The sequence below is a fragment of the Panthera tigris genome, chromosome E3 (genome assembly GCF_018350195.1).
Source record: "Panthera tigris isolate Pti1 chromosome E3, P.tigris_Pti1_mat1.1, whole genome shotgun sequence".
Lineage (NCBI taxonomy): Eukaryota > Metazoa > Chordata > Mammalia > Carnivora > Felidae > Panthera > Panthera tigris.
The window spans coordinates 37,534,276-37,602,245 of NC_056675.1; the positions used below are offsets into that span (position 1 = coordinate 37,534,276).

The following is a 67,970-nucleotide window of genomic DNA, read 5'->3' on the forward strand; positions in this document are numbered from 1 at the left end:
GAGCCTTCTGAGGGGGCAGGATCCTCGCCTATTCATTCCTGTGCTCCCAGAGTCAGGCACCCAGTGATCTATGGAGTGTTTGAAAGAATAGAAGCAGCTGGCTCAGTCAGCAGAGCATATGACTCTTGATCACAGGGTTGTAGGTTCAAACCCCACATTGGGTGTGGAGATTGCTTAAACATTAAATCTTAAAAAAATTAAAAATGGAGGTGGGAAGGAGGAGGCCAGGGCATGCTGGGGAGGCTCTGGCAGAGCCTCCAATTCCCTGAACTTCAGGTAAGATGGTACGGCTAGAAATACCTTTTATTCCCCTGCCCCCATCTACTGGTCCCAGCTGTCAGGCGCCTGCTAAGAAATCCAAAGTCCATTCTTTAGCCAGGCTGATCCTGGCTGAAAACAAGGTTGTTTTTTCCTCCGCTGCTGCCCTTGGGAAAACTAGCAAGCTAGCAGGGCCATGGGGACCAAAAGAGTGACCTTTGCTCCTGCTAGCCTCATCTGCCCCACCCCAGCCAGAACAGCTCCTTCTGAGCTGGACAAGCCTGGGCAGGTAACTGAGTGTTGCTGGATAAGGGTAGGAGGAAAGGTGAAGGTACTTCCCGTTTCCTTGAACAAGAAAATCCCCTAGCAGGCCCTGCCAGGACACTGCCCGTTCTCACTTCCCAGACATACACCCTCATGGGCTAATGGGTGCCTGTTCTCCACTGGCTCTGAACACAGGCAAGAGTGTAAGGAGGTTTGGATTCCAGCCTTAAAAGTTTCCTCATCTGTAAAATGAGGCTTGGGCTCCCTAGAGTGGTCCAGATGGAGGCAAAGAGGTGAGTACCAGAAATAGTGCTGAGCACTTCACAGATATTAATCTACCTTCAGCAGTCCTGGGAGAGCTCCACACTCCTACCTTGGGTTCCACAAATGAAATGAAGCTCAGGGCTACACTACTTGTATCCAACATCAGTCACTAAGCAGTGGAGTCAAGACTGACAACCAGATCTATCTGGCTCCAGAACCATCTCACCGTCCATCACGCTCTGTCTCAGTGGAATAGTGATAGCAGAAACCACATCCAAAGCCCACTACCTTGTGCTGAGCGCTTTACCCACGTTAATTCATGCTTATGATGCTTTGTTAAGGTGAGGGGCCATTCTTAACAAGACCAGGAATCTCCTGGCACTATCAGGGTTTGCAAAAAATGGCAGAGCCTGAGTGATCCCCATGTGGCAGAAGAGACACCAAAATCTGATTTCCCACGAGGACAGGATACCTCTACCAGGCTGAGGTGCTCACCTGGCAGAGGACACTGAGAGTCCACCCCCTGCCTGTAGGCTAGGCCAGGGAACCTAGCCCTTGGAGGCCGCTTAGCACTCTCATTGTGCAGGTCTCCCTGGAGCTATCCTGGTGCCCCAGCACTCCCCAGGCCCCCACAACCCTGGATCCCTTCAGGGCCTGTCCACCGGGCTCCCATTATCCTCCTCCCACCAGCTAAAGACAGAACCTCTGGAAAGATGAAAGGACCCAGGAAGGGGTTCCCCCCACCCCTCCGGTGTGGGATAGCTCCCTCCATCCGGTGCAATTCTAACAGTGAAGCGCTGGGTAGGGAGGGTGGGGTGCTCCCTTAGAACCAGACGCATCCAAAACATTTCCTGATCCAGACTGGACCCTTCGGCCACCATCTGGACGCCACACTGAGCCTAAAGTGGACAATTGATCAGATCTAGTAAAACCTCTCAATGACTTTTAACCCTAACCCCCAGGGCCTGTATCAGCTTCCAGAAGGCACTTTTCATACTTCTACGTTTCCACAATTGTACATCCGTTCTTTGGGATTTTTGACACACGGCCCCAACCCACCCTCGCCACCAGGAGACCCTTCTCGGGTTTGCTCTCCGCTGTAACCCCGGCTGGCTCAGGGCAGGGCAGAGTAAGGGCCCAAACATCGGTTGCCCAACGGATGAAATTGGAGCCCAGGGAGCTCTCGGAACCGGGCCAAGGTCAGTCAGAGCGGGGGTTGACCGCGCCAACCTCCTCCTCGCCTCCCCGCCCGGGATCCCTTTGCGAGCACGCCCTGGTCCCACACGCCCGACCCTAGACGTCACCCGGAAGCGGCGCGTGCGGAACTGTAAACACTGCCCGCAACTCCCCCCTTCTCCCGCTCGCTCCAGTCCCGCCCCCGCCCGCCACGTGACGCGCCCCCGCCGGCCCCGGCCCAGCGCCCGCCCCCGCTGCAGCCTCATTGGGCGGCCAGCTTTGTTTACCTTATATGGCCAGGTCCTAACACTCTGAGGCCGCCCATTGGCCGAGGCGCGGCCTCACTCACTTGACGTCATTCGGGACAAAACGATGCAAATAAACCGGGGCATTCTGGGAATAGGAGTTCGGGGCCGCCCCGGAACTGGCTCCGCCGGGTCCTTGCGCCCGCTTTCCAAAGCCGAGATTTCCGGCAGAGCGCACGAGATTTTGCGTGGGAAAGTGGGAGCCCCGCGGGGAGGGAACCCGGAGGCACCAGGGTCTGTCCACCTCGTGTTTTGTCCGCGCCATCCCATCCCCAGACGTAGTGTGTGTGTGTGTGTGTGTGGCTAAGCGCCAAACCGGGGAGGGACCCGCATCAGGAGTGGGCGACGTGAACTTGTTGCTCTGGGTGTTGGGGGGGGGGGGACTGGAAGGCTTCCTGGAGGCGGTGACTTTCTGCAGAGCCCTAAAGGGCAGATTCATTCATCCAAGGAAGGAGTATTTTTTGGCGCCTATTGTGTGACAGGCTTTCGGGTCTGTGTGTCCTAGAGCTGCCGATTTGTGCCAAAATTCCTAGGGGACCCCCACCCCCAAGTGTGCGCCCACTCAACAGAGGGATGCCAGGCATACCGGGCAAAGACGCCAGCGGGCCCCGCCTGCTGGACCCCCGAGAGCGTGACGGCCCGCAGACACGGCCGCCCGCTTCCGCACACAGCAGGGACAGAGTCCAGACACACCTCTTCGCGCCCCCCGGCCGGCCAGGCGGCGCGGGACTACATCTCCCAGCATGCCCCCGCGGCCCCGAGCCAGGCGAGGCTCGGTGAGTCACAGCCGCACAGTAAATATTTGTATTAGCCGGAGCCGGCTCGCTAATGGTGGACGCGTGAGGCGGAGGAGAGCGGCGGCGGGAGGCAGCGGGCAGCGCGGCGGCGGCGCCATGTCCGTGAACATGGACGAGCTCAAGCACCAGGTCATGATCAACCAGTTCGTGCTGACGGCGGGCTGCGCGGCCGACCAGGCGAAGCAGCTGCTGCAGGCGGCCCACTGGCAGTTCGAGGTGCGCGGCCGGGCCGGGACCGGGGGCCGGGGGTCCGTCCCGCCAGCCACGCGTGTTTGGGTCGGTGTGGACACGTGCTGGTGCGCGCTCCGCCCGGGCCGGGGCCGCGCACTCGGCCCAGTGTCCTGGCGTCCGCGCGCCCCGTTGACCGGGCCGCAGCGCGCACACGCGGCGTGCGGGTCCGGCCGGGCGGTGCGGCCGCGTCTACGCGGTCCCCGGAAACGCCGCCCGCGCGGGGTGGGCGGGAGGGGCGGCCCGCCCGCACCGGGGCGCGAGATGCCCGCCCCCCCCCCGAGTCCCCCGGCGGTCGGGATGCGGGGTTCCCCCTCTTTTGTTCGGGTAACGGCCAGGGCGGGGCGTCGCCGCGGCCCGGACGGACAGTCGGCGGGCGGCCGGAAGGAGGACGCCCCGGGCTGGGGCCGAGTTGGGCGCGCGCCGCCCCCACCTCGGGAGCCGCCTGGTGGGACGGGGAGCTCTGGGGCCCGTGGGCACAGCCGCCCCGCACGAGTGGGTTTGAGGGTCTGCGTGCCCAGTGGGCAGCTCGGCGGCGCGTGTGTCCACGTACATGTGCATTTGTATTTACGCACGCGCCACGCTACGTGTGGGCATGTCGGCGTGTGTGTAAACACGCAGTCCACCCGGCGCGCGGGTGCGGGCTGTGTGCTCCGTGTACACACACGTCGCCGTTTTGCAGTTGGTGCCCACGCGTGTACACACACGAGTGTACGGGTGCTGTGCTGGGAGCCCCACACTACAGCTACGAGTGTGCATCTGTGCACCCCGCCCTAGAGGCGTGTTCGGGTGGCCTCCTCTGTGCTGGCAGATGAATTTACCTGCACAGTGCACGGCGTGGTTTACACGGTCCGGTGGCTTTTCGGTCAGCTGGGTAGGAGGTGGGGCTGCCCCAGTCAGGACCCCACCCACCAGGCCTCCCTGACCCACAGAACACTAGTGCCCACAGCTTGTGCTGCCAAGAGGCCACCTGGCTTTGCCTAGCTCAACTGCCCCAGAAATAACCCAGGGTGGTATCTAGGGAAGAGGCCAGAGTCCTTGAGCTCCACCCCTCACAGGTGTAAGGTCACAGCTCAGACGGTGTCTGTGCCCTGCCTGCCGGGAGCCTGGTTTCCTGATGGGGAGCCACGCGAGGAAAGGTGTTCGGGCCTGCAGGGGATACACTGAGGACTCTAGGACTCAGCTTCTTAAGAATGGGATAGGGGATCAGAATTCTAGCCCAAAGGTTTGGACAGCCTGGGGAAGCAGTGGCCTATCCAGCCAGGGGAATCTTTGCTCACACCTTTCTACCAGCGCTCTCAGCAGGGACCGCCGACCCTGTGTGGTCTTCACACAATGTGGGAGGTTGCTCTTTCTGGGCAATTCCCTTTCCTCCTCTGGCCTCAGTTTCCTCCCTACCTCCAGCGTGGGAGTTGATCTCTAAGGAGCCAGTGGCCACTCCCTTGTGCCCACCGCCCCCAGGGCCTGCAGCCCCACCCTGCAGGAAGCTCCCTAAACAGCCTGTTTGTCTCAAGGGCTAGATGTGGCAAAACTTGCAAAACCACATTCACGGCAGTTTGCTTGAGTCCCACATCTGCACACATGGCTCCCTCCCTGCTTGGGGCTGGGCGGGCAGGTGTCTGGTGGAAGGGCCTGGCCTGTCTGGACTCTCAGCCCAGCGCAGGGAGCCTGGCACCAGCTGGGCTGTCACTCAGCACGGGTTGGTGTCGCTCCACCACACGAATTAAAAGTGTTGCTTTGAGGATTGAAATGCCTGGGGGAGACCTTGTCCCCAAGAGGGGCCGGAGCTGCCTGCAGATTTGGTGGCCTCCTGAGGTAGGAGCCATATGCTTCGGGCTCGTGGAGTTTCCGTTTCACATCTGTCAAGTGGGGGGATATGGATACTAGGGAGGTTTACTTAAAGTGAAATGGGTTGTGAACCCCCAAACCTTAGGTCCTTGCGTGAGAGCGAGTGAGGGGCTCCCTGGGGCTACTCTTTCTGTACCCTCCCCCGCAGGCTCACAGTGTTTTTGGGTCACATCTCTGTGATTCAGGTGTTAATGAGGACAGGAGGCTGCTGGGGGAGGGGACCTGTGTGTTTAAGTGGTGGTGCTTTAAGGCAGCAGCGGTGCTGGAATCCTCACTCAAATGGCCTTTGGATTTGCTGTTGGGAAGGAATAGTTGGGGTGTGTCCCCTGGGGCTCCTGGGTGGGAAGGAGTCCTGAGGAGGCGCTTAGAGACCAGCACCCACCCCAGCCTGTTCCCACACCCTGTCTGGGGACACTGGGGTAGGGCATCTACAGCAGGAAATTCCCAGAAAAATTCATTTGAATGTAAAAAAATAACAAAACCCCAGGGCAAGCCCTGGGAGCCAGCTTGGGTTTCTGGCTGTGTTGGAGGCGGGGGAAGGGATTGGGTCCGGGCTGGGCTGGGGAGGGTGGTGAGCCTCGGGGGGGGGGGGGGGGGGGGGGGGGCTGGTGATGGAGGGCAGCTGGGGCTGGGCCTGGGCCGGGCCCGGCAGACCCTTCACACACTCCCTCTCCCAGCACTTTCGCAAGAGCAGCTGGTTCCCTTATTCTCCTCAGTGCCCCTCCTGCAGGGCCCCAGCCAGGACAGACCAAATGCAGCACCTCCCTCAGGGCTCCTGGAGCCCCCTCTCCCCGGGCCTTTGTCTGACACTCTGCCCCCTCTCCCGCTCCCTTTCGCACCACCCCAGGTGCCCGACCGCATGTCTGCCATCCCCCTGCTCTGACACCTTAAGAACATTCTGAGGGAGGCTTGGGTGAGGGGGCCAGCGAGTGCAAAACCCAGGCCATCCTACTTAATTCTGGCTCTCTCAGCTGGCACTTGGGTCTTAAGAGGTTAGTGCGGCAAGGGACGGGAATGTGGAAGCCACCTGGTCCGGTCTCCTTGTGGTGCAGTTGGAAAAACTGAGGCCCAGGTCATGGCAGGCTCCTGTGGCCAGCCAAGGAGAGAGACAGGTGGGTCACAGACTTAACATCTGGGAACTTTTGCTGTCCCCTGGCTCCTAGATGAGGAGATTGAGATTCAGATTAGGGAGCCGCCACCCATGGAGTTGGTGACTGTCTGGCTCCAATCTCCCAAATCAACAGCTGATCTCTGCTAAAGGCCTTTCCCTGTGACACCAGGAAGGGGTGCTGCCTGCTCCCCTCCTGAGGTCACAGTGCAAGCTGGAGGGAGGCAGGCAGTGTGAGGGTCTTCACCGCCTGCCAGACCTGCCTGGGAGCCTGTGGCGCCTCCTTAGGAGGTGGCAGGCGTTGAGTTGTGACAGACACACTGCTTACACTCACTTCTCTCCCTTGGTAGCCAGGCTCAGGGCCACTCCAAGCCCCAGAGATCCTGGGAACGAGGGCGGCGCAGGTCCACGGAGGGGGTGGGGGTGGGGGGCCAGAGGGTAATTAAGCTTGGGCCCTTTCTTCCCACAGACGGCCCTCAGCGCCTTTTTCCAGGAGACCAACATCCCCTATAGCCACCACCACCACCAGATGGTAAGTGTCCCTGCAGTCCCCGGGGTGCTAGGGGGCGCTCCTGGTATAGGGCAGGGGAAGGAAGCCGCCGTGGCTCTCTGCAGTGGAGAGGCCGCTGGCTCGCACTAGAGGGTCCTCCGGGGACATGGCCCGTGGGTCTGGAGCCCCCAGCTAGGGGACTGTCCTACAGAGCCAGATGCATCCAGGGAAGAGGCACAGAAGCTCCCAACGGTGGCTGGGTGTGTGTCTGCTCCTAGGAGGCAGTGGGAGGCCGGGGGCTCCCGGAAAGGGGTGCTCACCCCCCACTCTGTTCTTCCCCCCACAGATGTGCACTCCTGCCAACACCCCTGCCACGCCCCCCAACTTCCCCGATGCCCTCACCATGTTCTCCCGTCTCAAGGCTTCCGAGAGTTTCCACGGTGGCGGCAGTGGCAGCCCAATGGCCGCCACGGCCACGTCCCCCCCGCCGCACTTCCCCCACGCCGCCACCGGCAGCTTCGCGGCACCCAGCTGGCCGACCACGGCCTCGCCCCCAGGGGGGCCACAGCACCACCAGCCACAGCAGCCGCCCCTGTGGACTCCGGCACCCCCTTCCCCAGCGTCAGACTGGCCGCCCTTGGCCCCCCAACAGGCCGCCTCAGAACCGAGGGCCCACCCCGCCATGGAGGCGGAGAGATAAGGGAGGCCCCTCCCCCCTCCCGGAGGCCAGGACCCTGTGGGGCGGGGGAGAGGATGTCTCCGCGGGCCCCCTTCACCCTCCTCTGTCTGCACCCCCGTTCCCCGGAGCCCTGGAGGGGAGAGACCGGACCCTGGTGCCAGCACACAGGCCGCCCGCGCACGAACACGGAGGCGCAGGCCCGCGGCACCCAGCTTGCATGGATGTGGTTCAGAGTCGTCTTGGTGCTGGTGGACGGAACTTCAGAGAACAAGCAGCCTTCCCCAGAGGACTCGCTCGCCCTGCCCCACCCCAGGGGGCTGCGGAGAATCGCCACAGCAGCGGAGACTTGGCTGGCTCCTGCCTTGGAGCTCCTTGGGGGCCAGCAGGCCTAGATCCCCACCCTCGGGAATGCAGAGCCTTCTCCGCATGTGTGTGTGTAGCTGTGTATGTATTTATATGTATGTCGCTCCTCAAGACGCAACCTAGTTTACGGGGCAGCTGGACTTTGCATGTTAGAGTGAGCCCCCAAACCCCTTGCCCGCCACCCCTCTCCCCAGGGCCCCGCCCCTCTCTCCCACCCCCTTGTCAGCCAGCCTTGCTGTTCCCTGCAGAGAAAAGAATTGTGGGAAACTCCAGGACTCTTCCCACCCATTCCCCAGCGCTTGCCTGCTGGGGCTGCCTGCATGCCTCCCCCAGAGCCCGGGGGTACCTCACACCCTTTCCCTTCCCCCTTTTAACAAAAGAGAAGAAAAGAGTTCAAACTACCACCAGGCTTTGTGGTCTTGCCTCGTATCCTAAGCTTTGCTGCCGGCTGGCTCCATGTGGAGAGGCAGGGCACTGGCAGAGCCCAGACCCCACCCCCACCCCCACCCCCCCAAGTCCTGCCTGGCTCCACACTGCTGCTGTCTCTTGCTGTCTTTTCAACCATAACGTGGCTCTGGAATCTTCCTGCCCATCCAAGGTTCTTCCCAGGAAGTTCATTTCTGGCCAGTGTTCCCAGAATCCCAGCCCTCCTGCCCATCCTTCCCCTGTCCGGCTGGACTGATCCTGACCTCCAGGGCTAACAACTCCTTCCAGTCTTCTTGGGTTTCACATAAGGACCTTTTTTTGTGTGTCTTTAGGGCCCCAATGGCTGGCTGCAGGCTGCAGGCTGGACTCTCCAAGCCCAACCTCCAGCAAACATGCCTGGTAGGGCAGGGCCCTCCCCTGGGGAGCCGCAGACCACAGCGCCCGTGGTCAGATAGCAGGCTTCTGCGCAGAGCCAGTGGGGGCTCGTGACAGGAACAGGACAAGCCCAGGGCAGAGTCCAACCTGCAACTCAGACCTTTTGTCACTAAGGAGACCGGCAAACCAGGGAGAGCAGATGGGATCCCGGGCTGCTCCTGAGCTGGGCTGGGACAGACACCTGCTCTCACCCCAAGGGAGAAGCCAGGGATGCCCCACTCTGTCCCCTCCCCCTCCCCCCACAGCTGCCCACGCTGGGGGATACGGTTCCCGGGGCAGCCTCAGGCTTGCACCCCTTGTGAGGGACTGGGCTTTGGGGAAGGAGGGAGGCCACGGTCTCTGCCCAATCCTCAGTAGAGGCAGATCTCACTCCCTAACCTAGGATGGCCCACCTGGCGCCCAGCCCTTCAGGTGCCCCCTTCTGCGGATGATGACTGGGTTGGAGAGTGTCTTCTGTTGCAGAAGGTCTCCTGTTTGATGTCTCTGCACTCCTCACCGCAGTCCTGCCCTTGCGCCCAGGGATGAGGATGCTCCTGTGCCGGTGTTGCCACTGCTGCTCCCTGGCCTCCCCAGCTTTGTCTCCACCCTGCTGGACCCTGGACAGGCTCCTGGTTGACTGTACCCTCTGGGCGTCACTGAAGACTGACCACTGGGCCCCCGCCCAAGCTGTTGCTTAGGTCTTGGAGTTGTGTCCTCATCTTGAAACCCACCCTTCTAAGGGCCTTCCTCTTGAAGTCCAGAGGCGGGGGCACAGCTGTTTCTGGGGTGCGTGTGGGGAGGGTAGGGAGGGGTGGGATGGATAAGAGTGAGGACATCTTGGGCCCTCCTGAATCTTCGCTACCGCTGCTGCTGCTTCGCTCTTTTTGATGAGGGAAAATTCTCAGATAACTACCACACCCCCCTCAAGTGGTGGGAGAAATGCAGAGACAAGTACGTGTTTATGGGTTACCTGCTGCGGAGGGGTGAGTGCACCTGGGCTGCCCCAGGGAATGATGACTGTGTCAGAGGCACCAGAGAGCCAGGGCTCCATCTAGAATTTGCACTCCTGGAGACATGGGAGGCTCTACCCTGGGCGGCTACACAGTCTGGTCCCCAGACCAGCAGCACCACCTGGGAGCTTGTTAGAGGTGCAGGACCTCGAGCTCCACGTTGAGAAATGTTCCTCCACGACATCTCTACTCAGTGCTGATCTGTTGGAGGTGAGGTGCGTTTTTCTGTTCCTGGGGGACTACCATGGGCTGTGTCTGGAGGTCGCAGGTGGTCACCTCGGGCCAGAAAGGACTGGAAGTTCCTGTAGGCCCTGGCTTTCCAACCTGGGCACTGTGGACATTTGGGGCTGGCTCACCGTCTGCTGGGGGTGTCTTGTGCCCTGTGGGATATTGACCAGCATTTCGGCCCCTACCCGCTAGACGCCAGCAGCATCTCCCAGTTGTGACAACCAAAAACGTCTGTAGACATGGCAGAATGTCTCCTAGACCTGTGGTTCCCATGGTTGGCTGCACAGTAGAGCCTCCTGGGAGCTCCGTAAAAAGACAAACCATAGACTCCCAGACCCCACGGCATCAGAGTCTCGGGGGGGAAGGCTCGACGGTATAATTTTAAACGTTCCCCAGGCTATTGGTTGATCGGCTTGGGAATAAAAATTACTTAATCTTACATGTTGAAAGGGTGAACTTAACAGAGCGTCACAGCTGTTACTAAAACAGCTCCCAGGTGATTGGGATGCGGAGCCTCAGCGCGCCCCCCCCTCACAGCAACTGGGAGCCACCAGCCTTGTGACCCCCAAGTTTGTGGGGCGTGAAGGTCTCCTGGGTGCTTGAGACAACTGTTCTGGAGGAGAGCCCAGGAATTTGATTCTCCCTAAGTGCCTCAGCCAAGGTGGGTACCTGGGCAGGAGGGGGCAGAGAGCAGGGTTGGAGCTAGGGCCGGGGGCTCTAGTACTTTCCAGCAATGTAGAGGCCCCGCCAGGTGTGCCAGGATCCCCTGGTCTGAACATCCCCCTGGGCAAGGGAAACGCTGTAAAAGTGGGCCAAACTCAAAGGGGAGCCAGAGGTGGGAACAGAGAACCTGGAACCTTCTTCAACTTTCCCAAGCCTGGAAGCTCAGAAGCAAAGTCGAACGAGTCCGTAACCGTCTATTAACATGTTCAAAGTGTAAGTTGGCTGAAAAGCAAAGGTACTGGGTGCATGAGTGGAAGGGAACAGACACAGCCATCCTTGCCTGTCCACCTTGGCACCTCCTTGGACCTGGCCTTGTCACCTAAAAGCCCAGCATCTTCTGGGCATGGTCACCCCCTACCTGCCTGCCAGACTTGAGCTCAAATGACTGTTTCCAAAGTTCTGCTCTAAAAAACCCTGTCTGCATCCTTGAAGTTGCTTGAAAGGACAATTTGAGCTCCGAGTATCTCATTCCTGAAGAGTGGACGTGGCAGCACGTGGGATGGTCTAGCCTCCCCAGGTGATGAGCAGTGGGTGCATCTTTCCAGAATGCCGTTAAAGCACCTGGGCATGCTAATTTGGGGCTTTGCAAACCCATAGTCCCCTGACATGTGCAGCTTGGCTCAAACGATGCTCCATCTCTCTCAGGATGGCCTGCCGACATTTAACAATCACTGGAGTCTGCACAAAAAGTCTCACTTCTGGCCGATCTTGGAAATAAACAGCTGGCCCGGGTTCCCGCGAGGTCACAACGGGCTGAAGCTGACCATCAGAGGGGGGACCCAGCCAGCCTGCCTGTCATCAGTCAGCCCCCTCCACTGGCCACAGACGTGTGTCCAGTTCCTGTCTCCAAATCGGGATCTGGAGGGGATCTTGTTTTTCACCAGGAAGAGCTTCAGAAGTAAAAGCCCTGCTCCATGGGGACGGAGGGGGGCACCTGGTAGATGGACACGCTAAAACGCTTTCTGCGGGCAGGCAGGGCTCCTCCTTGAGACAGCCGAAAAAAGGGGCTTGTTCTTCGGATTCTCTCGGATGAAAGGGATGCTCCCGGGGTCTTCCCGGGGTTCTCTAAGAACATGTTGTGGCCGGCCGCAGGAAAGCATGCTGTCCCCAAGGCTGGCCCCCGAGCCCGGCAGTGGGCAGGGCTGCCACGGCCCTGGAGGTCTCTGAGGGGCTTTTACGTCAGGACTCCTCTGAGGACAGATGAGTGCTTTGAGGCTGGTTACTTCCCGGGGCCAGTGCTGGGGAGGCCGCCTGTGCCGGACAAAAGGAGATCTCTTGATGCGAGGTTCTTTGCAATTCCTGCCTTTGGGAAGGTCTCTGGTTGCTTAGCCACAGCTTATGTTTGGGCGATATGTGTTTCATAGGAGCCTTAGGAGAACTCCGCTCCTTTAGGGGAGGGGGGCGCTGGGTCCTCTCAGACCCACTCCCAGGCTGGCCAAGGGCGTGTCGGGGGCACAGCACGAGGTGCTGGGAACCCGATGGCAGCGATCTGCTCTGCTCTCGGGGGCCGTTTCTCCTCTTCTGGGGGATAAGAGCTGCACGTGTTGGTGGGGTCGTTTTCCGTGGATCCTGGGGAAGCCACGAGCAAGATGAGGGGGACTGCGAAAAGAAGCCTTTCTCTGGCGGTTGTGTGTTGGTTTGGTGGTTCTCTGCCTACAGCCCCCAGAACCGCAGCGAGTCGGGGGTCAAGCCAGGGACACCAGTGTGCGCTGATTTTAGTGGAGGAGGTCCCTGCACAGAAGGCCCGCCCTTCCAGCACCTCAGCTCTCCGCTGTTGGCGACTTGCCTTGGGAACCGGCTCCCGTTGGTTGTTTATACCTTAGAGTTACGGAGTTGGTCGTCTTTGGAAGGTAGAAACGTTCAGTGACCCTTTCACCTGCAGCGGTGGGCTGTGGGCCGTGTTGGGGGTGTAGGGTGGTCATCAGTCAGCATCTCCTTTCCAGCAGCCCCTCGAAGCAGGACCCTCCGCTTGGCAAGAGGCCTCTCTCTCCCCCTCCTGCCCAGCTCATTTTGCAGCCCCACACCAGGCCAGCCCGCATGACTGGCACGGTCGGTTCCCTTCCTCCTGGTCCTGGGTCCTGAGGGTGACTGGCCTGGCACAGCCCGGCACAGCCACTGGATCCCAGGCCAGGAACCATGTCCCCCTGGCAGAGGAGGAGGCTAAACCCAGGACCTCCTGAGATTCCCACTCTGCTGACCCCATCTTGGTTCTGTCTGCTCCCCAGGCACCTTTCCCTGCTGGCCTGGGGTGGCTACCTCCTGAGCACCTCCCTCCCAGTTCCCTGCAGGCCCCACCCTCTGGGGTTGGAAGAGGGGAGGGGCGAGGATTCTGCCTGCAGCTCCCATCTGGGACCAGACCAAAAGCTGGCTTGTTCCCCCACAACCCCTATGGGGGACAGGACTGTCATCCTCTGGCATCGCTCCCGGCTGGCTGCTGTTGGGCATCCCCACCTTCCAAAACACCGAGGAGCCTGTCGGGGGGCAAATGGTTACACCGTGACCTCCCTGGGCCTCACTCCTCAATGCCTGAGCTACAGGAACCAACTCAGGCACGATTCCCTCTGTAAATCTGAGAAATGGCTGGGAAGACAGCTTTGCGGGGGCCAGCGGGGATGGAGAGGAGGGTCTGAGAATCCTGCCTGTGTGGGTGCCTGAGGGTCAGGGCTGCAGGGGACAAGCCTGGCATGGGACGCTTTGCCTGAGTCCGGGCTGCACCTCTCTTTCCTGACGTGGGAGGTGATGGAAGTTGGGGACCTCATACCCGTGAGCAACACCCAAAGAGGACAGCTCCTGGCCGGGCACTGGAGAGCTGAGGCCTCCCTGAGCAAACCTGGGCCAATCACATCACTACCCCTGCCCCAGACCTCCGATCTTCCCAGAACACAGGGCTAGGGCAGGCTCAGGACACTTTGCCGTGGTGGGAAATGTGGCAGAGGCAAGAAGCTTTGCTGTTGATTGTCTGCTGGGACTCAGCCAGGGTGGTTCTGGCCAGCGGCTCTGGGAGGTTGACCTTGGGGTGGGGGCCTGAGTAGGGACCAGCAGGTCCACCCACCCACGTGGGGCAGACAAGGCCGCTCTCTGCAGGGGGTGCCAGGCCAGTCACCCTCATCCACGGTCAAAAAAGTGAAAGATTTTATTATGGGGAGAACGTGCCAAAAATACTCATCTGTGATACGGGGATGGGTGCAGGGTCCAGGACTGCACCAGCCGGTGCCCCCCAAGGTGTCTGGGACAGGTAAGTCACCTGGGTCAGGAAAAGCTTGGCCTCATTTAGACACAGTCCTTGGAGAAAGAAAAGAGAAGTCAGGGGCTGGGAGTGGTCACAGGTGAGGAGCTGGGGACACGGCCGGGAGACCATCAGGAAGGGGGCAGGCAGGCAGCATTCCCAGACTCTGATGGCCTCCAGGTCCAGGGCTCCCACTCCATGCCAGCACCCTGGCTCCCCAGAGCAGACCCTTGGGCAGCTCCCTCCCCCCACTCCCTTGCCCACTCAGCCACCCTCCCCAGGGCCTCCAGTGCATGGTGGGGTGGGGTGGGGGAGTCATGCCCCAAAACCATACAGGGAGAGATTGTGTAATGTGGAAGACGTGTCAGAAGTATGAAAAGCATAGTGGGCACAACTAGCCAGAGCCATGGAGTAGACAGGGAGAGGAAGAGAAGGGGAGAGGCAAGGAGGGCAAGCAAGCCGGGCGTGTACAATGCTGGAAGGCAGGTATGTGCCCTCTGCGGTCCCGGGCTGCCCGCTAAATTGCCAGATCAGGTCATCATGACCTCCCAGTCTGCTCCTCGCTCCACCAAGAGTATGGGCAGTCACCCCCAGGAAGAAACAGAAGGACGTCAAACAGGCGAGCGGGATTCTGGCCCTGGGGAAAGGGCAGTCCAGGGCGTTCCAGGGACCTCTGCTCCCAATTCCTCGAGGACTGGCCAAAACGTAAACATCAACAATCAGGTTTTAAAAATATCCAATCCATGACTATAATGACTGGTGGGAAGGATCAGCATGAAATACAAAAGGAGGCACACAGTCATATTTGGCTCCCATGAGAAAAGCAGTCTTGTCAGAAATAACGGCCCCCAAAGAAAACGTACGTCGGCAGTAGCTGTACTAGGAACTGATTCTGATAGAATCATTTCAGCAAAATAAAAAAGGAAAGTGATTGTTTTTAAAAGCATGTTAGCTGTTGTATTGAAGACTGGTCAAGGAATTATGTTGGCTCAGTGGAAAATTCAATCTAGAGAGCTGTGTTCTCCACGAAGTGCAGGATAAGAAAGAAGGATTGTGTTGTGTGCGTATGTATAGAGTTAAGGGGCGTCCGAGTCTTGATTTCAGCTCAGGTCATGATCTCGCGGTCATGAGATCAAGCCCTGCGTCAGGCTCTGAGCTGACCGTGGAGCCTGCTTGGGATACTCTCTCTCTGCCCCGCTTCCTCGCTCACTCTCTGTCTCTCTCTCAAATAAATAAACTTAAAAAAAAAAAAAACACAAACAAAAACAGCCACTGAGTCAAAATCAGTCCCTTATGGAGGCCTTTCACCCATGTCCAGGTCCCCTGCACCCTCCTCAGGCTGAGCTCAGGGCCCAGTCTCTGCCAGCAGGGGGAGAGGAGGGATGAAGGGAGGGGTGAGGGACGCAGGGCTCACGGGCTGGCAGGCTGCGTGCCGGCTCGGGACTCGAGGCGCAGAGGCCGTGTGTGCCGGGCAGGCCGCGGGACCTGCTGGGGGTCCCCCTGGGATGGCGTCAGTGGCGGCAGCAGGGGCAGGGGCGGCAGCGATGGAGGCCGAGCTGGCATCGGAGGCTGGGAGCCCGAGGTGGCTGAGCACACACCCTTGCGGGGGTGCAGGCCTGAGAGAGGCAGGAGAGACGATGCTGTGTCCCAGCAACAATCACGGGCAGGCGGTGGGGGAGTGGGGGGGGTGGGGGGGAGGGGGTCGGCTGGCCTGATGGGTCATACCCATTAAGTAGACAAGACCGGAAGTGCTTTCCCATGGCTCACCCCATCCCAGACACACCCTAAAGTTCCCCCGGGGGTGACTCCAGATAAATGACGCCACAGTCGGATGCTCGAGTGCACATGAACGTGGAATCCAGGGTCAGGGTTGCGGTGCCTCAGCTCCGCACTGTGAGCTGGGAGAGTAGTGCACACCCACCCAACTGGGCCGAGGACGGCGTGGATGAGAAGGGAGAGAGCGCTGCACAGGCTGTAAAGCATCCGCAGGTGCCTGGTACGTGGTGATGGCAATCAGAGGAATCCCCCCAGCCCAGCTCGTGGGGCCCCAGGCAGAGAGGCCCAGGATGGTGAATGGGCCCCTCATCCCATCCCTGCAGCTAGGGGATAGACACCTGGTCTCGGCCGCCTGGATGGTGCTTGGCCAGGAAGCCCCGCTGAAGGGTAAACCAGGAGCCCAGATGGCTTGAAGCCATGGCCAGGGAGCTGGGTGCTTGGCAGGGGGATGGGACACCTGAGGGGACTTCTTGGACCCTGGCATACACAGAGCAGGTGAGAGACGGATGAGGTGGGTCAGGAGCGCCCCAGGCTGGGACGGGTGAGCCCCAGAGACCCTGCCAGGACCCCAGCTGGGCCAGGGTGTTCGGAGGGCAGGTACTCACGGGGGTAGATGGCACCAAACAAGGCACTCGGGCGTTCACGATCATACAGGCTTCGAGTTGGGGGATGCGGAACCTTCACAGCTTAGAGGAAAAGAAAGGAGAAGACAGAGGAATGGGTGAGGACTCTTGCAGAGTTCCGCCTGACCCCAGACTCCCCACTTGTCCTGCAAAGGCCCTTTCACCGTTTCCCAGACCTGTCCGCCTTCTGCACACACCTGCCCCTCAGCCTCTCTTTCGTGGAAGATCCCTCCTCCCACCCAGAGTTTCTCAAGGCGTAGATGTTCTCCCTGGGGCCAGACCACGGCCATCATGCCCCCACCCCCACCCTCTCATCCCTCACCTTGTGTGTGTGAATTTTTTTTTTTTTTTGAGATGTAATTCACACAACACACAGTAAGTAACCTCTGTGCCCAATGTGGAGCTCAAAATCACAGCCCCGAGATCAAGAGTCACATGCTCCACTGACTGAGCCAGCCAGGCGCCGCACAAAATTAACCATTTAAGCCAACAATTCAGTGACTTTAGCGCTCATTCACAATGGTGTGCGACAACCACCTCTAGCTAGTTCCAGAACATTTCATCCCACCAGAAGGAAACCCTGTGCCCATGAAATATTCATTTCCCTTCCTCCCTCCCCCAACCGCTGGCAGGCACGAATCCTCTTCTTGTCTCTGTGATATTCCTGTTCTGGACCTTTCACAGACCAGGGATTGTACAACATTTGGCCTCTAGGATCTGGCTCCGTCCTTCACTTTTGAACCCAACACATCTCCTTCTCCCTATCCAGCCAAGAATCCCCATGACTGGCCACCCAGACCAAAGGCTGCACAAGAAGAGGGACCCTCAGGGTGAGGATGCGGGTGAGGGGAGGGCCCCGGCCTGGCTCTCAGGACGAGTTACAGGCACCAAGCTCCTTCCCACGATGGACACCAGATTGTTCCTTCTGCCTGGACACCTGTGTCCTTCCTGGCTGTCCTGACAATTCCTGCTTTGTTAGCTCACCAGGGACTCCTCCCTGGCCATTCTCTCCCCAACTTCCGTGTTTCATCTTACTCAGTGAACTTTTTATCTATTTATATCCTATGGTCCTTCATAGAGTAAGAACTCTAAGGGGGCAGTAACTTTATTTTGACCACATTGGGTCTCCCCAGTGGTATCTAAAATATGCCTGACACCAAGAAGGGCTCAGGAATGACCAAATGAATGACCAGGACCATGTGGCAGCAGGATGTGCTCTGTGGACCTCCCTTTTAAGAAAGAATTCACTTTATACCATATGTTTTCACTCTTATGTGGATCCTGAGAAACTTAACAGAAGACCATGGGGGAGGGGAAGGAAAAAAAAAAAAGAGAGGGAGGGAGCCAAACCATAAGAGACTCTTAAAAACTGAGAATAAACTGAGGGCTGATGGGGGGGTGGGAGGGAGGGGAAAGTGGGTGATGGGCATTGAGGAGGGCACCTGTTGGGATGAGCACTGGGTGTTGTATGAAAACAATTTGACAATAAATTTCTTATTAAAATAAATAAATAAATAAGAAATAACCCAGGTCAAAAAAAGAAAAGAAAAGAAAAGAAAAGAAAAGAAAAGAAAAGAAAAGAAAAGAAAAGAAAAGAAAAGACTCACTTTATAGCAGGCTTTCAACAACAGCCAAACCATGGAAAGAGCCCAAATGTCCATCAACTGATGAATGGGTAAAGAAGATGTGGTTTTTCTATACAATGGAATACTACTTGGCAATGGGAAAGAATGAAATCCTTCCATTTGCAGCAATGTGGATGGAACTGGAGGGTCTTATGCTGAGTGAAATATGTCAGTCAGAGAAAGACAGATACGATAGGTTTTTACTCACATGTGGAACCTGAGAAACTTACCAGAAAACCATGGGGGAAGGGAAGGGGAAAAATAGTTTCAAACAGGGAGGGAGGCAAACTCATAAGAGACTCTTAAACACAGAGAACAAACAGAGTTGATGGGAGGGGGTGGAAGGAGAAAGGGGAAAATGGGTGATGGGCATTGAGGAGGGCACTTGTTGGGATGAGCACTGGGTATTGTACGTAAAGCGATGAATCATGGGAATCTACTCTGGAAACCAAGAGCATGCTATACACACTGTATGTTAGCCAGCTTGACAATAAATTATATGAAAGAAGGAAGAGAGAGAGAGAGAGAGAGAGAGGGAAGGAAGGAAGGAAGGAAGGAAGGAAGGAAGGAAGGAAGGAAGGAAGGAAGGAAGGAAGGAAAGAAGGAAGGAAGGAAGAAAAAAAAACCAACTCACTGTTCAGCTGCAGGGGTACAGGGAGCCAAGAGCCTCCAGCTGTTAGCACCTCAGGGGCTGTTAGCACCTCAAGCCAAAGACGGAGCACAGGGCCTGGCCACTGGGGGTCTCTGCTTGCTTCCTCCCTTTCCTCCCTCCTCTTTGTTAACCACCCCACCCCCAAACCTCTTGCATTCCTAACTATGTCTTAAGGTCTGTATCTACTGTTCCTTGAACCTGTACTAAGAACTAACTCCAGTGTGTTTTGTGGGTTCTGCGTAAAAGCAAATGCCCAATCAAGGGGGGCTCCCAGGCCCCCGTTCTGATCACCCGGTGGCACCTGGATCCGTCCACAGGTCTCAGGCGGGACCAGCCAACCAGCCAACCAGTGAGACTGTCACATTGCTTCCCTCCAAGGTGAGGGATGTGGGCCCAGGGCCCAGGTTTGAAATCGAGACCCAGCGAGGCTTGGAAACAGGGTTCTGACCCAGCACTCTCCCTGAGGTCTTACTGATGCCCTGGATTCTGTAGGTCAGAATTCAAACTCGCCATCTGACCCCAACACCTGCTCCTTCTGGGCCCTCCTCTGTGGCTTTTCCACCTCTGCATAAGCCAGAAGCTGAGGAGCCGTGAGGCTCTCAACAGGAGGGGACCCTGAGCTCTGGCAGATGAGACAGATTCTCCAGGGCTTGGAGGCAGATGCACAGCCTGGGCAGAGGTGGGAGACAGCTGGGCTCACTGAGAGAAAAGCAAACAGTTCTGAGATGCTGAAGGGAGGGGCATACAGGGGACAAGCCCCCCCACCCCCCACCCCCCACCACAGATCAGCCAAGGAGCCTGACTCTGGGGGCAATGCCCCTGAGATGTCCCTGTTCCAATCCCCAAAACCTGTGACTGTGTCACCTGACTTGGCAGAGGGGGACTTGGCAGATGTGATCGAGTTAAGGATCTCAAGACAGAGAGTATTCTGAATGATCCAGGTGACCCAATGGAATCACGAGGTTCTAAAGAGGAAGGCTGGAGGGTCAGAGTCAGAGAAGGGGAGGTAAGGACGGAGAGACACATCTTGAGCTGGAGGAAGGGGCTACAAGACAAGAAATGGGGTGAAAACGGTAAGGAAATGGTCTCCCCTAGAGCCTCAGAAGGAACTAGACCTGCTGATCCCTTGATTTTAGCCCTGTGATACTCATTTCAGATTGCTGATCTCCTGAACTAAGATAAAATAAATGTGGGTTGTTTTAAGCCACTCGGTTGGGGTAATTTGTTACAGCATCCATAGGAAACTCCTACCAACAGGTTCTGAGCTGGGGAGGGGCCCGGTCACTGTGCGTGTTTTAGGCAGTTCACCCAAAGCTGGTGAGGAGGGCTGAGGCTGGTGACGCCCCCCTGCCTGCCTCCTCCTACGTCCTGAGTCCTGCCTGAACTTAGCCTTCCTTCCAGGGCACTTCTTCAAAAGTCAAGCCTGAGAACCACTAGCCTCGGCACGTCCACCACCCTCCTATGGGGACACGGCTCACTGGGGACTGAATGGGTGTTCCTCTGCCCCGGCCTGAGCTCCTGACTCAGTGCAAGCACCTGGAGGGCACAGGCTGGCCAGATGCCCTTCAGTGGCCCCCAGCTGGCAAAGAGCTGAGTAAATGGCAGGGCACACTGGACAGTGATATGAACAGACTAATGCATCTGGGGCCAGGCTGGAGGGGCATACAGGGGAGGGGCAGGGCTCACGCTGGCTCATTTAGGTTTAGATACTGAGTCCGTTTTGGATTAGAATGTTCTTTTGAGTAAATAAATGAGTGATAAGAGCAATCTGGTCAAAAGATCTGGCCACAGGCGGGTTTCGAACCAGCTTCTAAAAGTAGTTAGACTTTGTTGTCCCCAAGCAGAACAAAGCAGTTGAGGTGTCCTTTGATTCAGTCCTACTTTGCTGCGTGGGTCTCAAGAATGACTGAGCCATGGGGAGGGAAGCCCTGCCCTCTGGGTGACAGCCCAGGGGAGGTAGGTGGAGACGGGCCCTGTCTAGTGCCTGAGTGGAGATAAGGGCTCCCCCACCTTCCGGCAAGCGGCTCTCACCTGCTCGTTGGTGCAATGCCTCACTGGGTTTTTGCCAGCTGAAAGGAGACGGTGCAGGCCTGGCAAGAACTCAGGGCTCATTAAATATTAGCCACCGTGGTTATTACCCTGCCCGGTGACCCCTGAAGCTTAGCCTGAGTGCCCTCCCAACAGCAGCCACTGCTGGGGGGTTGAGGCTTGTCCAGGGGGAGCCGGACCCATGCCGGGGGAATGCAGGGCTCAGATGGTGTCCTGACCTCCTGGGCCAGCGCAGGGACCTGTAGTGTGTTGAATGGTGGTCCCCAAAGAGATACGCTCCCCAGAACCTAGGAATGTAACCTTATTCGGAGAAAGGGTCTTTGCAGATGTAATTAAGGATCTCGACATGAGCTCATCCCAGGTTAAGGTGGGCCCTAAACCCGATGACAAATGTCCTTCCAGGAGAAAAGGAGAAAACACAGGGATTAGGCCACAAGAAGACGGAGGCAGATGCTGGAGGGACACGGCCATGAGCCAAGTTACGTATGGAGCCACTAGGAGCTGGAAGACGCAGGTAGAAGCCTCCCCGGAGCCCTGTTGTGGCCATTTGTTGCATGTGTCCCAGGACACTAACGCGGGCTCTTCTTTGCCCAGCATTCCCAATAAAACAGTCCCATTTCCTTTTCTTGCATACCTGGTATTTAGTCCTCAAGTCAATGGGGACAAAGCAGGGTGAGGAAGAATACCATGGGCAGAATTTAACCCTCCAGCCACTTTGGGACTCCAGGGTTCCTCTGCAATGGAGAAGTGTATGGCTCTTCCGGAAGGAGAAAACCCTGAAGAGTGGTGCAGAGGAGGTACCCCTTCTAGCACTGCCGGCCCATGGCTGGAGCTGAGGCCTGGAGCCCCAGGTAGGAGCCAGCTGGAGCAGGGGCTGTGATGCTGCAGCAATCAGAGTGACTGATCCATGTGTCCCCACCTAACCCAATCCTCACCTACCTGGGACATTAGGACACAGGCCTCCAGTGTCTATGCATATCTCTTCATCATGCCCAACCCCTTCCCAGTCTCCATACCGCAGGGAGACTCACCTTCCTGACTCCCAATCGTGCCTGGCTTCTCCCCACCGCGGGCCTTTGCACCTGCTATTCCCCCCCACCTGGACCACTTTCTTCCCACCCGACCCCTTCATCCAGCTTACCCTATTCCCTCATCAGATGCCTCTCCTTGGACTGGCATTCTCCTCACAACCCTCCCATCCCCAGCCCAGCATCCTTCTTGGGGAGGCCATCTGGCACCCCTCCCTAGGCCAGCATCCTTTGTCACCAGGGCGCTCCCCTCTGGTCAGCTATTCATTGCTATTGCTAACAATGGATCTTCCCCTTCAGGTTATTTGCTTACATTCTGTTTCTCCCACTCATGTGGAGACCCCGAGCAGCCCATCTTTCTTTGCTCCCCACTGCCTCTCCGGTGACCGGTGCAGCACCTGGCATATAGCAGGGCTCCGTTTTTTCAAGTAGCTGTGTGAAGGCCTCCTGCCACTTGAAGATCCCCAAGTCAGGGATGGGGCCAGCTCTGAGCCCCACCTGCACCTCCTCATGCTGCCCAGCAAAGCCAGGACATTGAGGGTGGGGGCTCCCCGGAAGGCCTGATACCCCTCACCTGCCAGCTCCTTCTCCACGCCCGTCGAAGGCCGTGCCCCATCCTGGTTGATCATTCGGCCCTTGTACAGGATCCCGTCCACTCCCAGAATGTCCACCTCGGCCTGTTAGATGGCCCGGGCCCCAGATCAGGGAGAGTCCTTGCCTGCCTCTCCAGGACACACAGAGGCCAGGCAGAGCACGGCCTCCCCCGGGGGGTCACCCATGCCCAGGGATTCTGCCGCACTCACTGTGTCATAGTCCAACACCTCAGGGTCCCCGTAGGGGTAGAATGTTGACAAGTCATAGGACTTGAACTTGAGGTTAGCATCATTGCCGGGGCCGTCGCCCCAGTCCTGCTGGGGTCCCAGCGCATCCAGACTCCTGTCCTGGTCTTCAAGATCCTGAAGCTGCTGTAGCTGCTGGTGTTCCCTGGGGTAGGACAGGTAGGACAGCAGCTGCTGGGAGACCCCTCTGCCCCAGAGGAGCAGCAGGGTGGGCCCAAGGGCCTGACCAATAGCAAGACAAGATTGGAATTTCTTCCAGCTTGAGTTTGAGGGGCCACTATGGGCTGGCGAGTGGATATGGACAGGCACAGTTGGGGCAGACGGGAAAAATCGAGTCCTGTGCTCCCCCAGATCCCACCTACCCCTGGGACCCCAGTCTGGCCTGCCAATGGAAGGCTTTGAACCTTTGATCTCAAGAAGGAATCAGGCACGGGAAGGTGGGGGGTGTCAGGCACAGGCCCCCCCCCCATGGCCCTCCCCTTTACATGGCTGTGATAGTTGTTCAGCCATCATTTCCCCACCTGGGCAGGTGGCTAAGTTATCTGAGCCTCAGTTTCTTCAACTATGAAGTGGGGTGATGACAGAATACACCTCAAAGGGAAGGCTTGAGGATTCACTGAGGTCAGGTATGCCCAAGCGCTCAGTGCAGTGCCCGCCTGGCCACACCAAGCCTGAGGCCACGGTCCTCGCTTATTTCCTCCAGCTGGAAGCAGGCACCTCAATTCTAGCTCATAAGAGTCATGAGACTTAAATGAGAACCCTTCCCCAGTCGTCTCGGCCCGTAATAGATGCCCAGTAAATAAGCCCATCCCTCTCTGCGATTCTCTCCCAGGCCATCTGCTGCCCCAGCCACGGCTGTCCCAAAACAGCTCCCTTGCAGATGGCTGACAATGCCCTGGGACCACCTTTGGATCCCAGGACTGGAGCTGACGTGTCTGCAGGGCTCCCGGGCCCCTGAGGACCCCCTCTATGGGACAGACCCCCAGCCCGCTCACCTCATCCGTTGCCGCTGCAGGTACTCATAGCTGTTGGCACTGGCGGGGCGCAGCCGCGAGAGGAGGTGGGCTTTGCGGATGGTGATGAGTTGCCTGTTGGGGACAAGAGTTAAGTGGGAGGTACAAGTGGCCAGCAGATGGCCCCGGGCTCCCTCCTTCAGGAAGCCCTCCCTTAAACCCAGCCGTCAAGTTTATTTATTGATTTTGAGAGAGAGAGAGAGAGCGAGAGAGCGTGAGCATGTATAAACAGGGGAGGGGCAGAGAGTGAGGGAGACAGAGGATCTCACACGGGCTCCATGATGTCAACGCAGAGCCTGACGCAGGGCTTGAACCTACAAACTGTGAGATCGTGACCTGAGCTGAGACCAAGAGCCGGATGCTTTACCGCCCTGAGCCACCCAGGCACCTCAAATCCAGCCTACTTTCTAGAGACATCTGCAGCATGGGGCCACTGCACAAGGGCTCTGAAGAGCCCCAGTGATCTTTGAGATGTCATAAAGAACAACTGTTCTGATTATAAAACTAAAAACCAGAATAGGTAAATCCTTGAAACAGAGAAGTTGGTGGAAGTGCTCTGTTGCCAGCCGGAGTGGCGGTTACACAATATTGTCAATACACTAAATGCCACTGGCCTGTTCTATCTAAAATGATTGATTTGTGCTATGTGTATTTTACCTAAACAACAACAAAAATGAAAACAAAGTAAAATATCAGCTTTCTGGGCAGCGGGAACTGTTCTACACTTTGATCTGAGAGATGGTTATAAAGGTGTATTCACACATACAAATTCACCAAGTTGCACCAAAAACATTCATATACTTTACCATATTATTTAAGCCACAATAACATCTTATATTTTATAAGGTATCTTTAAAAAAAATCTTAAAAAAATTTTTTTTAATGTTTTATTTTTGAGAAATTGAGAGAGAGAGAGAGAGAGAGAGAGAGAGAGACAGAGGCGAGTGGGGGAGGGGCAGAGAGAGAGGGACACAGAAACCGGAGCAGGCTCCAGGTTCTGAGCTGTCAGCACAGAGCCCGACGCGGGGCTCAAACTCATGGATTGTGAGATCATGACCCGAGCCGAAGTCGGATGCCTAACCAACTGAGCCACCCAGGTGCCCCTAAGGTATCTTTTTATTTTTTTTTAAATTTTTATTTATTTATTTATTTTTTGCGTTTATTTATTTTTGAGACAGAGAGAGACAGAGCATGAACGGGGGAGGGTCAGAGAGAGAGGGAGACACAGAATCTGAAACAGGCTCCAGGCTCTGAGCTGTCAGCACAGAGCCCGATGCGGGGCTCGAACTCACGGACTGAGAGATCATGACCTGAGCCGAAGTCGGCCACCCAACCAACTGAGCCACCCAGGCGCCCCCTAAGGTATCTTTTTAAAGAAATGTTTATTTATTTAAATAGAGAGAGAATGGGAGTGGGGGAGGAGCAGAGAGAAACAGAGAGGGAGAGAGAGAATTCCAAGCAGGCTCCACAGTGTCAGCCCAACACGGGGCTTGATCCCACAAACCATGAGATCATGACCTGAGCCAAAGTTGGATGCTTAGCCAACTGAGTCATCCAGACGCCCCCTGAATTGTTCACTTGAAGATGGTTTATGTTATGTGAATCTCACCTCAATAAACAAAAGTTTTAGACTCTAAAAATACATGCAACGAAGTCCCACAAAGTTCAGCTTTTCCCCACTTTCCTTCCATCCTTTTGCTTTTGGAGCTGACCTTGACCCTGGCACACACGGGACACCAGGCAGGGCTGGCAAAGGAGGGGATGCCGGTGCTCCTGCCCAGGACAGGGAGCAAAGGACATGATGTGTACGGAATGGTGTATAGGGCCGGATGAACATCTAAATCATGTACCTACAACCCCCCCAGGGCAGGTAGGGCTGGGCGATTCTGGAGAATCCAGAAGAGAGGGGTTGGGCACAGACGCCCCCTGGTGGCGGTACTCACGGGCCAGTCATCATCTCCACGGGCCGGTCACAGGAGATGCATTTCACCGGCTCAAACAGTTTCCTGGAAGACAGCCGGCCATCAGCTGCTGCCCCGTGGGGAAGGCCTGTCTGTACCGCAGGGTCAGGACTTCCCTCCACACCCCACTCCCGCTGGCCTGGCCCAGCTCAAGTCTGCCCTGCTGGCCCCTGCAGATCCCCACCTGTGGCCACCTGCAGCAGTGGGGGACAAAGTGTGTGCAGCTTATGTGTCTGGCCCAAACATAATGGAGGTCTTTAAAACCAGGGTCCTTCTGGAAAGCTGCCCTTCACAGGGGATATTTGGAAGGATGAGGGGTCATCTTAGGACAGGAGACTGCCCCCCCAACATTGATTTCCTCTGCCTAGGACTCTCTCTAGATGGGGTGGGGGAAATGGTGACAGGCTCCAGTCCCAGATCCACCCAGGCTCCCTGTGAGGCCCTGCATGGCCCCTACCGTCCGTGAGCTTCAGTTTCCTCATTCACAGCAAAAGGGCTTTGGAGCAGATACATTCCTGGAGCCCCTCCGCCAGCCAAGACCAGAGATGCCCCCCTCGGGGGTGCCCTCAGCCCCATCCCACCCTCAACCCCCAAGCTGGGAAGCCCCACTCCTTCTCCCTGGGTCCACAGGTCTGGAATCCTTCCTTCCAGAATCTGCTGGGATACCCATCTCATTTCCTCTCTGGAGAGAGGGTATTGTCCCCAGCCTCTGGGAGGTGCACCCCCACCCAGGAGGGGCTCACTTCCTAAAGCCAGCAGCACTGTCAGGGTCAAATCGGAGGCCTTCAATCAGCAGCTTCCTGACTATTTTCCAGACCTCATCCACGTCTTTCTTCAGGTCATCCAAATCACTGTGGGCCAGCTGCACACAGCCAAAGGGAAGAAAAGAGGGTTTAGTCAACTAATTCACACCCCACCTTGCTCAAGAAAAGGATCTGCAGCAAAGTTACCCAATGTTGGGTAACAAGATTAAACAGCAAAAGCGAGGGGGTCAAGCAAAGGGGACACGATCAAGCTTAGGTTACGGTTCATACCCCTAACGCACACTGTTGCCGGAATGGAGCCGCAAAGTGAGCTCCCCAGTAGCCAAGGCAAAGAAATACTGCCAGTTACTGCCTCCAAAAGATAAAATCAACACTACTGCTCAACTGAGGCCCTCAGGCCCAAGACACATTTCTCCCAGCGGTCCCCAGGCCTGAGATTCACACATGCGACACATATTCACTGAGTATGAAGTATACTTACAACGGACCATGAGTGCAACCAGTTCTGGAACATCCTAATTACTCCCCAAAGAAACCCTGTACCCATTAGCGATGGCCCCTCGTTTCCCCCCAAACCCTCAGGTGTAGGCAACCACTGATCCCGTTCATGGCTGTGGATTTGCCTGTTTAGGATACTTCACATAAATAGAGTCACATCCTCTGTTGCCTTTGGTGTTTGGCTTTCACTCAGCACCATGTTTTCAAGGTTCATGGGTTATACCATGAATCAGGGCTTCATTTCTTTTTATGGCTGAATAATATCTCATTGTACCCACTGTACAGAGAGACCACAATTTGTTTATCCATTCACCCGCTGGCTATTATGAGTAATGCTTCTTTGAACATTTCTGTATGAGCTTTTGCGTGGACCTGTTTTCATTTCTGTTGGCTACAGGGGTTGGAAGTGCTGGGTTGTATAGGACTCGATATCTAACTTTCTGAGAAATTGCCAGACTGCTTTCCACGGGGGGACTTTTGAATTTTTAAGGTGTTCGTTCCAGGGGCAGCTGACTGGCTGGCTCAGTCGGTAGAGCGTCCGACCCTTGACTTCAGCTCAGGTCATGATCTCACAGTTTGAGTTCTAGCTCCACGTCAGGCTCTGCGTTGACAGTGTGAAACCACTTGGGATCCTTTCTCTCTCTCTCTCTCTCTCTCTCTCTCTCTCTCTCTCTCTGCCCCTTCCCTGCTCACATGCTCACACACTCTCTCTGTCTCAAAATAAACTTTCTGAAAAAAGATTTAAAAACTTGTACGTGTATGTTCACAGAAGCATTATTCATTATAGTCAAAGGTAGAGACAACCCGAGTGTCCATCAACAGATGAATGAATAAACAGAATGTGGTCTATCCGGCTGATGGAATATTGTTCAACCATGATAAAGAATGGGGAGTCTGATCCATAAATGAACCTTGAAACCATGATGCTAAGGTCAAGAAGCCAGTCACAAAAGGTCACAGGATGTATGATTCCACTTACATGAAATGTCCAGAATAGGCAAAGCCACAGAGACGGAAAGTAGCCCAGGGGTTGGCAGGGACTGGGGGCAGGGCGGGCTGGAAAGTGTCTGTATAAATGGGCACAGGCTTCTTTGTGGGGGATGGAAATATCTTAAATAGGGGAGGTGTTTGCACAACACTATAAATGTACTGAATGCCATGGATTTAGTCACTTCAAATGGTTAATTTTAGGTTGTGTGAGTTCTGTCACAATTAAAAATACAGGAAGAAAAGAAAAAGCACTTAAAACAAAAATTTATAAAGCTTTCTATTAGGAAGAAATTGAAACACCCAGAAAAGTGAAAAGACCAGAATCATTAACCCCCATACACCCACCATCCGGAGTCCATCATTCTTAACAGATTGCTACATCTGCCTTACTCTTTCGATGGGCTATCTTTTGAAAACTTACAAAGACCATGACACCTCACTCATGAATACTGTCGTACTCGTGAGGACATTTTCCTACGTGATACCCAATGCATGAACAGTAATTCCTGACTGTTCTCATTGCCAGCCCTTTTGTAGACTTGGCTCAATTGAACCAGGACACAAGCCAGGACTCCTCATGGACTGCACTGGGTTGTTTTGTCTCTGGAGACACTTTTCATCTAGAACAGTCTCTCTGTCTCCACTTTTTTTCCCACCCTATCATTGAATTACTGAAGAAAAATAGGTCAGTTGTTCTGTAGATGACTATAGTTCCTCTGGCTGCAATTCTACGTTGATTTGTGTGATTTTTAAGACAAATGTGTTTCCAGGGGCGCCTGGGTGGCTCAGTCGGTTAAGCGTCCGACTTTGGCTCTGGTCATGATCTCACGGTCCGTGAGTTCAAGCCCTGTGTCAGGCTCTGTGCTGTCAGCCTGGAACCCGGAGCCTGCTTCGGATTCTTTGTCTGTCTGTCTGTCTGTCTGTCTCTCTCTCTCTCTCTTTCTGCCACTGCCCTGTTCGCGCTCTCTCTCAAAAATAAATAAACATTTGGAAAAAAAAGAAAGACAAGGGCATCTCCATGAGAAACACATCCCATATCTGTTTTGATTGTTGTTATATCCCCAGTGACGAGCGTCATACGTGCCCAGCGCATAGCTGATGAATGAACATATCCTTGTTTTGTAGATGAGAAATCTGAGGCTCAGCGAGGTCGTAGCACTCGGGGCACGCTGCTGCTCAGAGGGGCTGCCTGATTCCGAGCCCACGCTCTCCTGGCCATACCAGCAGCCCCTGCTGCAGGAACCACACAGAAGTATAACTGTTGGTCTGACTGTGCCTGTCTCTCTACTGGATGGTACAAATCAAGGCATGTGACTCGTTAGCAACATTTATCACAGGTGGTCAGTAAAGGATGCATGGATAAATAAATTATCAGCAGACACCCCGCCCCATCCCACCCTGCCCCCTTGCTTGCCCAGGCATGAGAGTTATGGCAGTCAGTCTCCAAGATCCTCCCTGCTCACACCCTTTCACACGGGGTAGGGCTGGCCCGTGGAACGAGGCTACTACAGAGATGATGCGCCGTGGCTAAGTCATAGAAGCTGACGGAGCTTCCATTGCGCTCTCCTGGGCCACCTGCCCTGGGGACGTTGGCTGCCACTCTGTGAGAAGTCCGTGTGGTGAGGGAGTGAGGTGTCTCGCCAACGGCATCTTGACTGCAGCCTCACGGGAGACCCCGAGTCACTCAATTAAGCCGCTCCCCAATTCCCGAGCCTCGGCAACTGTAGAGCATTTGTCGTTTCAAGCTGTCACATTTCAGGGTCACTTGTTACACAGCAGGAGACGACTGCTGGGGGGTACTCACCTTGGTGCTCAGGTCCTTGCTCAGCTTTTCCTCAGCCTTCTTCCAGTCATTCTCGTGGGTCACGACCCTGAAGAGCATGCTCTGAATCATCTCGTTCAGCTCCATGGCCACCGTCTCCAGGTCAGCTCGGCTCGCCTTGCCTGCCAGGGTGCTCCTGTCGGCTTTCTGGGGACAGAGGGGACTCAGAGCGGCGGTGATGCTGGGGTGGCAGAAGGAGGAAGCTGGAGGGGGGCGGGATCAGACCACTCCGGTCCGTGTTTTCGAGTTTGGGACCCTGAACGCCTGGCCTTGGCTGAAATTCAACCTCGGGGTCTAATTGGCTCAGACACAGCTATCAGGTGTAAGCCAAGGTCTTCCCGTGATGGAGAAGATGCTGCCTGATTTTTAAGCGCAAGTAACAAACTGTCATTCACCCTGAGTCACTGAAAATAGGAGTTGATGGGACAACTTTGGGGAAGCTTCCCCAGCCCTTCTATACGATACAGGTGGAAGGAACCTGGGAGGCTCTCTGCCTGGTCTTGTCTTGTCTAGATGACCCCGATGCCCTGGGTGGGAGAGCTGGGCTCAGGATGCAGGGGCGGGAGGGGAGAGGAGTCTCTGATCACTCACCTCTTTCAACTCCTGCTCCATCACACTTTTGTCCACCTTGTGCATTTCGAGGTTTTTAATTTGAGCATGGACAATCTAAAAAAAATTTTTTTTACATTTATTTATTTTTGAGACGAAGAGACAGAGCACAGTGGGGGGGGGGGCAGAGAGAGAAGGAGACACAGAATCAAAGCAGGCTCCAGGCTCTGAGCCGTCAGCACAGAGCCTGACATGGGGCTCAAACTCATGAACTGTGAGATCTTGACCTGAGCCAAAGTTGGATCCTTAACCAACTGAGCCATCGGGGTGCCCTGAACCTAATTCTAATAAATGCCAAGTTCCACCATGTCCACCTTCCCCAAAGATGGGTCCCAAAGTCTAGAATGGGAAATGCAGGTGTGGAAGGAAGGTCCTGTTTTGGCCTCAAGTCATTGCTTCCTCTAACCCCACATCAGCAGGGATCCCTGACCTTTTGGAGTCATCAGGCCTGATGTTAATATTTAGATCTCCACTTGGCTCTTTCTAATTAAAATCTGGGAATAAAGAGGAGTGATTAGCTGGGACCTTCTAACTTCTACTGCTAGGATCACCTGTGTACTGAGTTGATTAATGTTCTCCCCAAAATTCGTGCCTACCCAGAACCCGTGAACGTGGCCTTGTTTGGAAATAGGGTCTTTGCAGATGTAATTGGTTAAGATGAGGTGATATCTGGGGCGCCTGGGTGGCTCCGGTGGTTGAGCGTCCGACTTCAGCTCAGGTCGTGATCTCACTGCTTGTGAGTTCAAGCCCCCATCAGGCTCTGTGCTGACAGCTCCGAACCTGGAGCCTGCTTCAGATTCTGTGTCTCCCTCCCTCTCGGCCCCTCCCGTGCTCACACTCTGTCTCTCTTTCTCTCTCAAAGATAAAATAATAAAACATTAAAAAAAAAAAAGATGAGATGATACTGGATCAGGGCAGGCCCTAAATCCATTGACTGGTGTCCTTATAAAGACGTGACGTGAAGACAGACACCTAGAGGGAACAGGCCATGTGACGACAGAGGCAGAGACTGGAGTGATGTGGCTACAAGACAAGGAACCCCTGGAGCCACCAGAAACTGGTCGAGGCAAGGATCCTCAGTCTGAGCAAGGCCCTGCCAACACCTTGCATTCTGGCTTTTGGCCTCCAGGGCTGTGACAGAATGCGTACCTAGTGTTTCAAGCTACCCAGTTTGCGATCATTTGTTACAGCAGCCACAGAAAACGAATACACCCAGTAAGTGGTATACTCACTGGCCGTCTTTTCGGTCTCCTCCTGCACCGAGCCACAACTCAGAATATGATGGTCTCTTCCAGGAGTGGTTCTGGAATGCAGCCTCTGGCTTATAAAAGACACTCATCCACTTGCAAAAGGCAAGTCACGTTTTCTACAAAGCCCGTGAGAAAGAGTTCTGCCCCCACTTATGTTCTCGCTTGGTTCTCAGTGGAAAACTCTCGGAGAGATGCACAGCAAGGGGATGGAAACATCTCCCTCCTGCTTGCGTGGTGGCGGTGTGGCTGCATGAACAGGCAGACGTGGACTGAGCTCTTAGACTTAAGACGTGGGCATTTTGGGGCGCCCGGGTGGCTCAGTCGGTTAAGCGTCCGACTTTGGCTCAAGCCATGATCTCCTGGTTCAGGAGTTCAAGCCCCACATGGGGCTCTGCACCAGTGGTGTGGAGCCTGCTTGGGATTCTCTCTCCCCCTCTCTGCCACCTCCCCCATTCGTGCTTACTCTCCCTAAATAAACAAGCAAATAAATAAATAACAACTTAAAAAAAAAAAAGGAAATATTTAGCGAAGCATGTGTTGTATACTAAGTCTGCTCCGGGTCTTTCCAGGGTTAACTTTTATAAGCAACTAATTCCTGTTGGCACAGGGGCTGGAAGGACAAAGGCTGCCTTGTTCCATTTGGCACTGTTTGGTCAGGCCTTGTCCTCTGGAGTTTCCCTCAAGTGACAGCTACTTGGAGGCAGACACTGTGCACAGGGCAGGGCAGGGTGCTGGCCACTCAGCAGACGTGCTGAACGGACAAGCTCCGGTCTCCATCAATATGTCCACAGGGCGTGGCGGCCCAGCCTCGCAGGAGGGCAGTGATAAGTAAGGGTCCAGAGTTGGCAGGAGATGAAGTCGTTCCTGACCTCGGTATTCGCAAAGGTCTGAGCCTGCAACCCCAGATACCCACAGCCCTCACCCGGGCTAGGAACTGGCTCCCTTTCCAGAAGTTCTTTTCCCCACCAAGTTGCCCTGTGTGTGTCCTAGCCTGGAACCTGCATGGGGGCGGGGGGGGGGGAGATGTGCCTTTTTCTTGTGCCCCCTACATCCTAGTGCACCCCACCAATAGCCCCCTGACTTGGATCAGAAGCCCCCATGGAAATTATATTGGGTGGTTCTGTTTGGGGTTTTGTCTCTTTCATTCTGGGGGAAGGTCCTGTCTTCCTGCTGGGAAGGACTTTGGGCCCTCCTCCAAAGCCTGGGGACACCTTGGAGACAAGGCACAGATGGGACTGGCCCTGAGGACCTTGGGGCCAGGGTCATCAGGCCAGTTGAGTCAGACCCTCCAGGCCCATGGGAGAGGGTGTCCAAGGGGGCCCCTACTAGGTGCTTGGTGTCTGTATGCACAATTGTCATGTCAGTAAGCCTGCCATTCTGGGAAGACCCACCGGTGCTGAGCTGGGTTAGGGGAAATGTTATGAACCTAACAGTTGGTGCAAGAAATGTCCTCACTCATTCGCTGATGTCTTCAGCACATGTTGAGTGTTGGCTGTGCTCCAGGCACCTTTCTGGGGGCGGGTGACCCAGGGGTCAACAACACAGATGTTGCCCAGGCCCTCTTGCTTATATGTTTGGGGGCGGAGGTGAGGGGGGGCCCAGATTTGTTGGTTTCAATTGAAGTGTAATTAATGCAAGATGAAATGCCAGTGCAGGGTCCCTGGTTCCCCTGCCTTGGGTGTAGCTGTGAACCCTTGAAAGGAGGGTCCAAACGTCCTAGTATGGAATCCTCCCCTACCTGCCCACCCAAACCCCCAGACTTGGGGTGCCTGGGTGGCTCAGTCAGTTGAGAATCTGACTTTGGCTCAGGTTATGATCTCACAGTCCATGAGTTCCAGCCCTGCATCGGGTTCTTTGCTGTCAGTGCAGAGCCTGCTTCGGATCCTCAGTTCCCCTCTCTCCCTGCCCCTCCCCATCTCTTGTGTGCATGCTCTTTCTCTGTCTCAAAAATAAAAAATAAAATATTTAAGAAAACCAAACAGACCTTCAAGTCACCCAGGCGAGTCTGGAGCTTTTCCACTGCCCTATCCAGCACGAGGTGGTGATCCTTTATTATCTCTATTTGGTGGCCCCAAATTCTTTCAAGTTCCTCCTCCTAAAAGGGGGGAGACACAGTCATGAAGCCCTCGGCATCGAAGGTCACCCTGGCAGGGAAGGGGCTTGAAGAGTGTACCAGGCCAGTGCCGAGAACCCTCGTTGGTGGGGGACCACATAGCCACGACCCACTGGGACTCCTGCACCTGCCAGGTCTGTCTCCTTTGCCCCACTCACTCCCCCAGGCCGCCTTTTAGCTACACAACAAATTCTGGTCCTGGGTCAGCAATTCAGCTGTCAGCCTGCCTCAAGCCACCATCCCCTAGTGTCTTTCTGCCCCAGGGCACTGACCTTCATCCTGGATCTCTGGAGGTTCCCAATCTTTTCCTGCAGTACGTCCACTGTCGTGCCGAGCTTAGAAGAGGCTCCCAGATTAGCTGAGGGCAAAGGAGGGGGTGGCTGTTAGGGGCAGAGATGGGGAAAGACCCTTCATCTAGGGCTCCACTTGCTTCTGCCAGGAGACGACCGAGGTGGCACTGGCCACCAGAAAGATACTGTGAGCCTGGGGCCTTCCAGGTCATTTACCTTTTCTAGTAGTCATTCTTTTCTTTTCTTTTTTTCTTTTTAAGTTTATTTATTCATTGGGAGGGGGAGAGAGAGAGCGTGAACAAGCGGGGGAGGGGCAGAGAGAGAGAGGGAGAGAATCCCAAGCAGGCTCTGTACTGTCAGTGCAAAGCCTGATGTGGGGCTTGAACTCATGAACCATGAGATCATAACTTGAGCCGAAGTCAGAGGCTTAACCAACTGAGCCACCCAGGCGCCCCTGAGTAGCTACAGTCTTTTAAAAAAAATCTTAAAATGGGCACCTGGGTGGCTCAGTTAAGTGTCTGACTTAGGCTCAGGTCATGGTCTCATCGTTTGGGAGTTTGAGCCCTGAATTGGGCTCTGTGCTGATAGTGTAGAGCCTGCTCGGGACTCTGACTCCCTCTTCTCCCTCTCTCTGTCCCTCGTCCACTCTCTTTTTCTCAACATAAATAAACTGTATTTAAAAAAATTTTTTTTAATGTTTATTTTTGAGAGAGAGACAGAGCATGAGCAGGGGAGGGGCAGAGAGAGGGAGACACAGAATCCAAAGCAGGCTCTGAATCGTCAGCACAGAGCCCAACGTGGGGCTCAAACTCATGAACCTGAAGATTATGACCTGAGCTGAAGTTGGATGCTTAACTGACTGAGTCACCCAGGTGCCCCTAAATACATTTTAAAAAAATATTAAAAGGAGCAGATAAAATTAATTTTGATATTTTATTTAACTCAATATATGATATAAAAGTATCATTTGAATATATGATACAAAATTATTGAGATGTTTTACATTCCTGTTTTCATCAAGGTTTCAATATCTGACATGCACTTCACCCTTGGAGTACACCTGCACTTGAACTTGCCCCATCTCAAGTGTCCAACAGCCACAAGTGCCTCCTGGTATTATATTAGACAGCACAGGCCTAGGAAGGCCTTTCTGGAGTTTATTCCAGTCTCAGAAAAGGCCCTGAGCTGGGATTCCTGGCTAGCTCAGTCAACAGATCAAGTCAGACTCTTGATCTCAGGGTTACGAATTCGAGCCCCACATTGGGTATAGAGATTACTTCTTTTTTTTTTTTAATTAAAAAAAATTTAATTTATTTTTGAGAGAGACAGAGACAGACTGCAAGTGGGTTGGGGCAGAGAGAGAGGGAGACACAGAAGCAGAAGCAGGCTCTGAGCTATCAGTACAAAGCCCGACGCAAGGCTCGAACTCACAAACCGTGAGACCATGACCTGAGCTGAAGTCAGACGCTCAACCGACTGAGCCACCCAGGCACCCCAGAGATTACTTTTAAAAAAATCTTCAAATAGGATAGGACAACAGGCCTCACAGTGGGTCCTCTGAGCCAGCAGCATCAGAATCAGATGCTGGGGGCACCTGGGTGGCTCAGTCAGTTAAGCAACCAACTTGGGCTTGGGTCATGATCTCACAATTCCATAAGGGGCTCTCTGCTCTCAGAGCAGAGCCCACTTCGGATCCTCAGTCCCCTCCCTTTCTCTGCCCCTCCCCTGCTTCTTGTGCTGTGCACACAAGTGCTCTCTTTCTCTCTCGCTCGCTCAAAAACAAATAAACATTAAAAAAAATCAGCTGCTGGAATGGGTCAGAAATGCAAATTCTTGGGCCCTGCTCAGACCACTGAGTCAGAAACCCCAGGGGTGGGGCCCAGCAGTCTGTGCTTTAACAAGTCTCCTGGGGATGCTGAGGAGACAAGGTTGAGAAGCAGTAGATGAGGCTACCCTGCCCTCCAGTCCCCTCAGTGAGCCTCTGTCCAGCATGGGCATAAAATGGGAGCACAAATCTGCAGGTACCACTGCCACCCACAAAGCTTCTGTGGTCTTTAAGGACACATTTGTTTGCCTGGCAGTGGCTCCTAATCTCAAACTGACCACTTCATCTGGGGCCTGTTCAGTGCTCTTGGACATTCTGGCTGATCCAGACTTATCAACACATCGTACAGTAGTGCTGTATCACATGGGCTGTCGAAAGGAAGTTTTCCAGAGTAATTGTGATGTGGGATTCTCCTTCTTCGGGGCCAACTTTAGACCCTAACCACCCCTCTCCCCTATGATAAGACCTCACTGTACATTCATGGTAAAAGAATAGACCAATAAGAGGCTAATGCTGAAGCCGAAGGAAAGAATGGCTAACGGTTAATACGGATTTTGCTGGGGGAGCTAAATGAAGGCGATGAGGGACTTCTCGGAGGCCGCTGGGAGGGCCTGAGCCCCTGCCACCTCCCCCGGAGCCAGGCAGAGCCTACCTAGATAAGTCAAGTGCTGCTGAAGGCTGGACGACAGCTGTACAAAATCTTCTTTCAGGGAGTCGTGTCTAATGGGCATCTGGGCTATGTGGCCCATGGAGTACCTGACAGCCTCCTTCTTGTCCTCGGTGGTCACGGCATTCTGGGCAGCCAGCATGGCCTGGGACAAGGCCCTACCGGGGGAGATGCTGGCAGCAGAGTATGGGGGATAGAAGACTTCGCTGTACCCCTGCAAGTCTTCTGCCTTGGTGTCCTCAGCCAAGGACACAGAGGCCAAGGCCCCACGGGAAGATCCTGCGCCCAGGATGTCTGCGAAGACCCCTAGGGGCCCAGATGCAGCCACGGATGTTGCTATGGTGGCCAACTTGGTGGCCGGGGCGTTTTTGATGGCCTTGGTGGCGGCCTCAGCTTGCCGGGCTGCCAATGTGGCGGCCTTTGCGTAGGAGGCGGCGGCGGCAGCCGCAATGGTGGCGGTGGTCTTCAACCGCTGAAGGGCAGATGGGGGAGCCTTGGGGGGTGCTGCTTTGGGGTCCTCAGCCCTGGGGGTCCTGGCCTGAGGAGCTGGCATGTCGTGGGATAAATATTCTTCTTGATTTTCTGAGACAGCCGGCAGCAGATGTACCTGTGCGTGGCTGGACTGTGACCACAGTGGACAGGGCCAAGCGGAGCCAAACTCCGTGGCTGGTGGGGGGGCCCTGAATCCCTGGGACTGTGCAGGCAGGAGGCCTGATGGGTCTGGGCCAAGCTGCAAGGAGCCCGAGACCCCAGAAGGCCAACTGCTAGCTCTGGACCAGCCTCTGGGAAGACGCCAGCCTGCTGGTGGTGTGGGCTGAAACCCTGGGGCAGGTGCAGGCCCAGAGACAGCCTCAGGGGCAAGGGCGGCCCCAGGTCTGAGGGCAGGCCCAGGTGCTAGTGGGAATCCAGGTGTCAGACTAGGCCCCAGCACAGGCCCTGGTGCAGGAGTGGGCTTAGACTGTGGCCTCCGCGTGGGCCCAGGCCCAGGCTCGGGCGCAGACCCAGGCTCGGGCCCAGGCTCAGGCTCGGGCGCAGACCCAGGCTCGGCCCCAGGCTCAGGCTCGGGCGCAGACCCAGGCTCGGGCCCAGGCTCAGGCTCGGGCGCAGACCCAGGCTTGGGCACTTGAGGCTGCCCCGGCCCCTGGGCCCCGGCGAGTAGAACAGCTTGGGCAGATTCCTCCTCCTGTAGCTCCTCCAGGATTTCGTAATGCCAGGCAGATTCCGGTAACCTGGGGCGTTCGGTGACCCCTGAGACCGGGACACGACGAACAGCTTCAGGGTACTCCGTGGTCTGGGGATGATCTGTCTTTGGGGGCTGATCCACAATCTGCAACAGCTCCGAATCATCAAACCGTAGTGAACTGGTTCCTTGTGTTAAAGTTCCCTGTGGACAGGGGTGAGGCTGGCCAGGGCTGCTCCAGGCCAGCTCAGCGGTCCCCCTGCCCGCTCCTGCACCCTCAGCTGCTGCCCCTCCGTTTCCCCCTTCACTCACGGGGCTGAACATGGCTTCATGGAGGCTGCTCCAGAGCACCATGTCCTCAGCTTTGGGGATGGTGAGGATCTTGCTCTGGAGAGAAACCTGGGGGACAGGGTTGGGAATGATGGGCGAGGCCCTCAGGTGGCTCCTTGGTCCATACTTACCTTTCCTGATTGTGTTCTCCTCCTTACCCCTCCCCCCACCCCCCAGCCCCCTGGGCCTGGAGGTCAGGGGACTCAGGAGGGAGGACAGCACCGAGGCCCTCACCACTTTCTTCTGCAGCACACTTATCTTCTGGGTCTGTCCTCTCAGATCCTCCAAGAAAGTATCCATTCTTTCTGGGTGCATCTGTCAAATGAGCCAAGTCTGTGGGCCTGCAGGTTCTGGTCCTGGCCCTGCTTCTCCCACAGCTCAAAGACAAGGACTTAGCTCTAGGTGACAGAATTGGAGAAGGAAGAACAGATCCCAAAGCAAAGTGCTTCCCGGGGAGTGGGAAAGGGGTAGAAGAGGGTTCCCTGGGAAAATAAGTTTGGAAAATGCTGGGCTTAAAAGGATTCAATGGGTTTCTGTACTGCAGAACTTCTCAGAGCCTTTAATGGGCAAAAGTACATTAAGAATCTCCAAGAGGTAGGCTGAGGAGGCATTTATTTTTCTCCACAGATTTGTCAAAGAAACCTTTTTAGTGCTTCGTGATGCCCTTTCTTCTCAGATGGGAGCTATTCGGACTGAGTTTTCACAAGTGCCATGACAATCAAATGTGTACAGTGACCTGTGAGTTGGGAATAATACACTAAACCATGCTGTCTGGGGACAAGTTGTAAAACCTCAGTCACAATACCAGCCTGCAGGAGTGGAGACCTGGCCTCTGAGCCCAGCTCTGACTCACCAGCTGTGACCTCATGCTTCAGGGATGCCGTGTCCTTCCACATCATGGTAAGGAGTTAGTATGCACCCGGATTGATGTCCTTGTGACTCCAAGGGGAGATAGACTGTATGCCTATGCTAGGTTTATTCCACTTTGCAGCGTGGACAGAGCTTTATAGAATAGGAAAAGCTGTAATCTTTCTGCTAAGTTGGTGGAATATAAGCCTGGAGTTACCAAGACTTAGGGAGTACCTGTCTGAGAATGAAGCCAGTCCAGAGGAAAGCATCAGTGACAGATGTTGATGTGGCATGAGCACCTAGATCTGGTTGTACCTGAAGGCAACTCTGGACATTTTAGTAAATGAGACACTACATTCTCTTATTTTGCCTAAGCCAGGATGAACTAGGTTTCTGTAACTTACAAATGGTCTCCTAACACAGCAGAGTGAGGAGCATGGTGGGAGCCACGGACAGTTTAGTGGCACGGGCTAGATGGGAGCCATGAAGAGTTTAGTGGGATGGGCTAAGTGGCTGGTCAATGTCAAACCCCTTCTCCTGCTCTCAGGGCTGTGTTCTTTGATTAAGAACAGGCTCCCTAGATTTACCTTGTCCCCCCCAACCATCTGAGGTCCAAGCAGCATGGCCAGACAGCATGGAGGATGCTAGAGAGGGTCTACCTTTTCAAGTATGTCCTTCAGTTTGTCCATATCCTTTCTGAGAGTTTCAGTGGAGACCTTGAGTGCATAAATGTCAGTGAGCAAATCCTGCAGAATCTTCACGGACTGAAGGGGAAGAAGAGGGGAAAATGTGAAGTTGGGTGTGGCTGGGGGGAAAGGTATGTAAAGTGCAGAAGCTCTTTGGTGATGCCCATGGTCTAAGAAGTCCTCTTGGCTCTACCAAGGCCCAGGCTGGAACATACTCAGAGGCTAGCATATGACACCAAAGTCAACAGTGCTGAGCTCCCAGGTGGTCTGGGTGGGAAGGAGGCAACTCTACATTTCAATGTATTCAGTAACCAGGAGTCCCTCATTAGGAAGCATCTCATGCCCTTTGGTGGGACATCAGCAAGGGAGTTATGATTGGATTTACATTTTAAAAGGGTCCCTCTGGCTGCATGTGTAGATTGGCTCCTGGAGGGTAAGGGAGAAAGCCAGAGGACCAGTGAGGAAACTTCCAGGCAAGAGCTGATGGGAACAGTGAGTGCTGGGATCATAGCTCAGCTCCATCACTCAGTGGGGCTGTTACTGCATCCTTCCAGGTTTTAGGATCCTCAATCATAAAATGAATATAAAAAATATGATGATGAAACAAAAATGTGATGATGTATTTAAAGGGCCCAGTGCATAGTTAGGCATTCAGCTAACAAAAATAACAAACAGCAAAATGGCAGAAATCCTTCTTATCAGTAATTACATTAAATGTAAATGGATTAAACTCCCATTTAAAAGGCAGATATTAGGGGCACCTGGGTGGCTCAGTCAGTTGAGGGTTCAACTTTGGTTCAGGTCATGATCTTGCATTTGTGGGTTCAAGCCCTGCATCGGGCTCTGTGCTGACAGCTCAGAGCCTGGAGTCTGCTTTGGATTCTGTGTCTCCCTCTCTCTCTGCCCCTTTCCTGTTCGCACTCTGTCTCTCAAAAAAAAAACATTAAAAAAAATTAAAGGCAGACATTAGGGGCATCTGGGTGGCTTAGTTGCTTAAGTGCTGACTCTTGGTATCAGCTCAGCCTCTCATGGTAGTGGGATGAGCCCCATGTTAGGCTCTGCACTAACAGAGAGAAGCCTGCTTGGGATTCTCTCTCTCAAAATAAATGAATAAACTTGAAAAAAAAAATAGGGGCACTTGGGCAGTTCAATTGGTTGAGTACCAACTCTTGATTTCTACTCAGGTCATGCTCTCATGCTTTGTGAATTCAAGCCTGCATCAGGATCTGTGCTGACAGTGTGGAGCCTGCTTGGAATTCTCTCTCTCCTTCTCTCTCTCTGCCTCTCCCCTGCTCACCACCTCTCTCTCTCTCTCTCTCTCTCTCTCTCTCAAAAATAAATAAATAAACATAAAAAAGAATAGTTGAGCTTTCAATACCCCATTTTCTTTTTTCTTTTTTTTTTAATTTTTTTTAACGTTTATTTATTTTTGAGACAGAGATAGACAGAGCATGAACGGGGGAGGGTCAGAGAGAGAGGGAGACACAGAATCTGAAACAGGCTCCAGGCTCTGAGCAGTCAACACAGAGCCCGATGTGGGGCTCGAACTCACATATCGCGAGACCTTGACCTGAGCCGAAGTCGGACGCTTAACCAACTGAGCCACCCAGGTGCCCCATCAATACCCCATTTTCAATAATGAATAAAACTAAAGAGGATCAGCAAGGAATTAGATTTGCACAACACTATAAACCAACTAGACATAACAGACACCTATAGGGCACTCCAGTCAACAATGGCAGAATACACATTCTTCCCAAGCATACACAGAACATTCTATAGGAGAGACCATATGCTAGTCCATAACACAAGTGTCAACACATTTTTTAAAGGACTGAAATCATGCAAAATGTGTACTCTGACTGCAATGGATTCAAATACATCAATAATAGAAGAAAGTATTAGAAATTTGCGAATAAATGGAAACCAAACAACACTCTTCTGAATAAGCAATGGGTCAAAGAAGAGATCACCAGGGAAATCAAAATCCAGTTTGAGATGAATTAAAATAAACACAGAACACACTAGAACTTATGGGATGCAGCTGAAGCCAGTCTTCAGACCCTGGAAAAAAGCAACGCAAAAAAACCAGAAGCAAGTAGAAAAAGTGAAGCAATAAAGAGTAAAGTGGGAACTAACGAGATAGAGAATAGAAAAATAAGAGAGGAAATCAATGAAACTAAACGCTGGTTCTTTGAAAACATCAACAAAGTTAGCAGATCTTAAGCGAGACTGACCAAGAAAAAAGGAGAAGAAATCAGAAATGCAGGAGGGAACATTACCCTACAGAAATAAAAAGAGAGGCACCTGCGTGGCTCAGTCAGTTAAGCATCTGACTCTTGATTTCAGCTCAGGTCGTGGTCTCGTGGTTCTTGAGTTTGAGCCCCGTGTCAGGCTCCGCACAGACAGTGCAGAATCCCACTGCTTGGGATTCTCTCGCATTCCTCTCTCTCTACCCCTCCTTTGCTCATGCTTTCTCTTTCTCTCTCAAAATAAATAAATAAACTTAAAAGAAATAAAAAGAATTATGAAGGACTACTGTGAACAACTGTAGGCCTACAAGTTAGTTACCTGGGTGGCTCAGTTGACTTTGGCTCAGGTCGTGATCTCATGGTTCATGAGTTCAAGTCCCACATCAGGTGAGCTCAAGCCCTACTTCAAGGGAACATGAGCCCTGCTTCAGTTGAGTCCTATTTCTGTCTCTCTCTCTCTCTCTCTCTCTCCCTCCCTCCCTCCCTCCATCCATCCCTCTCGTGGGATTCTCCCTCTCTCTTTTCTGCCCTTACTCAGTTGAGCCCTCTCTCTCTCAATAAAAAAAAAAAAAAGAAAGAAAGAAAGAAGAGAAAATTTGAATAGATCTAAGACAAGGGAACAGATTTGAAACACTGATTTAAAAAAATGAGAGAGAGAGACACCTGGGTGGCTCAGTCAGTTAAGCATCGGCTCTTGGTTTCAGCTCAGGTCATGATCTCACAGTTTATGAGTCCGAGCCCCTCATCAGGTTCTGCATTGGCAGTGCAAAGTCTGCTTGAGATTTTTTCTCTCTCTCTCCTTCTCTCTGCCCCTCCTGTGCCCTCTCTCTCTCTAAAAAACAAAAACAAAAACAAAAACAAAAAAAAAACAACTTAAAAAAAAAGAGACCCAGGCTGAGACGGCTTCACCATTCACCACTCACTTCTATCAACATTTAAAGGAGAATTAATACCACTTCTTTATAGTCTTTTCCAAAAAAATCAAAGAATTCCAGACTTATTCTATGAGGCCAATATTATTCAAGAATCTCAATAGGCATTTCTCCAAAGATGATATACAAATGGCCACTAAGCACATGAGAAAAGATGTTCAACATCATCAGTCATCAGGGAAAAACAAATCAAAACCACAATGAGATACCACTTCATACCCACTAGGATGGTTACAATCAAAAGTCAGCTAATAGTAAGTGTTGGTGAAGATGTACAAAAATTGGAACCTTCACATACTGTTGGTGGGAATGCGATATGGTGCAGCCACTTTAGGAAACAGTGTGGCAGTTCCTCATAAGATAGAACACAGAGTTACAAATGACCCAGCAGGTCTACTCCTAGGTATATATCTAATAGAAATGAAAACCTGTAGATGAGTGTTTATAGCAGCATTATTCATAACAGCTCCAAGTAGAAACAATCCCAATGTCAATCAACTGGCAGATACAAAAAACATGATATATTCACAATATGGAATATCATTCAGCCATAAAAAGGAACCTAGTACTGATTCCAAGGAAAATGAACCTCAGAAACAAGACGCTAACTAAAACAATCCAAACACAAAAGACAACACGTTGCATCATTCCGTTTATATGAAGCATATAGAATAGAAAAATTTACAAGACAGAGAGCAGATTAGTGGTTGCTTAGGGTTGGGGGGGTGGTTTGCAGCGGAGCCTGAGGGGATAGAGCGGTGACAAAGGGTACAGGGTTTCTTTTAGGGGGATGAAAATATTCTAAAATTGACTGTGGTGATGGGTGTACAATTCTATGAATAGACTAGAACCACTGAATTATACACTCTTAAAGGGGTGAACTGTATGGTATGTGATTTTTTTTAAGTTTATTTATTTATTTTGAGAGAGAGAGAGAGAGAGAGAGAGGGAGGGAGGGGCAGAGAGAGGGAGACAGAGAGAGTCCCAAGCAGCCTCTGCACTGGCAGCACAGAGCCCGATGCAGGGCTCGACTCATGAACCATGAGATCATGACCTGAGCTGAAACCAAGAGTGGGACGCTTAACTGACTGAGCCACCCAGGGGCCCCTGGTATGTGAATTTTATCACAATAAAGCTGACTGATAAATAAATAGCACCCCATGTTCTTGGATTAGAAGGCTTAATTCCCAAACTGATCTATAGATTAAGCTTAATCTTTATAAAAATGCCAGTTTGTTCTCTTTCATAGAAACTGACAGCTGGATCCTAAAATTCTTATGATAGTGCAAGGGACTCAGAATAGCCAAACAATCTCAAAAAAAAAAAAAAAAAAAAAAGCAAAGCTGGAAGACTCACACTTCCTGATTTCAAAACTTTCTGCAAAGCTATAGTAATCAAGACAGTGTGGTATTGGCATAAGAAAAGATACACAGGTCAGTAGAAGAGAAATGACAGTCCAGAAATAGTCACGTTTACAATAAGAATGCCAAAACAAATCAATAGGGGAAGAGCTGTCTTCAACAAACAGTACTGAACAGATGGATATCCACATACAAAAGAATGAACGACTCTTACCTCACACTGTATACAAACGTTAACTGAAAATGGCTCCTATGTCTCAATTTAAGAGACAAACAATAGACCATTTACTCTCATGTTGTAGAAGAAAACATAGCAGTAAATCTTCAAGACCTTGGCCAGGCCATGGTTTCTTAGATATGCCACCAAAAGCATAAGCGACAATCCATCAAAAAGCGTGACAAAAGAGATACATAAATTGTACTCCAGAAAAATTTAAAACTTTGCCTAGCAAAGGACACTGTCAAGAAAGTGAAGACAACTCACAGAATGATAGACAACATTTATAAATCACACACATGGCATCATATATGCAGAATATATAAAGAACTCTTAAACTCAACAAAAAGACAATCCAATTAAAATTGGTCAAGTAATCTGAATAGACATTTCTCCCAGGAGGAGTTATAAATGGCCGCTAGACACCTGAAAAAGATGCTCAGCACAGTCACCAGAAAAATGCAAATCAAAACCACAAGGTATATGCCCAAATGAAAACATATTCACAGGACAATGTATACACCATTGTTCATAGTGACCACTACTCCTGACAACCTACAGGTGGAAAAAACCAAATGTCCACCAATTGAGAAAAAAGTGTGGTCTATCCACTCAGTGGAATATCATTCGGCAATAAAAAAAAATACTGATACATGTGACAGCATGGATCAACCTTGAAGACATCATGGTAAGTGCAAGAGTGGGGCTCAAAAAGGAGCAGGAAGAAGAATGATAGCTAATGGTTAAGGGGGTTTTGGGGGGAGGTTGTAGGAAATGTCCTAAAATTGATTGTAATTGTTGCAGAACACTCACAGTGTTGAGCATACTAAAATCCCTGAACTGTACACTTTACTTTTTTTTTTTAATTTTTTTTAACGTTTATTTATTTTTGAGACAGAGAGAGACAGAGCATGAACAGGGGAGGGGCAGAGAGGGAGAGAGAGAATCTGAAACAGGCTCCAGGCTCTGAGCTGTCAGCACAGAGCCCGACGCGGGGCTCGAACTCACGGACCGCGAGATCATGACCTGAGCCGAAGTCGGACGCTTAACCGACCAAGCCACCCAGGCGCCCCTGTACACTTTACTTTTTAAAGATTTTTATTTTTAAGTGATCCTAACTTGGGGCTCAAACTTGCAACCCCAAGATCAAGAGTCACATGCTCTACCAACTGAGCCAGCCAGGCACTCCATGAACCATACACTCTAAATGGATGAATATTTTGGTATGCACATGAACATATGTATATCTCAATAAAAATGCAAAAAATAGCATTTTTGTTTAGAAAAAACTGGGGGAAATTTCAATACAGTCTATTGGATGGTATTTGGGAGTTGTTAATTTTGTCAGGAGTGGTAATGGTATTATAGGAAGGGTTTCACAAGTCTTTATCTGCTGTAGATGGAAAACATTTTTCAGGGAAATCTCTGAAGTCTAGATCTTACACCAGTGCAGGAATGCTTCCCTCTCCCCGGTCTCCCTGGAGGCAACCAGGGGCCTAAGTTATAAGTTACCTGAGCAGGAGTCATCCCCCCCCAACCCCCATCACACACACACACACACACACACACACACACACACACACACACACGCGTAGTCCAGGGCAAACCCAGAAAAGGTGGCAAACCCCAGAGCTTTGGGAAATGGGAAGGCAGGCTAACACCTGCCTTCCCTGCCTTTCCTTCCCTGCCTTTCCTTCCCAGGGAACAGCAATACAAAGGTACTTGCCAGCACCCTGAAGAGGTGCTGGCCACATAGAAAGTTCATTACTGTTATTGCAGTAACCTTGACCCTATTCTCTAAAACCCCAGAGTGTTTTCACACCTTTCAGCTTTGTTATGAAATTTTCAAACATTAACTTAAATTTAAAATCATTTTAGGGGCACCTGGCTGGCTCAATGGGCTAAGCATCTGACTCTTGGTTTTGGCTCAGATCATGATGTCACAGTGTTGTGAGTTTGAGCCCTGCATCAGGCTCTGCACTGGCTGTGCGGAGCCTGCTTGGGATTCTTTCTCTCTCTGCCTCTCCCCCACTGGCGCTGTCTCTACCTCTCTCAAAATAAATAAATCAACTTTATTTTTAAAAATAAATAAATTTAGGGGCGCCTGAGTGGCTCAGTCGGTTAAGCGTCTGACTTCAGCTCAGGTCACGATCTCACGGTCCATGAGTTCGAGCCCCGCGTCGGGCTCTGGGCTGATGGCCCAGAGCCCGGAGCCTGCTTCCGATTCTGTGTCTCCCTCTCTCTCTACCCCTCCCCCGTTCATGCTCTGTCTCTCTCTGTCTCAAAAATAAATAAACGTTAAAAAAAATTTTTTTTAAATAAATAAATAAATAAATAAATAAATAAATAAATAAATTTAAAATCATTTCAATTTGTGGGATCTGCATCAGGAGTTTTTCAGCGAGTCAAATGGGAAGGGAGTTTTGAAATCAGAAAAAGCAACAACAGGTTGTAGCAATCCCCACAGGGACCTCGACTTTATTTATGGAAACAGGGTCAGCCAGAACGGTATTTTGTTGTTGTTGTTGTTGTTGTTGTTGTTGTTGTTGTTGTTTTTCAGCAGGCTCCACCTGCAACATGGGGCTTGAAGTCATGACCCAAGAGATCCAGAGTGGCCTGCGCTACTTACTGACTGGAGGCAGCCATGCGCCCCCAGAATAGTCTAAATAAACAGCTGATGCGGTCTCTCCTTCTCTCCTGTGAGGCTAATGGCCAGGGGTTATCATCACAACTGTGATAACCGAGGTCTCAAGGACACAGTCAAGGACCTCCAGACTCAGCTTTTTAGAATCTGGCCGGGCTCATTGGCTCATTCCCGCGTTCACTTTCTAAAACTCACGTTCAGGGCCGGCGGCCGGGGAGATGCGGGCAGGGCCTTGGAGCCTGCAATTCTGGGAAAGCTCCGCAGGTGGGGCTGGCGCTCCAGCAGGCGCAGGAGGCCCCGGGTAAGAGCCTCCTGGGGGGGCTGCGGGGACAATACGCAGGGCGAGCAAGGGGAGCACAGTTTTCCTAACTCGGCAGTCCTCAAGGTGCGGGGCGGGAGGAGCGGGGCGGGGAGCGAGTTGGCTCGCAGCGGGCATTTGGCAGAGTCTGCAGGCAGTTTTGGTTGTCACCACGAGGGGGCACCTCTGGCACCTGGAGGGTGGAAGCCGAGGACGCTGCTTAACATCCCACAGCGCACAGGCTGACCCTCGCGAGGAAGAATTATCTGTGAGGGTGACGGCCGCTGCAATCTCAGCCTGCAGTGCCCGAGCCCCAAATCTGGCGTGCGCTAACCATGCCTGCAGAGCCCCTCAAACCTTCTCTCAAGAAGCCTCCTTGGTGCCGACCCTAGTTTTCTGGGCATCATTCACTCTGTCCGGGGTGGGTGCCAGGTCCAGCAGGCTTCTCTTTCCACACTTTGGGCCTTTGCACCTTGATAGGAGCTCGTAGAGGACAGCAGAGGACACCAATCCGGCCAGCCCCAGAGAAAGGGGGGGGGGGGAGGCAGGGGCAGGGGACGTGACCTGGACATCCACATGGTGTTTGGTCTGCGGGCCTGACTGGCTGGTGGTGCAGGTACTTAGGTAAGCAGCTTGCACCATCCCAGAACCAGTTACCATAGCAACCCCCTTGAGGGAGTAGGGTGGGGACCTTCGCTGCGGTAACCCCAAGCAACCTCAGCCAAGGCCAGGCCAGGGGGACGTTCTCTAATCCTAGATGCACAAATAGTCCTCTGAAGCCATGTTGGAGCCCGTCCAGCAGCGCCCTTCATGTGCTGGCTGGGTCACTCTGGGTACTGTGCATTCTAGAAACCGCCACCCACTAGGGCAAGCCAGGGACAGGCTGCTCGGACACTGTGTCCACCTCTCCAGCCTCCGAGGCCTCTGTAATCTACACTGGGGCACCCATTCAGCCTTCTTTGTCTCTGGCAACAATTCTCGTCTTAAAGTCTGTCTTGTCTGATAGGAGCAGTGTGACCACTCTAGCTCTTCTGATAACTGCTTGCATGGAGTACCTTTTTCCAAACTTTTATTTTCAACCTATTTGTCTTGAAATCTAAAATGTGTCTCCTGTAGACAGGGAATAGTTAGATCACGCCTTTTTTCTTTTAAGTGATTCTGCCAACCTCTGCTGTGTGTGTGTGTGTGTGTGTGTGTGTGTGTATGTGCGTGTGTGTGTGTGTGTGTGTGTTGTGTGTGTGTGTGTGTGTGTGGTAAAATGCACAGGATACCGAAACAAAATTAATTCAGTGGGGCATTTGGTACATTCACAAGGTTGGCAACTGTCTCCATGACCTACTTCTAGAACATTTTCATCACCCCGAAGAGAAACCCAATACCCATCAGCAGTCGCATCCCATAGTCACCACCTCCCAGCCCCTGGCAACCACTAATCTACTTTCTGTCTCAACGGACTTGCCTTTTCTGGATGTTTCATGGTTTCACTCATAGGTGGAATTTAAGAAACAAAACAGATGGGGGCACCTGGGTGGCTCAGTCAGTTAAGTATCTAACTTCAGCTCAGGTCATGATCTCGCCATTCCCAAGTTTGAGCCCTGCACCAGCAGGCTCTGTGCTGAGAGATCAGAGCCTGGAGCCTGCTTCAGATTCTGTGTCTACCTCTCTCTCTGCCCCGCCCCCTCACATTCTGTCTGTCTGTCTGTCTCTCTCTCAAAAATAAACAAACATTAAAAAAAATTTTTTTAGAGAAACAAAACAGATGAACGTAGGAGAAGAGAAGGGAAAAGTAACAGGGAGGCAAACCGTAAGAGACTCTTAAATACAGAGAACAAACTGAGGGTTGCTGGAGGGGAGGTGGGGAGGGGCAGGGGCTAAATGGGTGATGGGCATTAAGGAGGCCACTTGTTGGAATGAGCACTGGGTGTCATATGTAAGTGATGAATCACTAAATTCTACTCCTGAAACCAACACTACACTATATGTTAACTAACCTGGATAAGAAAGGAAAGGAAAGGAAAGGAAAGGAAAGGAAAGGAAAGGAAGAAAGAAAGAAAGAAAGAAAGAAAGAAAGAAAGAAAGAAAGAAAAAAGAGAAAAGAAAAGGAAAGAAAAGAAAAGAGAAGAAAAGAAAAGATGAAAGAAAAGAGACACAGAATCATGCACTATGTGGTCTTTGCATCTGGCTGCTTTACTTAGCATGAGATTTAACATTGGTCCGCATTGCCTTGCCTCTCAGCCCACCTTGGCCAGACTTCACCCTCTCCCTGTCCCTCAGGTCTCCCGGTGCCTGACTTCGCTGAGGTCACGGTGACCCCAGTTTCCCTGCTCAGTTCAAGTCTCTGGATAACGCTCCTAGTGACTGCTGCCTGGGCGCCCAGAATACCTCGAGCTCTGTCTAAGCACTTCCGACGCATTACCTTGTCTTGTACCAATCTTGAGGCAATCCTGGGAGGAGGAAACCATGATCATCCCCCACCCCCTGGTCCAGTGGGTAAGCAGCACCATGCTGAGCACCCCCACATTCTTATGCCCCTCACCTACCCCTCCCAGCTCTGGTTTGCGCCGGCAAATGAGGACATTTGCTAACACTGTGTGGCCCCAAGTGGGTTAAACTTCTCAGTGCCTCAATGCCTCACCTAAGCTGGGGGTGATCATCGCGCCTGTCTCCTGTGGGTGCTATGAAAATGAAAGGGGTTAACAGACGTAAGCCTCTAGCTCACCCGGAGCAGGGGAGTGCTCCTTCTACTGGTCATCTCCCTGGGCAGGGAGCCAAACAGAGCCTCAAGGGCAAAGGGGACAGTGAGGAGATGAGGGAATGGCAGAATCTGGTCTGTGTTTCTGAACTCTCTTCATCACCCGAAAAGGAGACCCCATAGCCGCTGGGCTATCTTTCCCCTTTCCCCCTTCCCCCAGCCCCTGCCAACCACCTGTTGGCTTCCTTTCTCTATGGATCTGCCTGTTTCAGACCACAGGTGGCCTTCTGTGTCTGGCTTCTCTCCTCAACGCTTGACAAAGGGTGCAAGCTTGGAGCTTTGGTTCTGCCTGACTCCAAAGCCCCATCCCCCCTGTTTGGTGGGGGAGAGCCCATCACAAGGGGCACAAAGGGAGAGGGAGAAGGAGCCTGGGTGGAGAGCAGGAAGGGCAGGAAGCTTCCGGAGGCCAGGTGGTTTACCTTTGCGATGGCTTCTTCATTGCTTTCCACCATCTTCCGGAGCTTTATCAGGTGCCACAGATCCTGGGCGGGCTTGCCCTTGCCCCGGCTGCCCTCCAGCAGCTGGGAAGTGGATGGCAGGTCCTGCAGCATGGCCAGCTGGCTCTCCATCTTGTCGATGCGGCTTACCACGTGGTCAAAGACGTTGCTGAGCCTCTTCATGGGGTGCAGGATGGGCTGGGCGTCTGCTTCCCGGGGCATGAACGCGGCCAGCGGGGTTTGGAGAAAGTCCTCGTCTCCCGAGAGGACCTTCTTGAGCTCAGCCAGGTGGATGTGCTCCAGGATGCCCTGGAGCAGGAGGTGCAGGGCCTTGAAGTTCACCACCCCGCACTGCGGGATGGCGATGTTGACCAGCTCAGAGAATGTGAGCGAGAAGCTCATTCTGCAAGGAGGGGAGGCTGGGCTGGGCTTCTGGGTGTCCATGGGGACAAGTGGTGGCTTTCAGGGGACACACGAGCTGTGCAGACAGGTCCTCAGAGGCCCAGGGAGGCTGCAGGTCATGGCGGTCAGAGAGAAAATGGCCTCTGTGCTGGCCGGAGCTCAGGTGAGAGCTTCTGGTTGCTAGGACACCAAAGAACGTGGGCAGGTCGGCGTGCTTCCGGGGGCCTGGAGCGGGGCACGGTGGGCGTTCAATGAAAAGTTGATGAGTGAACAGAAGGACGGTCAGCCTTTCATGTCAAGCCCTTCAGTTATGTAAGACCCATGACCCCTTCTAAGAAGCATGCAGTGAAGGTGATGGGGAGGAAGCTTGCTCTTCGGAAGCCTTTAGAATCAGGACAGGAAAACAGTTCTTGGAGTTAGGAGAAAAGAGGACGTAGAAAGGAGTCTGAAGAGCTAAGCTGGTCTCCAGACATGAGCCAAAGGCCCCACAGATGTTCAGGCTTCTGGTGGGGAGTGGGGATGGGGGTGGGAAGGGCAAGAGGCAGCTGGCTTTCCACAGGTCTGAACTCTGCATGGCCCTGCCCACCCCGGTGAGGACATCCCCACCAGGGTGAGGACACCCTTGCCAAACCTTGCTCTGCTCCCCGCTAGAGCCAGGGCTCCAGAAGCCCCCATGCCCCGAGGACACGGCTGTGAGCCAGCTGCCACTTGGGCTCCTATGTGGTCAGGCCCTGCTTGTGTCAATTCTTGGACAAGAATGCTCATCCTGGTCTCCTGGGGAAGTCTGCAGGGAAGGTCCTTGGCTTAACCCCAGGAGCCCCACTCCTGGCACGTCCCTGGCACACAACACACGCTGCTTCTGCACAGTGCACGGCATGAGCCCTGCTCAGGGGTATAGTTGGCTGAGGGGCGGTCTCCCCCAGCTTCCCCACAAAGGGTGGAGCACCTGTCCACTCTGGGTTCATGGAGATGTGTGCATGTCTCTTTCTCAACAGCTGTGGGACCTTGTGCAAATGACTTAACCTCTCTGAGTCTCCGCTTCCCGCCGCCTAATTGGAAACAAAACCTTCCATGTGAGGTTGCCGAGGGGAGGGGCAGTGTGTGTGTGTGTGTGTGTGTGTGTGTGCACACACGTGCAGCAATAACACACGTGAAGTGCCAGCCACTATGACTCAAAAGAATTCCTCTCCCTCAGAACTGACCTGATATTTCACTCTTGCCAGTCAATGATCATGGCTCAGTCAGGTGAGCATCCAACTTCCACTCAGGTCATGATCACAATTCATGAGTTCGAGCCCCGTGTCGGTTCTCTGCTGTCAGCACCAACCCTGCTTCAGATCCTCTGTCTTCCTCTCTCTCTGCCCCTCCCTCTCTCTCTTAAAAAAAGAAAAAGAAAAGAAAAAGCCACTGGGATGCCTGAGTGGCTCAGTTGGTTAAGCGTCTGACTCTTGATTTCGGCTCAGGTCATGGTCTTGGGGCCATGAGATCAAACCTCCACACCCAGTGTGGAGCCTGCTTGACTCTCTTTCTCCTTCTGTAGCTCTCCTCCCCCCAACCCCTGCTCTCATCCTCTCTCTCTCTCTCCCTCTCTAAAAAAAGAAAGAGAAAAAGAAAAAAAAGCCCCCTGGCTCTCTAGGGAAAGACCAGCTGGAGTCTGGGGCACGTATTCACAGCCTGGGGTTGGCAATCAAGGCTCCAGTTCAGGACCTGGTACCAGAGCAAACCAGGACACAGGTTTGCTTCTGATAATGAACTGTGTGGCGGGTGGCTGACGTATTCTGGGCACCGGTGACGTATTCGGTGCAGCGGCTGTCCTATGAGGGGACAGGACGATTCACTGTGCAGGACAGCGGGAGGGTGGTAACCACAGCCCAGCTGCGATGGCTTTCTCTGAACAACCTCCTGACCAGCAACACTCGGGACTCTGTGGGCCAGGTTTCTGAGGACTGACTGTGTGTGCTTTTGGCTACATGGGGGTAGAGATGGAGGAAGAGAAAAGCGGCCCCTGACATCGGGACCTGGCCTGGCGCCATGGTCCCTGGGGCGCCTGTGAGGCCCAGTCGGTTGAGAGTCTAACTCTTGATTTTGGCTCAGGTCGTGATCTCGCTGCTCACGAAATGGAGCCCCACGTGGGGGCTCTGCACTGCAGCACCCGATCCAAGACATTCCCCCATCACCTAACATGGACCCAAGTCCTGTAAACCCTTCAACTTAACCCTCCCAGAGAGTCCTGTGGGTTCCCCCTTGTGCTACAAGACCCAAAAATTCAAGTGCCGCCCTGAAGCCTTCCAGACACACAGCCCCCCTCCCTCGTTCAGATGTGCGCCCCCATTGTCGGGCAAGGCTCCCCCCAGCCAGTCCCGCAGTGGCCACACCGGCCACGCTCCTCCCTGTTCTCAGCATGCAGGGCTTCAGTTCCCTGCCAGCCTGCAAGCCAATCACATCCTCCCGCAGGCACCCCACCCCCTCATTAGAAAGAGCAGCCCAGAGCTCCGTGCTGGTTCACTGTGTTCCTGACTGCAACCCCGAGTGGCCCCATGTGGCGGGCCGTGTTCTTTTTCCCCCACCAGTGAGCGTATGTGGCTGATAACTGCTGTTCTGGCCAGCCCTGGGGGTTGTACTATTGAGGGCACATGTCTCCCCCTGCCCCACCAAAGGGGTGAATGGGAGGTAATCAGGACACGGACTGTGTGGGTTCTCTCTTGTGGCAACAAGTCAACAAGACCAACTTTGCTCAACACAGTGGCTTCTTGGCTGGAGGGGCTCATTCTGCTAACTTAATGGAAAACCTTTCAGGGGGCAGAGTTTCGTGGCTTTGGGAACCGCAGGCAAGGGGCTGAGGAGCTGTATTATTACAGAACCATGGGCAAGGCTTTCCTCAACAGGCAAGGGAAAATAAGAGGAAACAGGCAGGTTAGCACAGAAACAAGACGGGACAGGTCAGCACGGGGCCAGACCAGGGGTTCCCCATGGGCCTTACAAAGAAATGTGAGTGACAGAATTGGAAGCAATTCTCGGTCACTGGGGGGCCAGGGTGGGCAAGTGGGTGTGAGGGTGCTTTGTCATTTGCAGGGGATGCCCGGCATCCGGAACCACCCGCGTACTGGCTGGTGAAGCCTCCACTTTAGGAATCCTGGTTGGAGGCGACCACGGCTCACAGGTTCCCTGGCTCGCTTTGAAGCGAGGGCATGACCCCGTGCTTGGCTTTGGCAGCTCTGGGGCCTGAGGGGTATGTTCCTCTGGGGTCTAAGAACGTGAGGCTAGTAAATGAGCCCGGGTTGCAACAGTTCAGAGAGGTGGAAACTCATCTCAAAGAACCCAGTCTGGTCTCAGGCCTTCAGGATAAGGCTGCAAGCCGACTGCAGAGACACGGATGTATTTCCCAGCACCAAGCACTGGGCCTGGCAATGACTCTTCATTCTTTTCTTCAACCAGTATTTATTGGGCGCCCCACCAAATGCTGCGCTTAATTATGGAGGAGACCACAGTGAGCAGGTCTGGGGGGCGGTCTCTGATCTCACAGAGCTTGCTGGCTAGCGGGGGAGACATTTATTTTACAGGAAAGAAATAGACTAAGGTCAGGGAGGGATAGGAGTTAGAAACATAATAAGACGGGACAAAATGAGAGTGTGGGAGGGGCACTAATTTAAGCGGGCTGGTGGGGTAGCCAGCCTCTAAGACGCCCCCCCCCCAAGATCTCCCCTGGCAAAGACCCCCTTCTGTGGCCCCGCCCACACTGCAGCAACAACCCTGTATATCTGCCCCAGTGTATCCTGGATGCAACGTATGAATGTTTACTCCCAGTCTGCATCTATGGACACACATGCATCCACTCACTTCACATCACAGAATGGCAAGATTTGAGAAAGCTATGTATGTTGCAGGTGATTTGATGCCACTGAATCAAAACAGTTGTGATCAAATGCAGGAAAAGAAAAAAGCCAATGTGTTAGAGAAGATCCAAAAACTTTAAAAATCATGTCATTTTAGGTCTGGAAACAGAACACTTGTTACAAAATCAAAAGACCTAAAGACCAGACTGCCTGAATGGAAGAGGTCACAATGCTGCTCCACAGGGTGTTCCCTGCTTCCTGGAGGATTTGCTGTCCCCAGGAAGTGACCCTGCCCTTGGGTCACCGGTCATCACCAGTCATTTGGCAACGCTGAGTTCTGACGGCAGAACCATCGCTCAGACAATTTCAGGACAAACTTGTCACTGGACATTCTCTGAGCGGCTGGTCAGAGCCAGAAACCAATTAACATGGTTGGAAATGACCATTAGCGTTTTTTCCCTCCCAAATAAGTTGACATCAATGATTAAATCTGTTTTGTAAAATGCCGTTGATACATTTTTCCCAGACCAGCCATTTTTCATGCTGCATAGATGGCTAAGAAGGATAACCAGGTGCCTTTTCCTCCCAAGCTCCAGGAAGAACTGGACGCCAGGGCGAGTACTGCTGGTGAAGGCTCGGAGTTTGTGGTTAGTCAACGCGTGCCATTTCTGGCTGCCTGGTATCTGGACATTCTCCTAACTTGGGGTGAGGGTTAGGGGTTGGGGGGGGATCTCATGACAGGTGCAGGCAACCTGCCCCCTGCTCAGAGACTGTCTGTCCAGTCAGATCTCTGCCACCCCACTCGCCTCTGTCTCATTTGTGGTTAGGTGTGAAAAATCAACAAAGCAACTGCTGCTCCTGGTTCTGAAATTCAGGACCAATATTTTCAAGTGCAAATCACCTGTGGACTGGTCTGCTGGAAGCTGGGGGGCCGTGGGGGTGGCGTGTGGGGTCGGGAGACTCAGCCACTTGCCACATTAGGCAAGACACCTGATCTAACGAAGGTCTCTTACCTCCCTGGGCCTCAGCTTTCTTGTGTCTAAAGTTAATGGCTCTAATCTCACTAGGGTAAAGAGCAGATGGAAAGGGAAGGGAGCTTTCAGGACGGCCCCAGTGGGGTTGAGGGGCCAGTGGCTGGGTGCACTCTGTGATTCCAGGCAGGCTGTCCTGGGTTGGCTTCATGACCAGCCCCAGCTTCCTGGTTCCCACGTGAGCTCTGTTCCCCAGCCAGGAACATAATTCTGTGAGCAGTCAGACCTTCCATTTGAGCCCTTTTCTGTTCAGGAAACCAGACTCAGGTTCTGTTGCCCCGACTGATCCAAAGCGCTCACTTGTGAGGCTGGCAAATGGTGAGAAACCACAAATGGAACTCAGTGAAGGTCAGGGGGATGTGCGTCTAGGGAGGACACAGCCAATCCGAGCCTGAACGATGCCCACCCAGCCAGGAGGGTGTGTCCAGGTGGGAGTGCAGGCTGTGGGTGCCCACATTTCTTCTTGGGGGGGGGGCATAAAATGTAGGTTTACATTTGCACAGGGACCTGGACAGAGCATTGCTCCTTAATGAGGCCTCAGACCAGAGGTTTCCAGAACCTCTTGGGAAATGACCAAGGATCTCGGGGTGGGGGTGGGGGGTCTTCCTCTCCCAGTCACTCACATCACATCCTTCACTGAACCCTGTTTTCTTCCTAAATAACGACCAATGTCACTCACCCTTCCTTGTCCACCAGCAGCCCTGAAATCCTTTGCCTAGGACAAAGACCAAACCACATGGCGTGGTCTGTAGGCTGCATGGCCGGACCCACCTCTCCCCTCTTTGGCCTTAATTCCAGCAGCTCCTTCTACTCTAACCCCCCCTACCTCCTCCCCCCCCACCCCCAGGCAACCACTGCTCTGCTTTCCATCTCTATGGTTTTTGACTACTCTTGGGACCTCATATAAGTGGAATCGTGCACTATTTGTCCTTCTGTGCCTGGCTTATCGCACTTAACATAGTGTCCTCAAGGTTCATCCATGGTGTAGCCTGTGTCAGTTTCCCTCCTTTTTGAGGCTGAATAACATTCCATTGCACGTATATACACATTTTGCTTATCCCTTCATCCGCTGATGGGCGATGGACATTTGGGTTGTGTTCATATTTTGGCTCCTGTGAATAATGCAGCCGGTGAACATGACGGTCTAAACGCCTGCTGTAAGTTCTTGAACCCACAGGTGGAATTGCTGAGTCATACAGCAATTCTACCGTATGTAGAATTCAGCGTGTCTGGGGACCTGACACGCTGGTTTCTGTGGTGGCTGCACCATTCCTACCAGGCTCCAATTTCTCCACGTGCTCACCAGAACTTGCTATCTTCTGATAACAGCTGCCCCAGTGGGTGTGAGGCGAGAACTCGTGGTTTTCATTTGTGTTTCCCTGGTCACTGGTGATGCTGAGCATCGTTTCACGTGCTAACTGGCCATTCGTATATCTCGGGAGAAATGTTTATTCCAGTCCTTTGCCCATTTAAAATTTTGTTGTTGAGTTGTAGGAGTTCTTTATATATTCTAGATATTAACCCCTTATCAGACATACAATTTTCCAATTAACTTTCTTTTAGTCCTTGTTGAGGAACGTGATCAAAAAGATGTGACCTCCAATTGACCCATGAGCAGGACCCGAACACCTGGAGGCTCCTTAGCCCCTCCCCTGTCCTTGGCATGTGGCTGAAACATTTTTCTTGCCCCTATTTATGAGAGAAACGAAAGTCCTACTCATCATTCAGACTTCAGCTCAGCCATTACTTTCCAAGGGAAGCCTTCCCTACCGCCTTGATTGGAATACACGTTCCATACTCTGGGATCTTAGTACTTCCCATGTCTTTCACATGTTGGCCATGGTCATTTGTGTGGCTATCTGGTTAGTGCCATTCTCCCTCACCACTCTGAGCTCCTGGAGGCAGATGTGAGTTCTAACGGGAGATGGCTTCTAGCAAGTACACAGTTGATACTTCATAAATACTTGCTGACTGAATGAATAAAACAGAGTCATTTGCAGAAAGCCTTTTTCTGAGGAAGGACCACAAAGGAGGCATTTGCTTCCTTTGGCTGAACCTCCAGATGGGTATAGAAGGGCTGATTTCTACCTTCCGCCGCAACCACAGGGAACTCCTCCTGTCGCTCACACAGGGTGGATTAAATAACACAAAAGAGGCAATCAGAAACGACATTGTATGATCGTTAATAATGTGTTCAGGGAACCGCTGTGATCAGACACTGAATTTTCAGTTCCTTTACCTGAAACAATAATACTACAAGACAAGGATCACCCTTGTTTTTATTATTATTATTATTATTAGCACTTTGGATATATCATCCCTCTGCCTTGCAGCCTCTGTTGTTTCCGAGGATAGGTTAGCTACTGATCTTATTTGGGTTCCCTCGTAGGCGATGAGTCATTTTTCTCTTGCTCTTTTCAAAATTTGTTTCCCTTGTCTCGTCTTTTAACTATGATGTATCCGGGCATGGCTCTCTTTGCAGTGCTCCTACTTGGGAGTTTGCTGAGATGCTTGGATGTGTAGATTAATGTGGGTTCGTTCTTTCTTCTTTTTGTTTTCTTCTATTACATTGTGGAGTTTTCAGGCATTATTTCTTTAAATATTTCTTCTGCTGGGGCACCTGGGTGGTTCAGTCGGTTAAGCGTCAGACTTTGGCTAGGTCATGATCGCATGATGCGTGGGTTTGAGCCCGGTGTCGGGCTCTGTGCTGACAGCCTGGAGCCTGGAGCCCGCTTCGGATTCTGTGTCTCCGTCTCTCTCTGCCCCTCTCCTACTTGCACTCTGTCTCTCAAAAATGAATAAATGTTTAAACTTTTTTTTTACTATTTTTTCTGCTCCTTTCTCTCTCTCTTCTTTCCTTTGGTACTCCCATTACACATGTGTTGGTGCAATTCATGGTGTCCCACATTTCTCTGAGGCTCTGTTCATGTTTCCTTATTCTATTTTCTCTGTTTTTCAGATTATATAATTTCTATCAATTTAGCTTCAAGCTCATTTGTTCTTTCTTTTGCCAGTTCAACCACCCTTGTTTTATAGATGAGGAATGAGGATCAGAAACTTAAATAATTTACTGACAGACTCACACAGCTAATGAGGGGCAGAGCCAGGATCTGAATCTAAGATCTCAGGTCTCACTCCACTTATCACTTAGGTATTCAATCATTCATTCACCCAATAAATATTTACTGAATGTTGACTACGGGCCAGAAACTACCCTCCAGGACAGAGAACCCCCAGCAGACAAGATTCTTGCCCTCACAAGAGCAGCAAACATGTCAACAAACGGGCCATGAGGTGACGCGGGCAGGTGCTCAGGGAGGCCTCGGGAGGGACATCTGAGCTGAAGACAGGATGTCCCTGGCGTTCCTTCAGGACAGAGACCTTTCTTCCTTTTGTCTGTCTCTCTAGCACCAGAACACAGAGCCCCGCACCCAGGAGGGGCTCAGTAAATGTTTGCTAAGTGGATGACAGCTCCAAAGGAGCGGTCCACTCTCACAGGCTGTGTCAACGACAAATATTACAAAACAGAAGCTAACACTGAAATCATTCATGCTTCCATTTAGAATCATTTAGCATTTAGGGGCGCCTGGGTGGCTCAGTCGATGAGACGTCTGACTTCGGCTCAGGTCATGATCTTGCAGTTCGTGGGTTCGAGCCCCGCATTGGGCTTTGTGCTGACATCTCAGAGCCTGGAACCCACTGTGGACTCTGTCTCCCTCTTTCTCTGCCCTTCCCCTGCTCATGCTCTGTCTCTCTTTCTTTCTCTCAAAAATAAACGTTAAAAAAAAATTTAGAATCATTTAGCATTTACGTTGGAGGGTTGGGTGGAGGGTCTGGAAATGCCAGGTGTTGGTGAGCCTATGATGAGCAGAACTCCCACCCTCTGGTGGAGTGTAGATTGGGAGAAGGACTTTGGGAAAGTCTGTGACAGGGTATGCAGGGCTGGACACGGGTAGACCCTATGACCCAGCCGTTCTACCCCACAGTGGGCAGCCAAAAGTAAGAGACTCATAGCATGCACTACAATGTCTGTGACAGCAATCTCACAATCCCTAAGAATTCCCATCCAGGAATTACCCAGATACCCAGGAACAGCACAACAGATGAACCATGCTATATTCACACAATGGACCATCATATGGCAATGACAATGAACACTGGCAGCCTTGTGCACCGGCAGGGATGACTCACTGATAGAAAATTGAGCACAAGAAGCCTTATAGAAAGGTGCTCATACTGTATGAATCCTTTTCTATAAAAAGCCCAAAAAGGGAGCGTGGTGGAACGGTCTTTTCTGTTAGAAGTCAGCAGCGTGGTGACCCTGGGGTGACCTCACACCCAGGGAGGGTGAGGCGGGCTGCTGGGAAACACGCACGCCGACGTGTTCCGTTTCTGAAAATGCACCGTGCCGTGCACTTGCGATGAGAGCGCTTTTCTGTATCAAAGGTCTGAGAAGCCGCCACCATTCAGACAAATCACTGACCTCACAAGGTGGGTTCCACGGGGGTAGCAGGCTCCCTTCCCGTCCTGTGCTGGGTATAAAGGCAGGTTTTTACAAATGTGACAGTTTCCTGGCTCATGCTGTCTCTGGAGAGCAGCTTGGGTGGTGAGGAGACCACCGGTCTAGAGTCACGTCTGCCAGCCACCGGCGTTGCAACTCTCTACTTAGGTTTAGGTAAGTGTGTGCAGGCTCTTTGTGGGGTCAAGAGAGGTGTGCGTGCAGAGTGCTTAGCACAGTACTTGGCGCCAAGTACTCAGTGCTCAGTGATTGTTGGTTGAGTCTCCCAAAACGATCACATGATTTTGTTTGAGGCTTTTGAGCCAATGATGGGAGAGAGGGTGAAGGAGGAGGCAGAGGGTTGTGGCAGGAGGGCAGGAAGGCACCCTTGGTGATGCCTGGGTTTTGCTCCATTGGAGAGAACTGCACTGAAAATGCCCTTGGTCGCCTGGAGTGTTTGCTGCATGACGAAAACTGCACACTGCATGCTCCAACCGGCTCCAACTTGCAATGAAGATACAAATGCATGCAAACGAATCTACTCTTAGGAGTCGGGCTGGTGACTTCCTTGTGGGCGGACAGCGAGTGGTGGGAGGGGGCACAGAGGAGCTTGCTGGGGATGGTCACTCTCTGTGTCTTCACCTGGTGTCTGCTGCACTAAGAGTGAGGTTCACGAAAACGCATCAGCCTCAACACGTAAGACGGGCACTTTTCTGGGTCTCGATGTGAGAATGAGGTCTGGCTTAAACTCTGGTCTAAGAGAACTATGAGGGATGAACATTACCTCCAGGACTCTGTAACACAGGCTCCAAGTCCAGGAAGGAAAGGCAAGCAGAGGAGACACCATGTCCCCGGCACCACCATTTGGCCAGCAGATGGCAGTGGTTGTAGAGAGGATGGAGGAGCTCCCACTTTCCCCACCTTTGGGCTGATTCTGTAAAACGTGGGAAGCCGCGGCGGGCTGGGGTGGGGGGGGAGGACAGTCCAGTTGAAAGCCGACAGGTGTCCATCCGGAGGCAAGGGCCAGCAGAAGGACCACTGAAGCTATGCGCTGTGGCTGACCCAGTTAGGGTATAATCTGGACTAAAAATAAAGTGCTGCTGGCTTTGCAGTACAGGTGTGAGAACAGGTGTGAGGCTCAGGGGCTGTAGGAGGGGGCAGTAGGTGATGTACAAGCAGCCTCGTGTGTGCATCTGTGAGAAAGGCAGGTGTCAGCAGAAAGCAAACACTCCTGGGAAAAGGTGAGATCAGCAGTTAGGCTGCAAGGCCACAAGTGACAGCTCCTGACGCTTCCTGGGACAGTAGGCTTCTGGTCTCAGATGCGCCCCATGAGGATTCGAGAGCAAATAACACGGATAACATCACTCTCCACAGAGGTGTGTCTTATGATGTGTCTGATTCTTCCTGAGTTGCTTTGGGTAGAGTCTCTCCCTGGTTGTTTGTTTGTTTGTTTTGGTAACTGCTTTAAGATATAATCCACATTCATCCATTTAAAGGCACAATTCAGTGGCTTTCGTACGTTCACTACGTTATGCAACAAGCATCATGACAGTCAATCTTAGAACATTTTCATCACCCCAAAAAGAAAATCCGCACCCATTAGCCATCACCCCCCGCCGTTTTCCCTGCACTCCCCCAGCCCTAGGCAACCACTGATCTTCCCATCTCTACTGACCAGCCTGTTCTGAACATTTCATACAAATGGAATCATACAATATGTGTGGTCTTATTGTCTGGCTTCTTTCACTTACGCATGATGTTCTCAGGGTTCATCCACGGTGTAGCCTGTGTCAGCACATCATTCCTTTTTTAAAAAAATTTATTCATGCATTTTGAGAGAGAGAGAGAGAGAGAGGGAGAGAGAGAGAGAGTGTGTGTGTGTGTGTGTGCATGCATGCGCGTGTGAGCAGCAGAGGGGCAGAGGGAGAGGGAGACAGAGAATCCCAAGCAGGCTCTGTACTGACAGTGGGCCTCAAACCCACGAACTGTGATATCGTGACCTGAGCCAAAATCAAGAGTTGGACACTTAACCAACTGTGCCACCCGGGTACCCCAACACTACATTCCTTTTTCTGGCTGACTAATACTCTACTGTATGGATAAGCCACGGTGTATTTATTTGTTGGTGGGTTGTTCCCACTTTTTTGGCTCGAGTGAATGTGAACATTCGTGCTATGCATATGAACAAATGCTATGGACGTTTGTATACAGGTTTGTGTGTGGCCATATATTTTCATTTTTTCTTGGCCATATTCCTAGGAGTAGAATTGTTAGTGGCTCAGTTTAATCTTCTGAGGAATATTTGCCTTTAGTTTTTGCGTTTTTTTGTATGTATTTATTTTTGAGAGAGAGAGAAAGAGACAGAGACAGAGACAGAGACAGAGTGTAAACTGGGGAGGTTCAGAGACAGAGGGAGACATAGAATCTGAAACAGGCTCCAGGCTCTGAGCTGCTGGCACAGAGCCCAATGTGGGGCTTTGAACTCATGAACCATGAGATCATGAGCTGAGCTGAAGTTCGATGCTTAACCGAATGAGCCACCTGGGCACCCCACCTTTAGTTTTTGTTTTTTTTTTTAAATGTAAACTCTGCACCCAACGTTAGGCTCAAACTCACATCCCGAGATCAAGACTCACACATTCTACCCCCTGTGCCAGCCAGGTGCCCCTGCCTTTAGTTTTAAGTGCAAATACAGTTCATGGGAATGCAAGCTGGTGCAGCCACTCTGGAAAACAGTATGGAGGTTCCACAAAACACTAAACACAGAACAACCCTATGACCCAGCAATGGCACTATGAGGCATTTATCCACGGGATACAGGTGTGCTGTTTCGAGGGGACACATGCACCCCCATGTTTATGGCAGCACTATCAACAACCAAAGTATGGAAAGAGCCCAAATGTCCATCGATGGATGAATGGATAAAGAAGATGGGGTATATATTTATGATGGAGTATTACTCGGCAATCAAAAAGAATGAAATGTTGCCATTTGCAACTACGTGGATGGAATTGGAGGGTATTAGGCTAAGTGAAATTAGTCAGAGAAAGACAAATATCAAGGATTTCACTCATATGAGGCCTTTAAGAGACAAAACAGATGAACCGAAGGGAAGCAAAAATAATATAAAAACAGGGAGGGGGACAAAACAGAAGAGACTCATAAATATGGAGAACAAACAGAAGGTTACTGGAGGGGCTGTGGGAGGGGGGATGGGCTAAATGGGTAAGGAGCACTAAGGAATCTACTCCTGAAATCAATGTTGCACTGTATGCTAATTTGGATATAAATTTTAAAAAATAAAAAGTAACATTAAAAAAATACAGTTCAATAATCTCTTCTATTCTTTGATTCCTTTAACAGCAAGTTGGAGATGGAAGTTCCAATTTTGTAAGCAGGGGAACTGGGGCCCAGGGCACTCTAAGGAGAGCAAATAATAATAGCTACCATCTGGGTCAAGTGCCAGCCTGTGCCAAGCACTGTGCAAAGGGACCTAGCTACAGTAAGCCATTCCATCCTTATGAGAGTCCTAGGGGGCTACTATTATGTTTATCCCCACTTCCCGGTCAGAAGATTAAGTGTTCTCAACAAGGCCATGCAGTGGTGTGGTCCAAGACTTGACTCCAGTTTGATCTTACTCAATTTTAGGCTCTCACTGGCCCCCTCTGCTATTGGGTGGATTCTGGAGGGTCAGAGCATCTCTCCTGAGCCTCTAGCATAGTGAGGTTTACCTGCCATCTTTTACTTGACCTGTACCACACAGGATACTCCGGACCACCCTTTGCCCTCCTTTCTCTCTGATCGTCTTCTTAGTGTCCCTGGATTTTCCTCTGGATCCTGCCTACAGCCCCTTCTCTTCCTAATGGCTCTTCCTGCCCACAATTTCCACCCCTTGCACATTGCCAGATGATTTGTCGAAAATGCAGGTCTGGTCATATCACTCAAGATACAATGCTTCACATCCCCCATTACTATGGAAGTGGATAAAGTTCTATTTTCCATAGACTGGTCTATAAGACCCTCATCTTTTCCCACCCACTACTCTCCCTTTTCACACCCTACAATCCAGCCATAAAGAATTGCCTGCATTTCCCCAGAAGCACCTCCATATGTCATTTCTCTGGGACTTTGCATAAGCAACTCTCACTGCTAGGAGTGCCCTTCTAACTTCTTTTACCTGGGGAATTCTTACACATCCTTCAAGTCCTATCTTAAATGTCTATCTCCTCTCTGAAGCTTTCCTCATCTGATTGCTCCCTCTCTGACCTCTCAGAGCACCTTGTTTTGATGTCTTCAACACAGACTATTATATTCGTCTCCCTAGCTGGACTATGTGCAGTTTGAGAACGGATATTGGGCTTTATTCCATTCTGTATATTTCCAGGCAGAGACCAAAACTTTGCACGGTTGAACAAGCAAATGAATAAATGTTCCATATCTGCACTGTTCAATATGGCATCTACAAGCTACATGTGGCTACTGAGCCCTGGGAATCTAGCTGATCCCAAATGAGATCTGTTTCAAGTCTAAAAACACACTGGATTTCCAATACTTAGGGTTGGAAAAAAACCCATAAAATATCTCATGGATAATTTTTTATACTGACTAAATACTGAAAAATAATATTTTGCACGCATATTGGCTTAAATGAAATATATTAGTAAAATTAACACCACCTGTTTCTTTCTACTTTTTTAAAAAAAGTTGATTTATTTATTTTGAGAGAATCAGAGACAGAGTGAGTAGGGGAGGGACAGAGAGAGAGGGAGAGAGAGAATCCCAAGCAGGCTCTGTCCGCACTGTCAGAGCACAGGCCGACATGGGGTTCGAACCCATGAAACTGTGAGGTCACAACCTGAGCTGAAACCAAGAGTAAGATGCTTAACTGACTGAGCCACCCAGGCACCCCACTTTCTACTTTTTTTTAAATATGGTTAGAACTTTTAGAATTACATATGTGCTTGTTTCTCAGCTTCTTTTGGTATAAACCATTTTCCACATGACAATCATAATGATTCCTTAAAATGTCAACTGATCATAAACAGTGGAGTCTCATTATTAGTGGTAGTTGTATTCTATGAAGTCACTGTAAACACTGGATTAGCGAGTAGTGAACTACCACTCCTAGGAGAAATACAGGGTAGGGTTCCTGCCAGCATCCGGTCACATTTGCATTAACCAATCAGTACATAACCATGTTTTATGAATGTTTCTATCTAAAGACATCTTATTTACTCTATGCTGCTGATTCAGTAACACTGAACTAACAGCCAACACCACTATAACTTATAACCGTAACAGTTTTTCTAACACAGGTATTTTCTCCTGAAGGCACATCACAGCCTTTCTGTGCTTAGGAACACTGGACAGTGCTTTGGGGCTATGCTCAGACACCATTTTAAACAGGAAAATCAACAAAAAGCGCAAGAAGGCAAAAGACGTGGTACTAAACATACACAAAGACACGACTTCACGGTATGAGAGCTAAAATAGGGCAGAATGTTGCCTTAACTGACCTCAGCTTGGCCCCTCCACCCCAGGCACCTAAAGCTTCTCCCATTCTGCGCACATTTGCAGAACTCACAGCACCTCCTCTCAATAAGCATTTGTTGACTAAATAATGGAAGGAAGGTGCACCTTGCTTGGACCGATGCCCTGGTGCCCGGAAGGTGGGAGGGAGCGCTAATTGGGTCCTTCCCTCAGCTTCCGGCTCCTCTTTCGCTGGACACATCTACCCCGGCCCTCCCACGTGTCCAGCCTTCGCCGAAGCGCCTCTGCTCACCCTGACTTCACCAGGGATCGTCACGTGTTGCCAGAAGCCCCGCCCCCGCGCTGACCTCATGGCTCCGCCTCTCACCGTGACGCCCTGCTCCAAAGCCTACCCGCCTCCTTCTGACAGACGCGCGACGGCGAGCTGCGGAGGTGGCCGTTCCTGCTGCTGCGGCCGCAGCGGGTGCCGCGGGGTCGGTGAGTCGCCTCGGCTACTGGAGACAGCTTCCCAGGGAGCCTCCCCCAGGAGCAGGGCTGGGCGCTTGCGGCCCCCGGGGGGAGGGGGGATGACCTCGGACCGCGGAGCCCCCAGCCCCCGCCTGCGGCGCCTGCGCGGTGCATGTCGGGCACTGTGGTCTCCCCGGCCCGCGGAGCGCGCCTCAGGCGCACAGACGGACTACATCTCCCAGAGACCTTTGGGCGGGCGGGGGGCGGCGTGCGCGCAAAGCCCCGCGGGGCTGAGGGTCTCGTCCTCCCAGCGCCTGGACCCCGGCCTGTTTCGGCGTTCGCTCGGCCTCGGGCGCCCGGCCTCCCGAGGTAAAGGGTCCCCGGGGGCGGCGCAGCGGGAGCTGATGCGATCCAGAGCGGCCCTCGGGGTTTTGACGTCGCACCGTCGCTGGGTTGGCCGGCTCCCCGCGGGGCTGTGGTTCCAGCTTCGCCAGGCCCGGGCGGGCGCCGGGGCCCGGTGCCCTGGGGGCTGCCGGCCCGCTCTTCGGGGTCCTGCTCGCTCATCACCTCTCGCACATCCCCTGTAGGGAAGGTCGGGGAAATACCGTCTCCGGCTTTCCGCGGCGGCTGTGTCCTCGAGGAAAGGGGGTCGGGGGCAGGGTCCTTGTGACGGAAGCCCCTGCTGAGCTCCTCGGTGACCTTGGCAGGCCCGAGGGGCCCGCGCGCCTCTCCCTCCCCCGCCCGTCCCCGCTCGCCGACGTCTGTAGGTCTCGGCGTCCGCGCCCGGCCGGAGGCAGTGACCTGGCCTGGCTTTGAGCCCGGCTTCGTGCCGTCGAGGACCTCGGTGTAGTTGAACTCTCGCAGCTTTTTCTGGCCCGGCTTTGGGCACTTGTTCGTGGGTATGCGTTTCTGTTTTCCTCTAAATGTTCCCAGGAGGCTTCTCAACAGGTGTCAGGTAAGGAGCTAGCGACTCTGAGTTTCTCCTGTGTGGGTTTGAGATCCTTTGCCTCAGAATCACCAGGGCAGGGCCTTTGTTAAAAGGGTTGGTTCCTGGGGGCAGCCCCCCCTCCCCCGGGTTCTGATTCAGCAGTTATGGGATGTGCCCAGGACTGTTTAATAAGCTCCCCAGCTAATTCTCAGTCACATTTGGGGTTGAGAAGCTTTATCAAAGTGAAGGACGGAGGTCCTGGGGCAGAGCATTTATACCAGGTTTGTATGTAACCTGGTCCCTCCTGCAAGGCGGCCAGTGCCAGGATAAGTGTGATCTCTCTCCTTGGCACTTTGTTTCTTATCTCCAGGCTGACTTAGGAGTTGGGTGGGAGGAGGTGTGCCAGCTCTGCCTTGCCCTCAATTCCCACATTTAATTATGAAGATTTTGAAAGATACCTAAAAGTTGGGAGAACTTTACGCTGAATGCCCATAGGCCACCACCTAAAATTTAGAATATTTTATTGGATTTTATCACAAATCTAACCAACAGGCCACCTTGTTTGTTTATGTATATCAAAGTCAGTGTGGACATCAGTCTGTGTCCCTCCCAAATAGTTAAACACGTATATAATAGAGTCGTAGAATCTTGCATGTTGTTTTTTAACTAACAGAAGCCCTGGGTGTTGAAGGTTTATCTCTCTGTCTCCCACCCCTGAGGAGCTGAAGGAGTTTCGAGGTTTTTCCATAGGATGGGCCTGTGGAACCAGGAAAGAACTTTACACGTGCTCTTACAAAGACTTGGAAAACAGCGGCCCATGGCTCCAAAATCACTAAGAACAGAAACATGGAGTGTGGGATGTAGGGTAATATGTCAGGGACCAAAACTGTTTTGAGGGGCCACGAATGAAATGTATCCTAATAGATTGCTCCGGCATATCATGCCAGCCATAGTGATAGGTTGTCAGCCTGAATATTCTGTCTCTGCTCTTCACAGAGTAAGCTTGCTTGGTTTGAGCCTGCCTGTTTGGTGTATTTTCTAAAGCTCCAAGGGAACAGCGCTGCATAGCCCAGTTGACAAGCTTTGAGTCCCCTGGGCTGAGTACTTTGTTCTGTAGCCACAAACACCAACCCTTAATCCTTTCTGGTTGTCTGAGAGGGAGAGAAGTGACCAGTCCTGTGGAAATTTGTCTCCAGTTTCAG

At 52.6% G+C, this 67,970-nt stretch overlaps 3 protein-coding genes across 11 annotated transcripts in view; 2 read left to right on the top strand and 1 right to left on the bottom strand.

The window, feature by feature from the left end:
• The first annotated feature begins 3,010 nt into the window (after positions 1-3,010).
• Positions 3,011-8,182, top strand: UBALD1 (UBA like domain containing 1). Of its 2 annotated transcripts, none has more exons than XM_042972304.1 (3): positions 3,011-3,280; positions 6,718-6,780; positions 7,085-8,182. In XM_042972304.1, the coding sequence occupies exons 1-3, from the start codon at positions 3,011-3,013 to the stop codon at positions 7,436-7,438; spliced, it is 687 nt and encodes a 228-aa protein (XP_042828238.1). In that variant the 3' UTR covers positions 7,439-8,182. The 2 variants fall into 2 exon arrangements, with proteins under 2 accessions (XP_042828238.1, XP_042828239.1); XM_042972305.1 differs by lacking the exon at positions 3,011-3,280 and adding an exon at positions 3,659-5,107.
• Positions 8,183-13,696: 5,514 nt separating this feature from the next.
• On the bottom strand, positions 13,697-50,633 carry CE3H16orf96 (chromosome E3 C16orf96 homolog). 2 transcript variants are annotated; one of them, XM_042972296.1, is made up of 17 exons: positions 50,122-50,633; positions 39,220-39,324; positions 37,946-38,026; positions 37,694-37,780; positions 36,187-37,585; positions 33,692-33,777; positions 33,291-33,401; positions 30,039-30,113; positions 29,430-29,594; positions 26,117-26,235; positions 25,356-25,418; positions 23,395-23,487; positions 22,364-22,544; positions 22,135-22,237; positions 16,189-16,269; positions 15,222-15,423; positions 13,697-13,863 (listed from the first exon to the last, which is right to left on the bottom strand). In XM_042972296.1, exons 1-17 carry the CDS (start codon positions 50,581-50,583, stop codon positions 13,848-13,850), a joined length of 3,429 nt encoding a protein of 1,142 aa, XP_042828230.1. In that variant the 5' UTR covers positions 50,584-50,633; the 3' UTR covers positions 13,697-13,847. The 2 variants fall into 2 exon arrangements, with proteins under 2 accessions (XP_042828230.1, XP_042828231.1); XM_042972297.1 differs by lacking the exon at positions 37,946-38,026.
• Positions 50,634-65,594: 14,961 nt separating this feature from the next.
• Positions 65,595-67,970, top strand: part of CDIP1 (cell death inducing p53 target 1) — a 25,403-nt gene continuing 23,027 nt past the window's right edge. For 2 of the 7 annotated variants that reach the window (XM_042972309.1, XM_042972308.1), the window contains exon 1: positions 65,953-66,209. The gene's annotated coding sequence lies outside the window, so the exon portion shown is untranslated. Of the gene's footprint in view, positions 65,871-65,952; positions 66,210-66,265; positions 66,796-67,970 lie in introns of those variants that run through there. The other 5 variants (XM_042972310.1, XM_015535828.2, XM_042972312.1 and 2 more) reach the window with 4 other exon arrangements.

Bases quoted from the DNA above. Each gene is read 5' to 3' on its own strand.
- UBALD1 (XM_042972304.1), top strand. From the start codon at position 3,011: ATGCCCCCGCGGCCCCGAGCCAGGCGAGGCTCGGTGAGTCACAGCCGC. The intron at 3,281-6,717 runs GTGCGCGGCCGG...TTCTTCCCACAG, and splicing joins CGGCCCACTGGCAGTTCGAG to ACGGCCCTCAGCGCCTTTTT. The intron at 6,781-7,084 runs GTAAGTGTCCCT...TTCCCCCCACAG, and splicing joins GCCACCACCACCACCAGATG to ATGTGCACTCCTGCCAACAC.
- CE3H16orf96 (XM_042972296.1), bottom strand. From the start codon at position 50,583: ATGGACACCCAGAAGCCCAGCCCAGCCTCCCCTCCTTGCAGAATGAGC. The intron at 25,419-26,116 runs GTGAGCCCCTCC...GCTGTCTTCCAG, and splicing joins AGTGCTGCTGGCTTTAGGAA to GAAACTGTTTGAGCCGGTGA. The intron at 16,270-22,134 runs GTGAGGGGTATC...TTTTCCTCTAAG, and splicing joins CGTGGAGAAGGAGCTGGCAG to CTGTGAAGGTTCCGCATCCC.